Source organism: Dromaius novaehollandiae, chromosome 1, assembly GCF_036370855.1.
Source record: "Dromaius novaehollandiae isolate bDroNov1 chromosome 1, bDroNov1.hap1, whole genome shotgun sequence".
Classification (NCBI taxonomy): Eukaryota; Metazoa; Chordata; class Aves; order Casuariiformes; family Dromaiidae; genus Dromaius; species Dromaius novaehollandiae.
Genome location: NC_088098.1, coordinates 172,932,823 through 173,004,911, shown reverse-complemented (window position 1 = coordinate 173,004,911; position 72,089 = coordinate 172,932,823). Strand labels below are relative to the sequence as shown.

Below are 72,089 nucleotides of genomic sequence, written 5' to 3'. Positions count from 1 at the left end.
TATTAGCCAGTGATTATTATTCCTCTTTATTCAGCTCTTGTGAGAGACACATCTGGAGGGCTGTATGCAGTCTTGAGTACTCGGTGTAAATGGCAGGGTTTCGGTGGCAGGGGACTGCAGGAGGGATTTGTGCAGGAGGAGGCAGTGAACTGCTCTGGGCTGATCACAGGTGGTCCCAGCTGGCTCTGAAATGGCTGAAACCAGACCACTCACCAAAACTGCAACCGGTCAGAGGAGCACATGCCGCTGCTGCTCAAATATATTTAAGAAAGGGTGGTAGTCGCTAGAGAAGGAGATACAGAAGGGGGCATGTGAGGACACATGTGAGAGCAGATGCAGGAGAAGACACATAAGGGACACCTGAGAAGAAATGTGGTGAAATGTGTTTGGAGAAATGAAACAGAGGAGGCGAGTAGAGGGGCACATTGTTGGGGACATGGCTGAGGTGTGCTCCTGGAGAGAAGTGCTCCATGTCAGAGGAGGTATCTCTGAGGGACTGCAGCCACGGGTGACTCACACCAGGGCTGGGACACCCAAAGGGACCGTGGGTGACCTACACTGGGGCAGGGACATCCCCGAGGGACCATGGATGACCCATGCTGGGACAGGGACACGCCTGAGGGACTGAAGTCATGGGTGACCCATGCCAGGGTGAAGGAAAATGAGTAAGAAGCAAAGAGCGGTGGAAAAAAAGACTAAGAAGCAACAAGTGGCAGAAAGAAACCATTACGCACTGACCCCAGCTGCCTGTGCAACCTGTCCCCTCACTGAATGACCTGGAAAGGACTGAGTGTAACGTGCAGCAAAAACAAGGGAAGCCGAGACTAGGAGCAGGGGAGGAGTTGTGTTGAACTGAAGCTGAGCGTTGGGAAAGGGGAGGTAAGGTGTTTCCGTAAGTATTTAATTGTTTATGTCTTTTTTGTTTCTTGATACCTAAATTAGTAAAGTAAAAGTTGATGTTAACTGGCAATAAATTAAACTAAGTGAAATTCCCCGAGTCGAGACTGTTTGGCTTGTGACACCTCCCCAGTACCAGAAAGACACTGACATTCTGGAATGAGTCCAGCAGAGGCCACCAAGCTGGTGGGGGGGCTGGACCTCGGGGTGTATGAGGAGAGGCTGAGAGAGCTGGGCCTGTTCAGGCTGCGGAACAGAAAGCTCTTGGGGGACATTACTGTCATCTACAACTACCTAATGGGATGGCGTTGTTCTGCTTCAAAATCCTGTAATGGGCAGAAAGGAAACACTGCTTATATGTAAGGCCAAAAATTTGTTATTAGTATAGCTGAAATCTTAACAATCAAAAACTAATCAAAAATTTATTATTACAGGAAAAGAAAATAAAGAATACTACTTTACAGAAAACAGTATCAGTAATAATAATAGTATGGCAAAAATGTTTATACATGCATTTCCTAGGACCTATCCCTTTTCCTGGTTCTTTGCTCACCCTGCCATTGCCCCTTGGGCTCCTCACATTAATGACTTCCATGTGGAGCGGGGGAAGCTGTGGCGAGTCATCAGCATCCAAAGTCCTTTGCCAGGAGGAGTATGATGTTGATGCTGATGCTTTCCTCTTACTCTCTCTAGGATCTGCTTGGAGTCATTTTTGTGTGTTTGCTAACATGCTTTTACACCTTGCTCTTTTTTTCATTGGTTTGCTGCTCTGTGTTACATCTGAAGTTACTATATATGGTGCTTTTTGCATTTCTTAGATACCATATCTTTGTTCTCTTTTTCACTCGTAAAACCAGCACCAGATCTGAATTTCTTAAACTGACAAGAGTTGAGTTGTTTTTAGCCATGGAGTCTCCAGCGTCAAGCCTGTGCTCTGTCTTTTCATGTCCTTTGCCTGTACTCCTCTGTGTCACACCCTGTGTTCCCATCTCTCAAGGCCTCTGCTATCATATGAGATCTCTATTTCTTTACGCTACATCATTAGGTTAGAGTCAGAAATAATTCATTTTACAAAGAACAACTGCTTCCTATTACTATCTATACAGAAACTATGCTTGTACCATACAAAGATAAGAAAAAGTAAGACAAATTAGGGATAGCCACCTGGTCAGAAGAAAAACTACTATTAGAGCTAAATCAAATAAAGTCAAAGCTCCAGACAGGCCAAGACAAGTTCAGACAAGGCAAGCCTGACAAACCTTAGTCCTGAGGCCTTTCAAACTCAGTACAGTGCTAGTGGCCTGCTACTAGCAATGACAATACTTTATTTACTGTGCTACAGGGCTACAGCATAGAGAAGATGGATTTAGATGCTTCTCAAAAGTGCGTGCTGCTAGCACAAGAGGCAATGGACACAACTTGGAACACAGGAAACTGTAATTAGATATTAGGAAAATATTTGTCACCATTAGGGTAGTCAAACCCTGTAACATGTTTTCAAGAAAGGCTGTGGAGCAGGGGGTCGGAGAAGAGGCCTCTAGACGTTCCTTCCAACCTAACTTATTCTCTAAGACTATGATTCAAGGCTGACTTTTTTTTCATTGAAATATACCCAAAACTGTAGAATATTCAAGAGCATTTGAATAATTCTCTGGGACCAGAATCTCCTGATCGAGTTCATGTTCCTGCCTTGTGTGATTCAGAGCAGAAACTTCAATTTGCCATGTAAGGACCTTAGCCATCAGACTGGTAAATCAGGCCCAGGTTCATTTCACAAACCTACAGAAACTTAAATGAAGCCCTTAATTTATGAGAAAGTCACCCAGGTCTCCCCATGTATATGACAAAGAAAGACTCCCAGAGAACAATTCAGACCTTAGGCAGTCTGAATCAGTCGCTGGAGGTGCAGATTTCCCCGTATTAGAGATAAAGGAAGCCAAAAAGTCTGTACTTTTACCTTCAGCCTGAATTAGTCCCACCTTGATTTAGGCATAGAACTTTTATACTTTTGTACTTGTATAGCTAATGGAGAGAGATGGCACCATCAGTGGCTGTTTCAGATCTAACCTAGGATGGGTTACCCTCTGGCAGTGTCTGTCTGTTTTGATTTTTTGATTTACAGAGACTGTGCTCCTAAGCTAGGTGCTCAGTGCGAAGCTGCATGGGATAAGTCTACACTCTAGACTCTGCCAAAAGATGTTTCTATTTAACTGGGAGAAATCTGGGCCTCACTCTTTTTCTCTCTCTCTCTCTCTCTTGTAGTTAGTGGTTAAATATTTATTCAGAATAGAAATCCCCCCAACAGGAGAGATTCATTCTCCGATCTCTGACTTCTGGCAGTCAAGTGACAGGAACAGTTACCACGGTTCAAACATCTACCCTGTACTGTGAGAAACCTTTCACGCCTGTCTCCCCAGCCCTGGGAAGTGGCCAGACAATGGGCCGTTCCTCTTTCCAAGGAAGCGAAAGGGCTTCTCCCTCTTGCAGCAACACTTCTGGCTCTTCCTCAGAAACATTATTCCTCTTTTGATTTGGGACGCCTCCAGGCCACTGCTGTGTGTTCCCTTCTCCTTTACTGCTCATGATTCGCAGTATGATTTGGATAAGATTGGATTATTCTCAAAACTGCAGGAGGAAACATCCTTTTACTATGCCAGCATAAGTTCAGATAAAATAATAACAGTATCAGTGCAGGGTTTTTTTGTCTAAAAATCTGTAGTGCAGGCACAGCCTGTGGTTGTTGATTACACCTTATACTACTCAATTGCTTGTCAGCTCCAAAGACAACTCACAGGGAATCAAGAAACCTCCTTCTTCTTCCACAAGACCTGTGGGCTGCATGCAGGCCTTTTTTCATGGCTTAATTACCTTTAGGCTCTGAACTATTAAGCACTGGAAGATTTCTGGAGCTGTTTGGCATGGTCAGCACTTTTAGCATCAGCTTCATGTCTGAAAGACTTTAGAACAATTTCAGCATCATGTAAACAGAGCACTGGATTTCAATATTGGCTCTATTTCAGTATTAACACTTCAGTGAGGCTGGCAAAAAGCATGTGACTGCAGTTCAGAAAGCTTTTTTGCTTGTAATTGTGTTCTGTGTGACTAAATACTGTGTTTGTGTTTGCAGATACAGTACCCCTGCTTACCGACAAAACATCTTGGTACCTGAATTTATAAACTCTCAGTGTATCTAGAACTTTTGCTAGAAAATGTAGTTTCAAATGACAGAATAACTAAAGAAAGACAGCTTAGCAAAACAAAACAACATATCCTGCTTCATAATCCTTACTAGGTCAATATGTTCCAACTTGTCTTAATAGAATTTAGCCAGGTATTCTGAATGTGGATATTTATGCCTGACTTCAAGCACTGACATATATCAGTGTTGGGTACTGGCTTAACTGTCTAAGCAACTTAGTAGCAGCCCAGCATTTCTGAATATAAAAGTCAGAGCACTTTAGTTTTGGAAAGTGAAGCTATTAGATGTTTCTTTAAACTGAATATAGAATCTGAAGACAGTTACTGCAATGTCTCAGCTGGAAAAAAAGTTTGTAATAAACTTATGATTTATGATAAAAACCATACTGATCTAACTAGTGAGACTGAAGTGAAGGGCTTTTCTCTCTAATGTGTTGATCAGAGATAATTAGGATTAAATTCTCTTTTCAAGGAGGTAAGGCAGTTTTGTCCATAAAGAGGAAGTCTAGGCTGATAGGCAATAGTGAAATTCTGCAAAAAGACTCCATAACAACTTGAATAAAACTTAATAAATGTGAAGTTTACTGTGTGAGATGAAGTCCTGACTCCTTGAGGAGAACTACAGAATGAAAATACAAATCAGAGAGTGCCGTCTCACTGCAGTGTGGTCTTCTGGGAGATCACAGGTTATCTTTACGTACTGCTTCTTCATCAATAACAGATGAGCTACTATTTCTTCTTACATGTCATTGCCCTTTCCTCAAAAACAAAAGGATGAAGTGGAGTACTAGGGGGAGGAAACGGTGAGGGAGACATCCATGAGAAGGAATAATTGGATTACGTTTTTAAGCTATACTTGTATCAACAAGGTTGGTGAAGTCTAGTCTTGTCTGATATTAGATGAATAAGCTGAATAAATGTTGGTTCATTGGCTAGAAAATTTTCAATTCAAAAGATTTAATTCACAGAACCATTAAAATAAAGAAAATCTGCTAATAATTGGGGTAAAAAATGATATAGGCTAACCCTTTGAGGGATAAACTGATGATGTTCTCTTTTCTCAGTGTGTTACCATGAAACAAGACTCTCTGTACTCATACTATTGATTATAACTGAATTTGGAATGTACTGAACAGTGGCATGTCATTTTTTTGTACCCACCATCCATGTAAGAGTTGAGAGGACAGAGAAAGCAATTTCTAACCAGATGTTTGGATCGTTCACTTTTCACTGGTGATTGCTTTCCAAAGTTGGGTTTTTTAGAGAAACAAACAATCTACATTTGACGTGACAGTAGACTGAAGTGCATGAGGTGCTTGACCTGATGACTAAAAAAAGATAAATATATGGACTAATGTTTCCAGTAGCCAAATCCACAGCTTTTTAATGCAACAGCCTTGAAAATACACACTGGTCTAACTGAAATGTCTGAAGAACGATAGATAACAGTGTAAGGCTTTCTAATCCACTTATAGCATTCAGAAGACAGGTTTATATTTGACAAAGTTGATGGCCTATTGGAATAGGGGTCAAAATAGTGACTGCCTCCTAATTTATATGTAGCTGTGGAAAGGGAAGGAGATATTATCATACTGTTTTCTGTGGATCATGCTTGTAGCTGCAAAGTCTTCTGTTCAGCATAAAGGCCACTGTGAGACTGATGCCATTTTATGTATTAGCTGAAATGTGTGGTACTTCGAAAGGAATCAGTATAACCAAGACCTTTCAAAGGTTCTTCACCACATTGAAGTATGTAGGAAGTTAGATGAGGTGATTGCCCTGAGGCTGATAAGGATTAACACCCAAATCTCTTTGGGAATCTTGGTTGTCTTTCTCTATATTCCATGAAAACTAAAAATAATTCAGTGATTTGAGATCATATGCTTATTCTTTTCAGCTGGTTTTATTTTGATTTGGTAGAAGCTACAGGGACTGAAAACATGGACTAGTTTTTCAAAAATTTGAGGTCATTTTTGTGTAGACACAATTGTGATCATCTTCCCAAACTTCCCAGTGTAGTTTCTTTGGTACAAACACTTTCTATGTGGATCTATCTGAAGTGAGCAGATGTTTTAAAGCAGATCACAGCCTGGTGACACAGTGGTCCCCTTGTTTTTTCTAGTGCTTCTGCTCATAAAGCTTCTGGGTTTTGAGCATTCTTCAAGTAAAAACATTAATCTGAATAAATAAGGCACAGATATAAAGGCGAAGATCATCCAGAGTAACTGAGCTTCCTCTGCAGAAGAGAGGAGGGAAAATGAAGGATACATGGACCTTTGCTTTCTCTGTAGGACCGGTATTAATGGTACATGGAACACAACTGGGAAGAGGTTTGGAAAGAGAGTCGGAAGTGCTTATTCAAGGAGGAAGGAATTTCCGTGATATTAGCCCATGATTTGTATGTACATCAACATGTGTCTATAGGTTACATGAATAGGCGTATGCATGAATGTTAGTATCTGTTAACAATGTTAACAGATATACATGTTAAATGTATATTTAATATACAGAAAATTCTTAATTTCATCCGAACAAACTAGGACAGACTATATGTGATTTTTTTTTTGTCACTGGAAGTTTTCTTTAGTATTTTAAATGCTGCTGCACTGCAGAAGGTTGCTCCTCTCTTGGTAGTTAAGGAAGTTAAGGTCTTAGTAACTTTTCAAAGAATTCACTGGCAAGACTCCATCTTTGACTCTAGTGGCCTTTCAGCACAGAGATGACCTGAGCCAGAGCACAGAAAAGCATCACAAGCCTTTTGGATAGGACTCTTCTCTCATATAACACTGTAGTTGTGACATTTGAGCTCTCCAGGCTGTACTGCCTTTGTAATCAATGGAGACAAATACACCTTTTAGAAATCATTAACAACAGTTTATTTTAACCATGAGATTAAAATTATGCCTGCTCTAGAAGTACTTCTACCTTTCTGTTGTCTATAAAGGAAGCCTAGATGACTAGTTCAGCTGTGGACGTGAAGAGCTCGAGTCACTTGCCAAAACACGGGCCTCTAGGGCCATTTGAGATGTTCTAAGGTATCTTTATGGGGTTTAATGATATGACACAGGACCCATGATAGATGTGGTGCCTTTTTGGACAAACAGCTGGAAGCTAACCAGGTTGTCGAAACTGTTACAATCATGCAGTGTCTCAAGTGATATTAGGTTATATCTCGTTCTTGCCCTTATTGCCTATTCTCATCGTTACATGGATTTGACCCTAAGGGTCTGGCCTAGGCTAACAATGTAGTGTAAATGTGTAATGTGCTGCCTGCACTTGTATCTAAAGTACAGGACTAGAGTGAACTAGTCTTCTGAAAGTTTTTTATTATCAATAGGAAGAAGATGCCTTTGAAGGTTCGTAGAGGAAGATTACTTCCACCTGTGTTTTCCCTGATAAAAAGTGCCCTGTTCATCCATGAAGAAACATTCTTTATGATAATTCCATGGATATAATTTAACATACTATTCAAATTTAGCCTATATATCTCCTATATAGGAGATAAACCTGTGTGGGAAACAGCTAAGGCCCCTTTTAAAGGCCAAAAAAGTGAAATATAAATCTGGAAGTATGAAATGCTGGATGTTGCACCAAATAATCTGACATAATTTTTCTTAGCCTCAGCAGAACAGTAAAAGAGCTTTTACATAAAAAGTATGAGAAGAATTTAAACTTTTTTCCAATGCTTTCATTTAAGAAACATATTCGGTGCGCTTTCTTTCCTAGCAGTCTCCATTGAAATGTGGCGGCATATCTGTTTTTGTGATCTATAGCAAAGTCTGCATCAGCAGAAATACTGAAGTAAAATCCTTGTGTGATAGTTCTGTGTGTTGAAATACTTGGCTTTCTGTTACTATGCTGGCACTGGGGTTGTCATTGTCTCTGGGTAGTAGTCAGTTCAACTGGTAGGCAAATAAATAATCAAAATACTCCATACCAGCCCATCTTAACCAGAGCTACAGACCTGAATTTGTTTTTGGATACCTACATCTCTTCTAAGCATTAAAGTGATGATACCACTGCTTTCATTATTTCAGAAATTGCTGGATTTCAACATCTCATGATTTGAAATAGAGGAGGTGGGAGAATGACATCACAGGACTTTGGATTACTTGTCAGATCTCTCAGCTGATGATATTTAGTGCATTCTACAGGAACAGCCCATTTTTGTGGGTTGTCAATGAATTGTCATATGGTCAGGTAGGATGTTCATTTGCAGATTAGGAGAAGATGGTTTGACATGCCCAGACAGCTGGAAGGAGGATTATTTCTTGATTATGTGTAATATCAATTCCTAGAACCTCCTCTGAAAACTGAAAATCAGACCATTGAATTCATTTATGAAACTGGTGTGTAGGCAAATAAATATGCATTCACCTGGTGTCTGATTTCAGGTATTCAGGCTCTGCCTACCCTAGAGAATTAGACAGTGCCCAGGAACATTCCTGGGCACTGGAACTTGATTATCTAAATTGCTAACTTATTAGAAGGCCCCCGGAATAGTTTTGACCTGGGCAAATTAGCATTTCCTCAAACAATTCCCACTTTGAGAGTTAATATGGATTAGGGACCATTCCTAGTAGGCAGGTTGAGCACAACGAAACTTCTTTGGATAGCAAGGGAGTTTTATGTGTATGCACTGAGGCAGCTCCATGTCAGCTGGCCAGTTCCAGGCACCTTTTGTAGTACAGACATTGCCTTGGGTTACAAAGTCACACCATCATTTTGCTCTACTTGCATATCCAACAGTGGTTAGTGTTTGGTATAGTTAGCAAATATCTTATATCCTTTCCCCAGCCGTGTTGCACGTACCAGCTCCTTTTCAAATGTCAGCTATTTAACAAAGTAAGTTTTCCTGGCTACTAGGAGAGGAAATCTGAATTTGGTTTCCTTGTTTTTTCCTTTCCTTCCTTTTCTTCAGCACAATGTCATTCTTCCATGTTTAAGACACTGTGACATTCAAGCAGGAAGAAGAGGCAGCATCTCTGATCCTGCTAGGTTGCATATAGAAGCAGTAGAAATATGCTGCTTCATGTCAGCCACAGTACAAGAAAGTCCAGACCTGAATTGCTAAGAGATGATAGGCTTAAATTTAAAAATATTGCTTAGGCGTATCTCTGTTTTGGGTGCCCTGTTTGAGGTGCCTTAATGATCTGTGATTTTTTAGAAGGTGGAAGCAGCAGGCTGATCAACATTTCTGAAAATTGGTCATATTTAAGGTATCTTTATTTAGGAAAAGAATGAGGCAAACAAATATTAAGTTAGTTTAAAAAAGTCCTAAAATCTTATTAGATGGTTGAAAGGAATCCATATACAGGTGCAACAGAGCCTTCATGATAGTGTTTTTGGTGATTTGTGATTATAATAAGGATTAAAAGAATCCGTGTGGTCTAAGGACACTGCGGAGAAGGAAAAAAATAATGAAGTCACAGGATAGCATGATGTCTGGATAGCAAAACAGCAACACTATCATAAACTGCTCTCTTAAAACACTCTTTAATCTAGTTTCTATTTAAAAGAAGATTCAAAGAGCCTTTCTTTATAAGCGGCATTTCCAAATTTCTTTCTAAATCATCTTGATGCATTTTTGGATGCTGTTCATAGGTAGGAACAAGTAGAGCGCACATCAGCTTTATCTTAATCCTTAACCTTACACCTGACAGTGAAGAGCAAGCCTCTCTGATGTTCTGCAGCATATATTTGATTTTTAATAACTTTAAATCTCCTGGAAATGACAAAAGTAAGCAACACATCTGTAAAATAGGATATCAATCAGATTCTCCCTGCTTTTGAATCACAGTAGTAAAGGGAATATTTTCAAATAGGAAACTGTCTCTTTATAGATATTCGACTAGAAATAAGGTAACAGTAAAATGTTTCCTCCATACCTTTTTCACTGTATGAAAATAGGGTTACAGATCAATTGATTTGCCATCACAATTGATTAGGTGACTCTCCTGCTATCTCTACTGTGACAGTAGACAGGCACTCATATAGATCTTTCATTAGAGGAGTCACTGAAATGCAAAGGTTCACTGCATGCCTAAACGGCTTGTAGCTGACTCATTAGGCCATTAACTAACCATTAATATTGTTTAACCTCAAACCTTACAGATAAAATAAATTATAGTCACGTTATCCAAACAAAATAACTTTAATCTCCTTAACAAGTATATAATTATGTGAATTTATTGCCATCTGATCCCATTGAACTGAGGGGTTCACTTTCAGAGCTATGAAGGAGGAGATGAGAGTACATCACCTTCAAGATAAGTGATACTTGGAGTCAGGTGCCTCAGTCACTGACACATGAATCCACAGGGTCTGCACTTTTCTAGTGAATGCCCAAACAAAATTATCTTACACAAGAAATGCTTCTGCCTCACACAGTATCAAATCTGTTCTTGTTTATTTTTAAATGCTTCTGCATTTCAGAAATTAGTTGCTTGTATAAAATGGCCTTCCCCATATCACTGTGGTACCAAGGCTTCACCCAGACAAACAGAATATAATAGCAATAAGCAATAATTGAATGAAAAGGCATTGGAAATTTTAGTCTTAACATAATCTTTTCATGCTCCCAAATTCTATGTGTAAGATGCAATGATCTGCCTAAATTGTAGTGAAGCAAGAGTATAAAAATACCATGGCATATGTTCTGAGAAATAAAATAAACTTATGTCAGTGTGCTTCCTTTGGAATGATGCCAGCTGAATCCTAGTTATTATCAATAATATAAACAAAATATGTTACAAGCTTTATAGAGAGCTTAAAATAAGAAAAAAAAAAATCTTGTGTTACCACACTGCTGATAACCCAGTAGGTCAGCTATAATGAATGCAGCAGTTCTCACACACAATTTTTTATACGATAACTTGCTTGAAAATGAGACAGTCAATAGACTCATTTGCAGGCACATTTCTCTACAGGAAAAACAGCCATAATATAGTTTCAATTGCTTCTTTTGGGTGTACAAAAAGTGAATGCTGAGAGAGGAAAAACACAAAAATAACATAAATTTAGTGGCAGATGTGCAAGAAGGAATGGAAATGGAGTAGTACTAGTAATTAGAGCTAGACTTCTGTTTTCACAGAAGAATGGTTACAACATTACAAAAGGTATAATAAGGTGCATACTTTAGTAAATGAAAATCATTGTTGCTAATCAATCAACATGGCAAGAAATATTGCCCTAGAGTATCACCCTGGCCATGACAAATATAAGAATAATTTTATATTTCTTTAGCACAGTGTTTAAGGCATTAACATTTTATGGGATATACAAGCTCAGTTGAAGGGTAAAATATTTGTCTCAAAATGGATTAAGAACTGATTATGGTTGAATGTTCCTTATACAAGTCATTCATTTTGTAAAATATGTGATAGCCTATTAAAAAAACCTCTAATTGCTGTACCTCAAAAATCCAGTTAAGAGTTGTATTTGGTGGGGTTTAATACCACTTCTGTTCACCTATCCTCCCAATAAGGATGGTCTGGGAAACCAGAAATTTTGCATTTTGCAGCAAGGTGCATGTTATAAAAAGGAAACTAATGCCCAGGGCCAGGCCTTTCAAATGCATTTTAATTATTTTCAGTGCACTGTCAGAACTTTGATACATGCTCGTGGAATCATGCAAATACTTCTTTGTGGAATATATGTCCTATACCCTAAGGCACTGAACGGAGTGAAATATACACTGGTGAAGCTGGGTGTCATAATAGAGTGGGGTAATAAGAGCATGCCACCATGTTAACAATTAGAAGTATACTTCTAAATCTGCTGTTTAGCATGGCTATGTTTTATATTTATGAGGGAGAAAGTGTTCTGTCTGATTTCTCCAAAACAATGTTATTTGCAGGATGATGAAAAATATGATGCATCTTACAACTGTTAAAATCATTTCATTTTGTGTTTACTCATTGTCCTCTAGAGCATTTCCATTCAATATTATAGGATGACTGCAAAAAATTTATTCCGGTCCATATCCATGTCTTGAGGTAAGGACACAGGAAGCCAGGTAACTAGATACAGAAAGAAATATTAATTACTTGGAGTGAATCTATGACTTCTGCTACTAAACTCAATAGTTTCTTAGCTATGGTGCTGTCATAAAATGGTTCAAAAAGATTGTTAAGCATGTACATAAATTAAGTAAAGTGAGTAGGCCCAGTAAACTCAGCAGGGATAGATTAAGCTGTCTACTTGTTTCCTTGGCTGGAAAGCATTTGGTCTAGGAGATTAGCTGGAAGGATTTGAATGGAATCTACTGGGATTGCTATAGGTAGATATAAAGTAGGAAGTTAGACATACCTTTCCAGTCCAGTCCAATCCAGTGTCTATGTGTCTACTGCGAACTAAGCACCTGAGTTTTCATTATAATGAGTGGGGATCACACACATAAACACAGGCACCTCGTGCCGCTTGAAATGCTGTAGGGTATCTGAGAGAGCCACATGGGCTGACTGATATGATGCAGGGCTTTGAGGAGACTTGCACCAATCAGAACCAGCTAGAGGCCAAGTGATTCTAAAATAATACCACTAAGATACTACCTCAGTAGTTGAATATTGAGAGGATGATAGATCATATTCAGCTATAATATAGGAATATAGTTTTGGGGAGTTCCTGACTGATTTGAAGCTAAGGTCATTGTTCAGGCCTGGATTTAGCTTTCTTAAATTTAGGAGTAGGGTTCAGGTTATGATTCAGACACCAAATTTAAGATCTGTTTGTATACGTGTCACCATGTGAGCTAAAAGTCTAGCTCCCACTATAGCCCGATAAGATCTAGTCAGCACAGTCACCTGAACCTTAGAGTCTTTCAGCTGAGCAGTCACTAGGGGCTCAGTTCAGTCACCTAGAAGCAGAGGTCAAATATTATTGAGATACCTTAAAGCATCCTAATTGGAGCTCCTGCTCTAGGGAGAGTGGATGTCCCATAGGTCCAGTGCCATGTCTGCCAGCTCAACATGGATGCCTTGGATACCCTGGAGCATCTCAGATGTCATAAGGTGCCTATGGTCAAGCATCTAAATCCCTCCACAGCACTCCACTGACTGTCACGGGAACTTAGACACTGAGCTCATACATACATTAGTGTATGGAGACATATGGAGACCATGCAGATTGGGTTCAACCTTTGTAAATCACAAACTATACTTATTTTCAGTGTGCTTCCTCCAGGTTGTTCATCCTTTTTCTCTTTTGAAAACGTGGCAAGGTATAAACAAAATGCTAGCTCTCTGCTTCATCCCAAATTCTAACAAAAGCACCAATACAGTGTAAGAGCAGGTTGGATAAATTTGATAGTATTGCTTCAAAAGTTTGAATAAATAAAGTTAATGTGGCTGCTTGGATTACCCTTAAATTGAGATTGCCTGCATAAGAGAATTTTCCTGAAAATGTGAAAATGTACTAGTATTTTTAAAGAGAAATATTTTTACATTTTTTTTCTCAACAGTCTACTTTTATAACATTACTATTTTCCTCTTCCAAACAGAAATACCTTCAGGCATTTTAACGTACACTTGACTGTGAATTTAATATGCCAAATAAGGCAAAGATTAGTCCAGAGACATTTAGTTAATGGATCTTCAAATTAAATATATATGTCAAAAACAGAATCCAAAGGAAGCTAAAAAGTAATGCCTGCTTCATCTGATCTCTCATGAAAGGTGATACACTATGAGGAATGATAATTAAATAAGACTCATCTAGATTTTGACACACAACTTTCTGAGTTTTAAAATAAATCCTTGAAGGAAACCGATGATAGGTTTGTCCAACTGGTAAGAGTTTTCAAAGAAACTGTCACACAAGCCTCCCCTTCATTTCACTTTTATTTTATGTACTCAGCTCCCAATAATTTTGACTCAATATTATTTAGACAATAATTTAAACATGGAATGTCAAGCACCATATGCATATATCCCATAATTACAGATCTCACCATGTTCTTTGAAAAACTTCCCAGGACTTTCATTTCTGAGGGAAAAAATGCGATGCTGATACTTAAATGCCAAGTTTTGCATGTAGGTTCTAGTTTAAATCAGAGCTTGAAATTAGACTTGTAACTGAATATTTAAAGATTAATATAGTGTCATTTGGACCTTTTTTTTTCCTGGCCTGGGCAAGGTGGGCATGGCTGGTAATGCAGTAACTTGACTGCAGTCTTCAAATGTAGTTGTAAAACCATGTCCTGCAAAAGACTCAGTATAGATGGTAACTAAAAACGTAGAAGAATCTATTTAGCTTTAAAGATCAATAATGGCTGCACATTTGAGAAGATCTAGTAAAGTGATTTATGTATTCTAGCATTTCATATTTTGGCAATCAACATCTGACACTAAATGGAATATCTGTCGCCATTTGTCACTGAAGTGCTCGTTTCTTTGTTACCTGCTCTACCATGCTCTCAGGAAGTGCTGCTACTTATACTGCAGGTTAGCAAAAACATTAATTGCTTTGATTAGGAGTCAGTACCATAGCCATGTTATTTTTCCAGGTATGTAAGAAGATAAGTGAAAATAGTAAAAAATTGAAAATGAAAAGCAAATATATATGAATTTTTGTAACTGCTGCTTTTTAAAAACAAATCAAATGTGATGCAGTTCAACTGAACAAGAAGTAGTGTCAATAAACATAAAGCTGTATGTAACTTATACACTGCATTTACTTTTTTCATTTATAAAATGAGAGAAAGTATTGTTTTGAGAATTCTTCCTCAGCCCAAGGAAAAGAATATCATGTTTATTATATTGATTTCATGCTGTGTCTTCTTGTCTTCAATATCTTACAGCATCCATCTCTTCTCTAGTAGCTACTCCATCACTTTCCTGCATCCATTGCTTTAATCCTCCATAAGCACTAATCTTAAGCTACGTGATCATTCACTTCATTCACCACAATGTCTGTACTTCCTGTGCGCTGAATTGTGCCACCTCTTTATTGAGTTTCTTCCTGAAGCTCTGGTTCTTCTCTTAAGCCAATAAGTAACAAAATATGTTTGTATTATAAACTATTGGGACTGCAACATAAGACACAGTGTGGGCACAAGAGATTTCTGGTATAGTACTTTCTACACAAATGCCTGCTAAGACATTTATGCTCTTACCAGTGAAAATTAAAACACACTCAGCTGTGACATTTTATCAAGCTATTGTGTTTCTTGGGGGATGTCACCCTAAACTTTCTTCGCCTTTCACTGAATTGAGTCCCTAAGGAGCTTTCGCAGTTGTGCAAATTGTTTGTCATGTTGGGATGCATGTATTTTCTTAAAATAAACTCACAGTCTCTGTGTACTCCCACTTTTGTATTGATATTTAGGCGTTTTCAAAAGTGACAGTGAAAAATACCTTGCTATGAATTTTTATTATTAAAGCCTAGGAATATAATACTACAATGAAGTTTGTTTCAAAATACAGGGGTTTTCTTTTTGTAGTGCCTTAAACACTGGGGATTTTCTTCCACTTGCCTCAAGTAAATTGCTTTCTTGATGTAACATCTGAAAGCCAAAAGCCAACAAGGGAAAGACGAAATCTTTCCCAAAGGCCCAGGAATTTGTGACATTCGTGAAAAAGTACATTTAAACATGTACATATAAGAAATCACTGTGCCAGATATCTACCTCAGCACTCTGTAATGAGTGCTTCACTTGCCAGGCAAAGCTCTAGCCAAAAGCAGAGGCTTCCTGCTGTTCCTCTGTCAAGGGCAGCGCTCTCGGAGGCCAGACAAAGGCAGCCCAGGGAGGCCGACCGCATGTGCTCAGCAATAAAGGTTGCCACGCAACCTCTGGCGAGAGTTTGTCAGCAACAGATGGACTTTTTGAATAGAATTAGGGGCCTTTTAATTCATATTTTAAATACAGCCTGAGTGGAAAGCCTGGTAAAATCAATTAGGCATGTCTGAAATTAATAATGCAGAGTGTAGCTTAATGGTAACGTTAGTGACCATACTGCTCGCTTTCTGTGCTAAAACACAGCCATTAACCCACTGGCAATACATGAAACCAGCGTCTAATTGAATGTTTCCATTCCCCTCCATCCCACACACTCTTGTTTGGTTATTAACTGCTCTTGTCTAGCTTTACTTTCTTAGTCTTGTGGCACTGAACTGAAGTCGAGGGGCCGCATGGCCTTCAGCAGGTACAGGTTTGCTCAGTTTGCTGCTTCGCCTTTTATCTGTGCTGTGTACCAGAACTTCCCTTCCAGACACGCTGCTTCAATTTCGGCTACACAGGTGCATCGTTTCCTTGTCAGAAACAACCACCCGAGTGTTTGGACATCTTCCAGGTGGTCCTGTCTTTTTTCATTGCACTGATACAAAATACATAAAAGGGAAGAAATGTTTCATGTGTCTCTGTAGGAACATTTTGTAAATATACACCTGACCGGCTTTAAAAGCTGAAGGAATACCTTCTCAAAGCTGAAAAAAATCCTCTGCAGAGGATGCCCACCTATGTTTGGGCATTTCAGATGAAGATATAAATGGTCCAGTTATTTTATGATTAAAATAAATCAGCATAAGACCATATTTAGTCATTCAGAATTACAAATTTCTAACCAAATGCAGGTAATCTTCTCAATTTAGATATGCTGGATTAAGTAAGGATATTATCTTCTTGACTAATACTATTCCAGTTTTAGAGAAAAAATGAATCATATATGTATAAATGCATTTTTATTGCTAATTTTTAAACTCTGAATCATGACTAATCATTTGTATTGATGAACTACCATGCAGGTAGGTAAAAGGAAATGCTAACTATTCATTTTTCTATTTTATTTTTGGTGTTGTATAATGATCTGTGGACATAAATTTACCATCCTTTAGCATCATATGTCATGGATATGAGATATATTGTATAATTTTCATGGATAATGACTTCTCCTGGATTCATTATGTGTGCACAATGTTTACATAGAGGTTCAGTCAGTTTGCAGGAAAACAGCTGGTAGGCGTATCTATTTTCAATTACCAAGACCTGATACAGAGCTCAGGGGTGGATGTTCATTTAGGTAATTGCAGATGTTGTAAATGAAAAGGCCTTTATCCAAGTGAGGTACCCCAGGCTCAACAGAGAGTAAAAAGGAGAGTTAAGGCTGCTTCTGACCAAATTTATTTGCCTAGGATGCGTTTCACTTGCCCACACCACACAAATAGGTGTCTAGTACCATTTCATATACTCTTGGATATCCCATCAGGGTTAAAGGTAAAAGAATCAAGTCCCTAACATTACATGAATTATATATCAGATAACAAGTTCCTTTAAGTCTCCAGTCCAGTTAGCAAACTGTGGGGTCCCACTAAGAGAGGAAGAGACAGGGTGTGCAGAGAAATATTAGCATATTTCTTAGGCACTGAATATGCCAAAAGTTATGTGCTTTTATGTATCAAAATGGTGAGGTTAGGTAACCAACTGAGAGGCAGCTCGTCTTGCCAAAATTCAGGGACTCGATTTGGTTCCTGTATGTGCACATATGTTGCCATTGGAGAAGTTTTAGAGTTTGGGGGGCATCTGCATAAGGTTGGCAGATATGACATAGGATTTAGTACTCACACTTCTGCAGTCACAGGTGAAATCAAATGAGAAGACCTAGGGCATTTCAGGTGGCACTAGCTCATGATAATTTAGGCAACTAAGTTTGTATCTAGGTGTCTTAAAATTTAAATATGAGTTGTTTTGGAACTAGTCACCACAGACTCCCTTTATAGGAGAAAAATAGGAGAGAAAGAAATACAAGCAGGGGACAATCCCTATGACCTAAGTCATCCATTTTAGGATGAATCACTTTCTAGAGATACCTCTTATTCTTCCTTGGCTGCAATGGGAGACTAGTTCAGAGTTAGGACAGATGAAACCTACCCTGTCTGTACCTCTATTGCTTTACATTTTTTCTCCAATTGCTCATTTCCTATGAACCTATCAATTATACCTGGAAGAAGCTCTCCTTCAGGATTGCTACTTCTCACAGGTTTCAGCTTTAAAAGGTAAGAGGATGAAAAGGTTCAAACTCAGCCAGTTCTGATGAGACAATCTGACTGAAAAAGGGCAGAAAAAAAAAGGTGTTACAGCTTAGTGATTTGATGGAAGAATGGAAGGGCATTTCTTCTGTCCACCCTAGAAAAGCATCTTCTCATCTCATGGAGGCTGACAACAGTACTAATGGCAAACACCACCTCAGAATTGAGATGTTATCTGAAGCTCTTCAAAACACGATGGTTCAGAAACCAATATATGGGAATTTCTCTTTCTTCCTTTCTGAAGGGCTTTCACAAATACTTTTGCCTTCTCTATTTTACTCTCTTATATTTTTGTTTAGGTTATTAAGGAAAGAGAAGGTCAAAGAAGTGGACTTTCCTCACTTTGCTCTAGGATGAGTATAATTCGTGGTCATTCTGATTCCTTTGTGGAAACATACAGCAAATTGTTGCTTCCATTTCTGAGGAGATTACATCCTGCTGCTGTTTATTCATTTTCAAGTCAAAGCTGTTCTATTTCATATGAACAACTAGCTATTCACTGTTGCAAGTGTTGAAGTACAGTTAGCTATTCACTGTTGCGAGAGAAAATTCCAGTACCATGCATGACCTTAACATCCGCTATTACATCTATACAATATACTATATGTGCAGCTACATGCATCTATACAAATATATATTCAGAAAGCAAAAGATGAAACAGGGCTTCAAGGTTTCATACTCAGGTGGGATGTGGGATCAAGACTGTAGCCTAAACCAGTCTTCCAGTTGCACAACTTGCAAAAGTGATTCGAACCAACTTTTTCCAGGTAGTCTCTCTTTGGGCACTTTAGAAGACTGTCTTGATAGAAGTAGTGTCAAATCTGGCATATTGCAGTTTTGATTTCAAAAAACCCTAGAAAGTTTTGAGAGGAAAAAAAATAGTTTAACAATGACCCTTGGAAAGGCTCTGTTCCTGAGCAGTGCACATAGGAATATGTTGCTCACACTCCTTTTAACCTTTTTTGGAATGATGCACTTCTAGTCAGAAAGATTACAGCATCATAAATAGGAGAAAGATGTACGATTAATACACAAGATCCTTCCAAGTTAGTGCATACTCAGTTTAAATTCATTCCCTCTATATTGTGATTAAAAACAAAACAAAATACTAACCTTTTGAATTTCATTTACTGTGGTTACATACAGCAACTTTTCATTTTTACTAAGCACTGCTTGGTATCATAACAGTCATTACCATGCATTGACATGATAAATCATGTCAAAGATCCACCTATGGACTCCATATTATGCACTGACATTATATATTTGAATAACTCCAAAAATGGGTTGATAGGATGTAACATGTGAAATGAAAGGCTGAGTATTATGCCTTGACATAATACATTGTAGCAGCTATGAAGGAAAGAAACCATTAAGATGGAGAATGTCAGTGCATAGTATGGAGTCATTAACACTAAGATTTTTGACACAATCTATCTTAATAGCTCCATACCAATACTGAAATAACATATTATATCATGTTAGAGATCCATACATTAACAGCTCAAGGGTCTCTAACACAGTGCATGCTGTATTGCTCTGCATACATACGAGAGGTGTACAGCACACGGGAACTTGGTTCGCTTTGCCTTGTTGAGACAGGTGGACAGAGACCTTGTGCTCCACCCTGCTGTATATTCTTACTGCTCCAAATCACGTACTCCTGCCTGAGAAAGGCTCTGGGTAGAGCACTCCAAGAGTAATTCACTCTCCTAAGAAGAATTCTAATTAGAGCTAGCACAATAGTTAAGCAGCTGGTGTTCCCTGACTGCTGCTTTGTCAACTGTTCGTAATTGCTTCATTGTTCCCTTGTGCTCCCTTCCATCTGATTACTTCTTCCACCTGTTGTCTTTCACTCTACACTTTGAACGTAAGCTCTTTTGGACAAGTTATATTTATATAAGGCGTACTACAATAGCTTACAGGCAATCTTGTAATACAAATTCCCTTTACAAATGATGATGATAATGATAATAATACTGCAAGATGAAACTTGGTGAAACAGACCATTTCAAATAGCTAGCTATAAGAAATGGTTGAGTTCATGCTGCAGCCCAAAAGCAAATGCAAAACTTCAAGGAAGCCCACTCTGCCCTTGGCTATGAACCTGGGAGACAATCATAAAGTGGGAGGCTGAGTTAAAGTGTTGGCTGAAAGATTTAGAGCTAAGCAATGAAACAGTCTCTGCTTGATTTCTTCCGTGCTCTACAAAATAGGACTTTCTATATGCTTAGAGAAATATGCTGATGAAAACTGGTTCCATCGTCTGTTTATATTCCCTTCTGGAATAACGACATTATACTGAATTTGCGCTTGTCAAAGGCAGACAACACAAAAGACGTTTTTCAAAATAAAATGTGCAGATATTATGTCCACATATACATCCACATATACTAACTCTGCAACCAGCTGGCATAAATAGCTGATCTGTAAGTGCCAGAACGTGAGCTAAAATGGACATTTTTAAGATCAGCAGAAATAATAACAGTTTATCCATTTCTGTTACAATAAAGAAAGAGTTGTTGCTTTGTCCATTATGGAACAATGCTATAAAATTTAACAAAATAGGAGCTTTCTGAAATGTTTTGTTTGTCTCTTTGTTGTAATGCTGGATGTTTAGTAGATGTTGTTTAATAGTTCATCTATAGAATTCAACAGAATGCAATGGAGAAGATATTGTGCAGATTTTCAAAGTAATTTTATATAGGATTCTGCTTAATTTCCTCTAATCTATATTTAATTCTGCAGAATATTTCTTTAAGTAATATTTAAAATTAGAATATTGACAAAAGAGAAGTAAAGATTACAGTAAGATTAATACAATAAGATTATATAGTAAGATTATACAGTAAGATTACAGTATAGTAAGATTAATGTCATTTTTCAAAAGAAAGAAGAGCAAAGCAATACCAACTGAACAAAAAGACATTCACACTTTTCTCTTTGTGCCTAGAAATTACTGTAGTCCGATATTACTGCAAAGACCTGATGGTCTAAATAGGGCTATTTATTATTAGCAGCTGTATATTCAAGAAGAAAGGAAAATTTGTGGCATTTTGTTAACATGTCTGCTTGTAGCATGGTTATTGAAGAATGAAGAATGGCATGAGGAGTCTTCAAATGCTGTTGGCATCCCTGAAAGCTATGCCATGGAGAAGTTATTTTTATAGAGTAACTGCCCAAATGTAGCTGTTCAAAAGCTGCCTTAAAAGCCATCTTAAAAAATCTAAAAAATCATATGACACACCCTTTATGCTCTATGACCAACAAGTGTCTAAAGTCAGACTAGCTCAGAATTCAACATCTAAGCGTTGCACACCAGTGATAAGTGAAATGAATCTCACCCGTAATGTTCTGTTGGCTCAAAGAAAATTAAATGCTGAGACAAAGTGATCAGAGGGGTTTTCCCTTGAAGTCACCTGGTCTTAAAAAGCCAGCAGAGATCTGTGAACTTGGGGTGTAACAAATTAACAGCTTGAATGATTCAAAACTGATTTGAACTTAATAATATAACTATTTTTTTTTTGATAAAAGGCTCTGCTTATCAGAAATTGTCAGTCATTAGAATCAGCCAGTTATGTCAGAGATATGTCAGGGTTTTCTGGGTTTTCTGTTTGAATTATTTGTCCTCCTGTAGCTAATAAGTAAGCCAGGACTGTATGTCAGTGACCAAAAGATGTGCTTCAAATTTAGAAATTCTGGCTCTGAGCAGAAGACAAAATGGAGTTCTGAAATTATTTCTATACCCTTACTGCAATTTTCACAGTTATGTAGCTGGCCACCTTGTGCAGAGCATCCTTCTCACTCAGTTTTTCCCCAGAATATTCTAAAGATCTATTTTTCATTCCCTGAGAAGGGAAAACAAATAGTAAAGCATGGCAAATTCTTGTTTGACAGCCAGTTCTATTTAACAGCCCATTTAGCCCATCTGCTGTACAGCTCCAATGCTGTCAATAGAGGCATTCCAAGAATTAAGGTTGTGGTGTGTCTCTAGGTAAAGCCCTTGATGCTTGGTAATTATCCCTTCTCAGCTCATGCTATGCTCTCCCACCTGTGGGGAAAAATCTTACCGAAAAAGAAATGTTTATTTGGCCTGTTAATAAACTCTTTGTAGCTGTTCTTTTAAACTTGCAGAAGTCAATATAACACCATGTGTTAAAAGATTAAGTGGGTGCTTCCAAAATCTGAGGTGGGCATGTCTTTATTTAAGTCACATTTAGTTTGATCATTTTAACTGCAGTTGCTGTCTGTCAAAGGGTAGATTTCAGCTGTATCCCACTGCTACCTTATTGTGTTTGAACTTTATCAGGCATTTTATTGGTGACTAAATAGGGCTGTGTTAAACTCAGAGAATAAGTAAATTAGATCCTATTAAGGTGCTAAATTCTCATTTTTTAAAACACAAATTAGCATTTGTGACTATCTCAGCAAAGGAAACTAGACAGATTGCACCAAGTCTACATTGGTGAACCCAGGAATGCCTCCGAATACCAAACCTAGATATGCATGCCAGAAATGTCCCAGCTTCTGGATCAAAACGCAGGCACGCCCTAGTTGTCTCCTCATTTCCATGAAACAGAAAGCCAGTAGCTGGTCTGGATAGGAGCCACAGTGTATTTGAGCCAAGTCCTTAGGCCTGAAGGAGCAGGAGATGGGGTATAGGGGGGGTACTACAATGTACTATATGTTAATTAAGATAGAGGACCAGGGTAGTCTATACTATGAATCACAGTTCCAAGGAGCAGGTCTGAGTGCCCCATCCCTGATTGTTCACAAACCTTTCTTGTTTGCTCCCTCCCTCTTCTGCTTTAGACCTATCTCAAAGCCAAATCTGCTTGAAAGGGATCCCTAAGCAGAGGATGTGGAAATCAGTTCTTGCCACTTGGCCTTGGAGCCCAGGATGTGCCCTTGACTGCTACACACTGCTTTTCTTTGACAGCTTACATACAGCTGAAGAGATTTAATAGCAGCATCTAAATTGGTTTCCATTGTGTCACCTCCTCACAAATTTTCACTATGGTCAAATTTTCCTGTGGACTTGTATTATTTTGTGTAAGTTTGCCACATTTTTTAATGTTTTCATGAGGAAAAAATAGCACCAAAGAAACTTCATTTCTTATCTGCCAAAAACCCTAAGTCTGAGCCTACATTTTTAGGTTACTATAACTGTACTAATAGTACACTGCAGCTATGGAACTTCAGCAATAAAAGTTCAAATCACATAGGTGCAAGTGAAAAACTGAGCTTTTAAAATGGATTAAGATAACAAAATATTGACATCTCAGTGACATGACATAGATCAGTGTGCATTGACTCCATTTGTGGCAGCTACAACACAAAACTCTGAAAGAAGTGCAAAGTCACAAATGAAAATTCTGATTTATGAATCGATAAGGACTTAACGAAATATCTTTCAGGGAACAGGGGTCAGAAGTTGGTCTTGTACACAAATAATAATTCAGGGAGCTCAGTGGAGTTATATTCACAGTGAAATTACAAGACTAGAATGTGGTCTTTAGCAACAAGGAGGTTTGACTCTCCTCTGATTTTTCAGTAATTCCTTCCTTCTTTCATGTTGTCTTGAAGGCGCTGATCACAATAAGGTAACAAACGTGGAAGAAATAGGTATATGTTCAGAACTTCTGTTTTTGTGTCTTTGTTTTTAGATATTCAACTTGAGAGAGTTTACAGTTCTCAGAGATGCTAAGCACTGGTGGTTCCTAGAGCTTCATTTGGATCCATGATTGCTGAGGGCTGATGAAAATGTGGGTGTGGAGTTGTACAGCCAAAAAGTAAAGAACATGATACTTGTGGAGAATTATGGTCAAGTTTTTCAGAAGTTTTAACTAAAAGGCTTCTGCTCTTTCCTTCTTGATCCCTTTGCTCTGCCTAAGGACTTTTAGGACATAAAAACCTAAATGAAGTGCCAAATTTGTAGCTAGTATTATTTGAATGGAAACAAGCTTCTTTCAAAACAATTCCTCTAACTGCTTTATTAATTGCTCTTCAAAGAGCTTACGCTTCTGATTATTAAGAAGTTTCTAAAACAATGACCCATCTGCAAGTTTATTTTCCATCTTCTTTTTGTTGTAACTTATACAAATAAAAGATTTATTAGCTTAAAATGTTGAAAAAGATTATGGATTGACAGCCCGGTAGGTTGAAAACAACTTTCTAATGCCAAAACTAGCAGAGCATGGGCAGAAAATGGTGCATCTTCACATCTTAAGAGGTTGAGGAGACATTTGGGCCACTGCTACAGAGAACCTCTGGGGAAAACCGCCCTATCTGACTTGAGGAAGCCTAATGAGGAGTCAGAGTTGGGAGCTGCCATCTGAAGACTGGACCTGACCTAAGATGTGAACTGTCATTTGGAGGAGCCTATTTCTCTGCAGTGACTGACAGGGAGCCTTGGATGATCAAACCCTTTACCTATCTAAGCTCCTAAAGTTCATCTGAAGAAATGTAGGCCCATGGGTCCATCCTGGCAAGTGATATTGGAGCGTGAACTGAGTGTGATTCACAGATCCTGACTTTACCTTCCTGAGATCTTGAGGCTTTGGTGTCAAGCCTGGGCAAGGGGCCCTCCTTGGTGGCGGGTGGAGAAGCTGCCCTCTGGCATTGCAAAGGCAACAGAGGGGAGGCAAGGAGGAAGACAGATCTTCATTCCCTCCTACCACTGTGGATAAGAGAGAATACACTGTTGATTAGAGTCATAAAGAGGTATAAAATAACCATGGTATGACTTTTGACTAGAGCTGAGTGAACTATTCCCGGCAAATATTTTATGTGATGAACTAAGTCCCCTTTAATAATCAACAAGCCCACACGTGGAGTTTGCTTGCTATGTAATATTGTTTGACTATGCAAACATATTTCCATTTGTCCAATCATATGGATTGGACAAATAACCCTGCTTTAACTATGCCTCTAACTCTGTTTGCTTTTCATGGTGTGTGTTTTGGGCATCAAATCCTCATGGTATTGTTTTTACTTTTTTATGAGATGCTACAAACTTTTTTCAAGAGGTGAAAGAGAATTGTTGATAGTCCTGTGTACACTCCCACTAAAGCCCTTGTGAACATGCTCACAGGAGAAATTCATCTGACTTTCATTTTCTTTCAAGTTCTGAATAAAGCATAAAATTGTTTACATGTACCTTCATGGGAAGCACAATGAAAAGGTTATGAATGCCATTAGAGCAAAATTGTGGGTTTAATCTGAACATAAGGTTTTCCCCACATTTGTCTGGGTTGTCTTTATGCTACTGTGCAGTCATACTTGCTTATGTAATTGTAGTAGTTCTTCCTACAATGATATCTGAATGCATATATTGTGACCCAATGCCAGAATGTTGCACTTAGATTATTTTGTGTTTCTCTGCAAATGCTTTCCTTTGTCTTGAAATAAAAAAAAAAGCTAGATCTGCAAGAACAGCTGCCTCCTTTGCTCCCAGGTTCCTCTAAGTACAATCCTTCTATACAAAATCATTTATATTTGGTTTTATGGATGTTTACATATGAAAAGCTAGAAGAATTATTGCTTTTGTTAGTAGCAGTTTCTTTCTGTGCTCTCAATCTTTTCTTTTCTTAATTAATAGCCTTGAAATATGCTCTACTGTGTCACAACATGCAGTCAGCATGCAGATTATACATTTTTATACCCAAGGAGTGAGTTCCCTGTTTTGTTTTTAAGAGCACTGTTATTTGAACCGAGGTGAATCACCAGCTTTTATCTGCATCTCTTCACTACAGCTTAAGAGGATTAGTGGCACTGGCTAGCTTCGCAAGAATAGCTAAGAGTAGCAGGATCAATTGCAACTCATAGCCAGAAATCAATGAAATGTGTTTCAGTAAATCTGACTGATCCACATGTCACCACAGAGTCCATTATCCTGGCCTTATTCTTTTACAAGATTAGACCTAGAAATACTCATAAATGAGAATCTTTCAGCTCTTTTGAAACAGTCTTTATGCTCCTGTTGCCGTTCTGTGGTAAAGAAACTTCAGAAACAGACAGAGCACAGACAAGGCCACCATGCCAATAAATGAGGCTTTAGCCATAGTTTTAAGTTTTCTGCTGAGGGAGGGAGGCAAAGTTTCATTTTAGCCCTGTCTGCAAAGAAGAGGTCAGAGATAATTTGCAAACTTAGGGGTGGTGTCACCTTAACTAGAAATAGAAAAGCACATGCAAGATAGAAGGATAAACCCCTGGATGGTGTACATCAGTGGATCTTTGATAAATTTAATGGCATTGCTTCAATCTACTCCCACCTGGGATGTTCCCATAATGTTGCTGAGGGTCTGCTTGTAGCAGCCTCTGTATCTGATGAGGCTTTACTTTTGTTGTCAATAACCATAGGCCCTAAATGCCCTTCAGAAAGGAAGTGGAGGGAAAAAAAATTACTGTCATTTGCATAAAACCATGTAAATTTTATGTTGGGTTGCATGTAATTGAGCACTTCCCTCAGGTACAAGGGTGCAGAGCAAAAATCACCCCTTGCGGACAGTTGAGGCTAACCTGCTCCAAGAGGACTATGCTTCAAGGGAAACAGGGAGCAGCTGTGGGAGTTATATGTCCTGTGAGTCATCCAGATTTTGCACACTGCAAAAGCACAAACAGCTGCCTTCTCTGGCCACACATGATGTGCAGCAGCAGCAGTGCAGCCCAAGTGGACGGGCTGGTAATCCCTAAAAATGTGGTGGACAAAGGTGAGGAAAACCAATGAGAACACAAAACAGAAATAATGGATCATAAAATGGTATGGGATATCACCTTGATGAAAGCTGCGCTGGAAAGCATGCAAAATTACTGAGTCATACTACTAGCCACAAATGGCAAAAAGGTTTTGTGAGAGAGGTAGTTCAAATCTCTGTGCTCTTTTAAGAGGAAAAGCTGCTTCTGCAGGATTTTCATACCTGTTTCCAGGGAGAATTATATCTTAATTTTCTGAGGGGTGAGGAAAGGCGAGTGAGAACAGAGCTGTGCACTATCCCAATGCAGATTTGGGCTGAGCATCCGCAGATTCCATTGTAGTCAATGAGATCAGACAAGACAGCAGAAGTGTGGCTGTGTTACAGACTGTTCTGCTTAGTACTTCAATATATATACACAGCAAAATTTTTGTAAATAAGTGTAAAAACCATTTTTTTTCCTGAGGATTTGTTGAAGCCCTCCCCAAATATTGCCAGCACTGCTTAACAAGTACATTTTTCTAATGAATATAAATTACTGATGGAATGACACGTTCTTTGCTTAAACAAAAAAGTTTTTAAAAATCTTATTAAATATGGTGTTAGCTAATACACAGAGATCCATAAAAATAGCTATTAGCTTTGGAATGAGAATAGAATGTGGAGTTTATTAAATAAAGAAATACAACAACATTACTTTTATGTACCGTGCATTCATTTCCATGGTTAAGGAATAGCGCGCATATTGTAATAAGAAGCTCTCAATATGGAATTAGAGACTGCCAGCATGGGTGCAATAAACTTTGCAGAATGGTTCATAAGATTATACTAATTAGGGATAATCTAATTTGAACAATTTTTATCTTCTCGAAAAGTAATATGATGTCACTCTATGGGAAGAGTCACTAGCCAGGCTCCGGGGACATACTAAAAAAACCACACACATTATCTGTAATATTAAAAATTATGGTTGATCCACGAGACAGTCTTAGATCTACCCTTCTCCTCTCAAAAGATCCACCATATAGATTGTTAAGCCCCCATAATTATCTCCCCTACTTGTGACAAGCATGGACTAATCAGTCTCTGAGGGAGTTTTCCTGCAGATCATTGAGAAGTGTGTGTATGCTTCACATTGCTTATCAAGCTATTTTGTACGCAGTATCACATAAGAGCTGACAAAAGTTCATTATACTCATCTGGACTAGAATGCCTCCAAATTAAGGAAAAAGAGATTCGCTTTTTTACTTTTTCTTTTCTTTTTCCTTTTTTTTAAATAGAGAAACAAAAAGTATATCTGGCTTGCATTGCAACAAAGATCTCAGCTAAGAAAAAAGGCAAGCTAGGTTCTAGCTGACTTTAATCCCATATTAAAAGATTAGAAAAAACATCTGAAGAAATCAGAGATAGTCTAATTGAGGTTCTCGCCTTTAATCCTGTGAGTAGACTCCCCCTTGGATACCAAGATCTGTCAGTGCATAGTCTTGGGAATTCTCCAAGAAAAAATAAACCACAAGAAATGGACATACAACATGTTCTCTTACATTTAGAAAGAGATAGAAAGAAAGGAAGAAAAAAAATGTCTTAGAGATGGCAATATCAAAACATATTCTTGCCTAAGAAAAAGAAAAAATGAGGTACAATATAATATGAAAACAAAGAAACAGATTAAAAGAACCATATTTATTTTGGAAGTTCTTGGATAATGCCTACAAATGTAATCTGAGAGCAAATCAACTGGTCTGATTCTGTTTTCCTCACTCAGACCAAACTGTCATTTATATGAATATATTTGCTTTTTTCTAGTAAATGTATTTCCATCAGGCTCACTGCAATGTAGGTGTATTAAAAAAGAACCTTGGAATGAGTCCTTTACAATGATATTTAAAATAAACTATAGAATGACCAATAGACAGAGGAAAACTAGGTAGTAGATATACATTTTTCATTTATCTGACAAGTAAATGTAAAAGAATATGTAACAAGAATCATTCACAGAAACTCACTGCAACTCAGACTCCCACTTTTCTGAATTACTAATTGGTAAAGTACTAAAAAGAAAAGACAATTCATAATGATGAAAAATAAAACCAAGAAAATTAGGCTGAAATCCTATCTGTCCATAAAGCAGCACCAGTTTAAAAGGGAATGACTGACATGGAAATCTATCCACTTGATTATAACAATACTATTTATTGATTCGAATTAGAATTCAAACACTTGCATGTCATGTTCCTATTTAACTGTCCATCATTTTAAAAACTATCCTTCCTTGCAAAATACTATTTTTTCTTATCTGACAATCCTTTTTCTTAGTAGCAGGCTTAAACACACCTTTCTACATGGCTGCTGAAAATGTGTAGTGGACACATGCAAATTAACTGTGTTGATAAATAGTTATTCAGTATTTCGATAAAGGGAAAACTAAGAAATTCTGGGTAACAGGTCAGATGTAATGGCAGTATATAAACGTGCCCAAAGAAGAAAGAGTGAGATATTTGAACTGTGATTTCATGCTGTAGGTTTGTATAAAAGCAAAGAGAAGTACAGTAAAAGATGTAAGCATCAAAAAAAAAAAAAAAAAAAAAAAAGACTCATCAAAAGGTATTTCTGTATAAAAAATCAAGATAACATTACAATAAGATAAAATAAACATAAAAGAGGTTCAGAACTGTTATTTTTATTGCCTGGAAAATTACCATGATTCATGTTTCTGAATTATGTAGAGATATATAGATAATGGAAATATGAACTGTATAAACATAAGTGTGTTTGTTTCCCATTCAACATATTCTGTATTAATATACAGCAGGGTTAAATCACTGCATGTTCAGAAAGTTTTCTTTTTACTATAAATAAACTCAAGACATGAGAAAATCGTTCTGAAAATTTTAAGACAATTTAATATTTTATTAACAACGTTTAAGAAAAAGATTCACTTGTTTCAGTAATCTTACGAGGTGCTGCAAAATGTGTTAGGAATGACTGTGTAAAGCAGCAGATTCCTACAGCTTGGCATAAACACTGTGAACAAATTAAAACAGGCTAATGCTCTTAGTATTTCAAAACTCATGACGATAGTGGGGGGGGGGGGGGGGATGGGGACTTCAAGAGGGCCTGATCCACCATGGCTGGTGTTGGAGACTTTGCTGTTTTAAAGGGGAGCTTTGTCTGCGTGAGATGGATGGGAAGTGACACTGCAGAGTGCGAGAAGAGCAGAGCCCAAACCCCAGGTCTCCGAGAACCTCGTGGAGTGGCTGCGCACCTTACGTTGACATTGAATCAAACAAGAACAGAAGGTACTGAACATGCATTGAATTCAACAGTAGCTGAGCTTCTCGGCACTTTGACAGATCAAGACCCCAATTTTTATTTTGTCTTTCATAACAAACAATGCCCCAAGGCAAGAACATACAGTAGGAGCTTTGCATAAAGTTAATTGTTCACTATACATAAAAATGACTGCTTAATTTTAATGAGCCCCAGACACATATAGTCCCAGTCATATTATTCTCTGCTGTGGACATCCTGGTGTTTATCAACAGTATACCCCGGAACTGCAAGTAAGATTTTTTTTTAATCTCTGGATGGTGAAAAGTTTGATGGGGACTTAAGTCCACATGGGGCTGTATGAATTCTGCAAGGAGAGTGGGAAATGTTGCCTTGCTGGCTGAAGGATATAATGTGCAATTTAATACCTCTCTTCTTGCAAGTTTTGTGAAAGGTAGCCAGGCCTTCCATGTTTTTTTTTCTTTTTCTTTTTTCACAAATCAACAAAAATAAACATTAAACATTAGATTTGAAACAGTAAGGAATTTAAATTGTTAGCACTGGATCAAGGAATTGTGTAACAGTTCTGCATGTAATACAATACTAAAGTCATGGGCTTTTTTAACCATGTTAGAGCATGCATAGTCAGAAATATTCTGGCATCAGCATCAGCAAATTGTCTGAAAAGTTTCTTACTGATGGGTATCCAAAGACAACAAATTCATAATGAGCCCGTATTTGCTTTGAAAAACTCGATAGCCTGTTAGAACTGCTTGCTTCAATGTGGTCTATTATCTGAAATCCTCCCTCCAATGATGCTTAAGACCAGTAACTTCAAATTAATACAAGGTAGCTGGGAGGAAAACCCTCTGTGCACAATATAATGCTAGTAAATGACAAAATAATTAAATAACACATGCAACAGACTCCAAAGGCAGATGTTTATGATAATGTAACAAATGATAATACTGAGCGTTATGTAAAGAGGAGAAAAGAGCAGCTTCTGCTCTAAGACGCCTGCCTTTATTGCTTCTATTGAAATGTCATCTATCAAGGCACATAATTTAATCTACATGTGGTAGAAGCAAGACTCTCAGGAAAGTAGCTAGCACTGTCACCATTCATTGCTGATGTTAGGAAAATAGATCTTCTATTCTGTTAAAATGAATAGCCTAGTTTTGCCTTCGCATAGGCACAATTTCATTGGTAGGAGGCATTACAGCCTTTTTACTGGGGGACCATGACTGCAGGAATGCCTTTGGCTTTTCACTTCATCATGCATTTGTTTAATCTGAGCATTGCTTTTGAGAGTGGGACATTCTAGATTTAAGCATCACATCAGTGATGTATCTAGACAAGAGATTTCAAAAGCATACTCATTTCTACAGCATGTGCATTTTGCTTGGCAACTGCCATCAAGACTAATGCAGGCAAAAAGAAGAGATGTTGATTTGAGTGCATATGTACATTTTCCGGAGCCACTGTTTTTTCCATTTTTTTGGCATTGATTGTATTTTGTTATGTGGCTGTGAGTCACAAGCATTTAATGTACGGTGAAGAACTTTACGGAGAAATTGGATAGTTGATAGTGCATCAATCCATATTTACATTAATAAATTCTAAATTTGCATATATGTAGATGTACACTGATATGTGTACTTGTAGGTATACATTTTATATTCGCTTTTGAAATCTTGGCTTGATGCATCAGGGTGATTCTTGAATATATCTCATTCTCCAAAATATGTGCACACAAGTGATAAGTTCAGATTACTGATGTCTAAAACTGTTCTCTTGAAGTGATGTGCTCTTTCCTTTCAAATGAGCATCTGTTGCTAGAGAAGATTAGCTGATTAATCTGGTTCACACCCTTTGCCATCTTCCTTTGCCCCTTTAATTAATCCTGAATATTACTGAGACTTGCAGGTCTTTACTCATTCCAGGTATGCATCTAGCCATGTTTTAAATCATTCATGCATGTTAGAGGAGGAAATTCAGCTCTGCCCACTCACCTTCTCTCCATTGAGACTAACCTAAATTATCTCTAGTTGTTCTAATTTAGTTTCTGCAAGTGGAATCCAGCCCTTTCTTAGTGCTAATGAGCCCTGTTTGATTTCAAAGATAAGATTTAAGTCTATCAAAAAAAAAAAAAAAAAAAAAAAGGACAAAAGAATGCTTAAAAGTGTCCTGTTTATCTGGTGAGAAGTTAACAATATTCTTTTCTTATCTCACAAGTCTGAAAGTCAGAAAACGATTGTGTTCTCTAGTGATGTGATTTCTGGAGAACCAATATGCTTTTTCCATTTGGCTCAGATCCTGTTTTTTTTTCTGTGTCAAGTAGTAGATGGAAGCTTAGGGTGTGAAAAAAAAAATAAAGAAAACCTCAACAGATACCTTTGTTAAATATTTTATAAAGATGTCAGTGTAATGCATCTAGATGTTTTCTTTTGTCTCCAAATTAATAAAATTAAGTGTGGTTCTCTTAAAGAGATACTTTCAGATGAGGGAAAAAGGCTAAATACAGTCTTTAGTTAAAAGATTTTTGCATATTTAAAGAAATATTTTAGTGCCGCAGTTTCTGAAGCTCTTAGTATTTAGAACAAAGTTACTTCCTTCTGAACAACATACTCTTGCTCACTGATGATGTAATGAACCTCTGACTCTGAATTTGGTTTTATCAAAACATTCCTATAGTGACCAATATCACAAATACAGCATTATGCTTCCTTGTCTGTTTAAACCTAACAAAATTGATAGGGGCCAGAGATAGATAGTTTCAAATCTAGTTTTAATAGTTCTAAATGTTATATGTTTTTAATTTTTGCTATAGAAGGAAGTCCTTCCTCCAGCCTCTGGCCTCACTGACCTTCTACTAAAGCCATACACATGATCTGCCTCCTCTTTCTGTAACTCCCAAAGAGCATTTTCCAGCGATGTGTCTGTCTCCATTGAAATTATGGCTAATTCTCAATGGGCTGGTACATTTACAGCAAAGCACCAGTGTGAGAGGATAAGTTGAGCCACAAAGACAGGACACTCATATCAGTGCAGCCCCATCACCAAACCTCCTCTCTCTCAACCAGGCAGCAGTGCACTAATTCACTTTTCTTGGACTCAGCTCTGGGGCCAGCTCACTTGCAGTTGGATAGCGATCTTTATACTGATCTTTCTTGCAGGGCATAGACACAACTAAAGAAAAATTAGCACATATGGATGGAGAGAGATCAACTAAGATCATCTTCAATACCGTGTTTTTTTAAGGCTAGGTATTGAGGAATTAATTCATAACAAGGGAAATCCTGTGTGAGAGGATGGATTTTTAGCAAGGATACACGAGACAGGTCTCTGAACATTGTGTGAACCAACTATTCCTAAGAGCTTGAGCTGATATAGTTAATAGTCAAGATTCTGCAAGCACAAGTGTAGCCCCAGAATGGGAGAGCACAGCAGATGGGCATCAGTAGAAATCTGGCTACTCTTTTTTCTCTGAAGAAAAATCAATATTACGTTTTTTCTCCTTCCTTGGCTTTTGTGCCTTGGTTCAGACTTAGGAGCATTAATTCATACACTTCAAAATGTTCTGAAGTTTTTTCACATACTTGGCCAAAAGATGAACTTCTACCTAATGCTGTTTGAAACTATCCCTTATTCAACTGAAATGTGAAAGCACACTGAGAAAAGGTTTAGAAAAAAAGGAAATGAAAAGGTAAGGGTTGCTTAAAGAGGAGGAGGGGTTTGAGTTTTGTCAGAGCCTGACTTCATTTTTGTGCAACTAATCTGCTTATATCTCCAAACTAAACTTTAGTTAGCATCCTCATCAGACTGCTGAGCTGACATTTCATTTAATTATGAGATCTGAGATGTATTCCATAATGCCATTTTGTCCATCAGATATTTACTGAGGGGTTTTATGCCTTTCTTTTCTCATTTAAATTAATCATTTAAATTTTATTGTTTTTATTTTAACAGAAGTTTGTTCTGTCAGAAGAAGACAAATATGCACTTTAGTAAGTTTATCAATTTAATTGTTTATATGATGGGTGTTCTTTTTAGGAAATTATAAACATTAATAAAATTTAATGAAATAAAATGTGCCAGACTTGTTTGTTTCATTCCATTCTTTATACTACCAACATTTAGCAGCCTGTGAATATTCCTTTTGTGTGCATATTTGTAAACTATATTCCATGTTTGCACATGACTTAATAATGTAACCAAACAGCTTGAAAAAATTCCATCATTGACATACTAATACATTTAAGAGAAAAGTAGTATTCCTTTGGAATACTCTCTAATGATTTCTGGTATGACTGGTTATAAGCAGATGTCCTCAAAAATGCAATAGGAATGGTGAATTGAAAATGGTTCTATTTGCAATGCTGAGACAGTCTTGCCTAGCTGGTTTTAGGATCCTGTACCAGAATCGTGTAAAACTGGAGTTTACACTCATTGTTCACAGACATTGGAGGGGATGAAAAAGAGGATATATGTGAATAAAAGACCCACAGAAATATCATGGCCTGAGGAATTGTCAGTGCTCATAAGAGTGTTTCTGCAAGTAATGATGCAAGTAAAGATGTGCTAAGTTTTCTAAAAATTATGCTGCAGGTTTTCAGAAATGTTGGGAAATGAGAAGGGTGTATAAAAGAGTATGGGGAATGGAGTGTATAAAAAGAAGCCTCTTTTAAAGTATCGTTCACCTTCCTCAGACCTCTTTATACATGAGGAATTTCTCTTTCTATGTCAAACAAGGGATATCCTTTTCTGTACCAGGCTAAATTTCTTTTTATTAGTGCTTTCCCCAATTTTTCATCCTGAAAGGAGAAGTTACTGTCACAAAGCCTAGTTTGTTTATTCAGAATTCCCTACTGTGCTTGCTTAGACAAGGATATTTCAGTGATCAGTAGTTTGGTTAAGCTGTCCAATTACTTAGAAACAGAAGACTACCATGCATGCCAAATGGCCTGAAAATTTATAAAGAAAAAAGTGAACAGTAAGGTCAAACGAGAAACTCAGCAAAAAATAGTTGCACATCTTTTTCTTATGCTTCTAGTGAAGCTGTCTCCCTTTCATCTCTGAAAGCTGATTGTTTAATGAATACCTTGTAGCTAAGGGAGGGTTTGAATCTTAAGCCACAGCACCTTCTCAGGGAATGCACACATTTGATATGCAGTGAGACTCCCCGGCTTGCCTCATTGCCTCCTCCTGTGCTTGCGGGTTCCTGCACCATAGCAATTCTGCGTTCAGGGCGTTCACATGCAGCTGCTGCAATCCTTGTTTGCTCAGGCTCCAGTGGCCTTTTGCTCCCCTAATCCTTTCACTGAATGATCCTTAGTTTTCCCATTGCATTGAAGGTTTCTGGTTTCATCTTGATGGCTCTGAACTCCATAGATCTTATTGCCTGCTTCACGTCACATCTTCCTAATATGCTTCCTGCTGCCCAGTTTGATCCAGTAACTTTCCAGCTTCCCTCCAGCTTTCCAGGTGCTTGGAATCCTTTTCTTGTTCCTGCCCTTTCTTTCCTACTTTTACTCTTTATACTTACAGCTCTTCCTGTCTTTGTTTTCCCCCTTCCTTCTTCTAGAGTCATTTTCAAATTTTTTCACTTCAGTATGACAACTGAAAGTGTATGTACAATATCACATATCTAGAACTACAGGAGGTACTTTCTGCTTTCAGGCACACTAATGGTATCTGAGCTAAATTATCACCTTCCAGACACTGTGGAAGTGTCACCACGAGGTGACATCTAAACTACTTCGGAAGAACTGCTAGAAATGCCTGTTTCTCTGCATTGAGTACAAAGGATGACTAACTCAAGCATATGTGTCTATACTGCAGACAACAAATTCAAGGAAGAAAAATTTTACCATTTTAATAACATTTTAAGTAAGTACTGTACTAATCTGTTTACAAATAACTGTCAATATTAGTAGATCACAATACTTGCTAAGTTTCAAATACCATATGCAAGAGAACAATAAAGTTTCTTTTTTTTTTTGAAGCACTCAAATGTAAGACAGTGAAAATTAGAATACAAAGGAGGGGCAAGTTTCGCTTTTTTCTGTTATCTATCTATCCTACAATAGCGAGACCTGCTATTTCTTTTTCTCTCTCAGTTGAGAACCAGAGTCCAAGAAAGTTAGATGTAAGTCTGATGTAAGAAAGATATAAACTGTGTCCACTTCCTTAATTTGATGCCTAAACTAATATTCTGAATAGTGCAATGTAATATATAATCAAATCTTTTCAATAATCTTTATTGTCATTACTATTACTATCATTATTATTTTCACTGTTTTAATGTTGGGAACCACATCGTGGACCAGCGTTCCTTTGTGTATTTTGCATTTTACTGAATAGCCAGGAAAAAAAGTTGGACTCTGTAGAAAAAGTATACAATCGTAGTATAACACAAAAGACAACTAGAAAGAACATCTAGTTAGTTGTAGAGCACAAGGAAAATAAAGCACTGTTTAGAGCAGGCATAATTTTACAAATCAGTAATGCCTGTTGAAAGTATTTTGCAGAACTTAAGCAGACTACTGACCATAATTTTTCTTCTTAGCAAAATTCCATTTTGTATGTACTTCTGAAATAGCCAGTTAATGAATTAATGATATTGTTCAGAAATCAAGTAAGTTTCATAGTGATTTCAAGTAAAACCTTCTCTTAGGAGTAGTATTAAACTGGTCACTAGACCTATTATCTTGCTGAGTTCTTTAAACTAAAAGGTTAGTGGTGTGTACCATTAAATTTACAGACCTAGCATACAGTAAAATTAAGGACTAAGATCCATTTCTAATTTAGAATTTAGAGGTGAAAGAAATCTAAATTAAAGACTGTCTCAAAATGAACGTTTAATTAATTGGGTGTACTAAAATTAACTATATATTAAATTTAAAAAATCTTAAAAATAGTTCTGCAATAAAATGTTTAACTGATGGATTGCAACCTTATGTTAGAACATTTATTTCAGTGGCTAACATTCGATCAGTCTTACTGTGTTTAAATCCCAGCTCAATCTCAGTCCCAGACTTGGATGTTTGTCCATGCTGTATTCAGCAGAGATACAAGCCTTTACCTCTTAAAGCTATACCTAAATATAGGATGAGACACTTCAGACCTGAGTGCCGCAGTGCGTACCCTTCAGTTCTCAAGCCTTTAGGTACAGTTCAAATGCCAAATTTAAGCACAGTTGTTCTAAACAATACCTAGGAACATTACTTAATAATGGGCTTTAAGACCATAAGTACACTGAGACATTGTGTTGAATCTAGCGCTGCGTATGTACAGAAGGAGAACTGTAGTCTTAAAGGTTGAAAACAGACACACCTGTCTTTTATACAACAACGTTATAAGTCAGATCTCATTACAACTGTGTCCTCGGCTGTCCTTAATCTGAGGAGATTTGAAGGATCATTTTCCATATACACCTTTGCACATATTAAGACACAGGGTGCCCTAATCGCCAAATATAGATTGGTCCAGCCAGGGCCAGAGTTTCACCTTTCTCTCCTGAGTCAGAGCCATGGTACATTCAGGAATGCATTTGCAGGGAACAAAAAGAGAGAAAGGAAGGAGCATAACTGTATCTCCCAGCATTTAGGAAATCCAGTTTAGACTGATGCTAGTCACTCCTGCCCTGACTGCTACTCTTAGTTTTGGATATAAAGCCTGCACCATATATGTATATAATCTTTAAGTAAGTTTAAGTATGTAGGTAGACACACATACATATCTATAAAGACCTACTGAATTACAGTCTGCCTTCAATATTCCATGTAAACTTTACTCTTAAGTGATCATTGTAACCTGGCCCCAAATTTTCAAATAAATTACATTGCTCTGTGAAAAACATAACGCTTCTTTCAAACAAAACTCAGGGCAGGCTGTATGCTCCAGTTTATTCTGGAGGTGGAAACTGTGCTTAAAAGGAGTCTGTTACAAAGCTAGTTTGGTGTGTGGTACTGTTGCAAACCCACACCTGAAGCTCTGCTCCAGTCGACACTCAGTCATGTACTGACTGTCTGCACATGGCTGAGAATTTCTCCTAAGGGAGATAAACAGGGCAAGATTGTGGTTATGATCACATTGTGGTTGAAGGCTTGTTTTAGGGCCAGGTGCTAATGCAAATGCTTATGCAGAGTTTTAAAGATCATGACTGTAGTTTAGCAGTTTTCTAGTCATTGTGTTTTAGCTGCTCTTCCCATTTTATTCATCATTTTAAAAATACAGAGGATTATTGTAGAAATCTCTTACATTTTACTTTGTTTATCCCTTAAGTGTGATTCTCATCTCCATTCAATTATTTTTGAATAAATGAACTTAATTATGCTAGTTGGAATTACTCAAATGTGAGAAAGTAAGCAGTACCTTTTTGCATATAATCATAAAAAATAGATTTCATTGACCTACAAGATTAGAAATCGTGGATATATGGCCTGTGAGTGGAATCTGAATCCCATAATTAAAAGCCTAACCTCTCCATACTCTAGATAAGGACAGGTTGGCAACTAAGAAAAGTAGTGCCAAAATCCCCTTTATTGATTGAGGTGCCACTATCCCATAAGAATTGCTAAGGAATGGGGCTTCTGTGGCAGCCTGCCTCTTTCTTGAGCTTAATAACCTGTATTATATACAGGTTATTATATAACCAGCAACAGAAGTGCTTCTTGTCTGTCTGCCACATCTTCTCTTGAGCATGGTTACCTGCTCATATTTGATGGCCTCATTTCAAAGTGCAGAGGTGGTGCACTTCATCTCTGTGGCTAACTCGTCAGGCTGCAAAAGATGGGGGCTAAGTTCTCTTCCCATCCACATCTCTCACCTTACAAGAGCACTTTTCTGTCTGGTCTGAAGCTGGACCACAGTAAAATAAGACACAAAAAGTTCACACAGCCAGGAGGAGAAGGAGCAAGGAGCTGATCTCTATGAGTGTGGTTATTATGGGAGGAGGAACACGGTTTCGCTGAAACATGCTACCCCTGAGGAGCTATCAAAGGCAGACTCTTCCTTCTCCTCCTTCTCATGTTTTAAAAGAAAAGTAACTGTAACTAACTTTTTGGTGGGAATCCAATCCTATCATTTTGTGTTCTGTGTGATGGATCCCATTTTAAGCACCTCCTTGAATCTAATCTTAAATTAATTGGAGTAAAGTGGACACTTTTCCCAAGAAGACATGAGAAAGTAACTATACTAAATATGCAGAAATTCCCAGAACACTTTTTGAAATTATTTTCCTATATACTAGACTAAAAGTGTTGAGCAGTGGAGGCAGCAACATCATATTGTTTCTTCATTGCTGTGTACATCAGTATTTTCCTCTGATCTTATTGTAAGGCTGGTTTATTAACATTGATACTTGTACCAATGTTAATAAAGTATTTCCACAATGTCAGTCATAAGATTCCAAGTAAAATCTCATCTTAGGTGTGCTTCCTGTGGGGGTTACCTTATTTTCACGTCAATGTAACTACAGAGCTGGTCATTTACATACATAGTAAGTTAATGCTCCTATATCAAGAGTCTGCCATTTAAATTGATATAAGCACAGCCCTTTACTGCATGAGTAAATCCACTGAAAGTTAATGGAGTAACACATTATAAATGCCAACACAATTATGTCCTTGTCCAAACAAGTTACCTTTGTCAAGGGACCAAATATCAGAAAACACCAAAGCAAAAGTCATGAGAATATGAATAAGTAGGTGCAATTTCATTATTAGGCCTACAATAATGACTTCTTAAGTCAAGAGATCCCAATTAATCAGTGATAACTATTGCCCACATTTTTCATAGTTTTGCATTCACCCAGTTATTGTCCTTGAAAATAAAAGAAACTGATGATGAGCAGCTGTTATATGTGATCTCTGAAGACAAGCATCTTGAGGATTTGGGAAGCTGCTGTTACAGTAACAAGAACAGTTTATTTGATGCTATGCCTTCTTAGCACTTTTTGTCATTCTCTCCTGAGTGACTTTTAATTGTGCTATTTCCTCTGTATTCCAGGAATGAAGAAATGAGGACAATAGTAATTCACTTACCTTTTGGCCTTTGCCATACTCTGTAATTGCCTTAAGTAGCAGGGCTTTCAAGTTCTGACCTCAGAAGGATCCAGGCAGTCTATGTGAATGGTGTGGAAAGGCTCATAATCTTGTGATCCCACTATCCCAGACATCTATTGAGGTCTCTGAAAGAAAAGAGATAGTTTGTTATTTGAGCCACTATTATTTATTGTAATGGAAACTTTTCTGTGAATGAAATAATAATAAAAGTGAAGTGACATCTTTCCTGTAAGACGTTTCTAGGAGACATGCTTCCAGGGCTGGTACCCAGCTATATTACCTGGATGCATGCAAATTTGGAGGCTCTTTTGCAGATATTAATTGCAAATATCAGCTGTCGTGACATAAGATACATTTAGAGTCTGAAAATAAACTAACTGTGATCCAAAGTGGCCTATGTGACAGTTACTGTAATGGAAATGGAAGTGGATAAACAGCAAACTCATAGATGAGCTGTTGTAAAATTGTGACCTTCTGGTCTTCCTTTATTTCCTTATAATCCCTCACTCACTGCCTTTATGCTGTGATACTGGGCTCTCTTATTTATATTAATGTTAATTAACACAGCCTTCTTAATAATCAGCCTATCTTTGTTAAAACGAGAAGGTTGTACACAGAAAGAGATGTTGTATACAGGTGAGGACTGAGCAGAAAATGTTGTAGCAATTTGCTGAACACGGAGGCTTATTGAGGATGCAGTCCTGAATAATACACACTAGCTTTGCTCTTCCTCCTTTAGTGTGTGTAGAGAAGCCATGAATGATTCATGGTCTCCCAGCTGAGCAGGGCTTCAAAGGGGCTGGTTGTGATTGGGTGTCCTGGGTGAATTGCCGCGCTGCAGAAACGCCGGCACCCCCACCACTGGAGGGGTGAGGAAGCACTTTCATCTGGGCCTCCAAAGTGTTTCGGGTCACAGTTCACCAGGAGATAACGATGTAGATGTACATTCAGAATTAGCTGCAGAGATACCTGTGTAGTGCGGTGTGGAAAAGTGAGCCAGTTAGATCCCTAGTGGATGCTGTGAATCAATTACTATATTCTGAATACAAGGTTGGCTGCAGGGGATAAACAGATGTCAGAGAATTTTTCCCTAATAAGACCATAGTAATAGAAGAGCACTGTCAGCTTCGTTTTACATTAAAAATCTCATTTCCTCTTTATATGACCAATTTTATTAGGCCTCTAAACAAAGATATTTTATGTAACTGATAGCTGTATAATGAGAATAGTATCATTAAATTTATTTTTTTCTTTTTTAACAAAGACTGAAAGAAAAAAGTTGAAATGAATCTCACTAAAGTTGGAAAGAAGGTGTGTAATTTAGATGGCTGGCTGATCTTTTTTTCTTTCCTTTCCAGTAAAAGGGAATACTGAATGGCTAACAGCAGCCTTTTATGCTGAATCATAATCACCTGTCTTCCAGAGCAAAATATTCTTAGAACCAAAGTTGATGATTAACTTGCCCTGTCCTCTGCACTTTCTGCATATTCTGTCGGAGCGTGGAATACAGCGCTATGGTCAGAAACAAGAAACAGTTCACTTTTCAGTTAATAAAACTCAAAGCAGATCACACACTTGCAGACAGTGCCATACGCTCACTATTTTTCATAACCTTACAAAAATCCAAATATCAGGATAAAAGAGCATAGTATGTCTTTTCTGTAGATTTTGAGAGTAAAAGTGATCAACAATTAGCAATAAGCCAGTATCTATTATCTGACCTTCTCAAATAGACCATTATTACAAACATTTGCAAATACTGAAACACTAGAATACAGGGATAACTGTGGATATACTGTGTTCACAAATTGTCCACATGCTCTGTATGGCAAATGTTTTTCTTTTTTGATGGTAAGTAAGAGCTGACGCTGAGATTTTTTTAATTATGCTACTACCATGAAGGCAATGTAGCTCCATGCGGCAGAAATCAGAGTGGAATTTGGCCTTGCACTTTAAATCTTGGTTTTCAACAAATGCTTTTTAGTATAATGGTTAAACTCACAGGCATATCTCAAATGAAATCTTAATTCTGAACACTTGACAATAAAGAAAATAAAAGGAAATTGCAGAGACCAATCCGAATATTTTTGAAAAACTTGTCTAAATTCTGAGAAGCTTTATCAAGTTAAGTTTGTATGCAACAAATACTCAGTGAATTCAATTCAGTGGAATTTGGGTAAATAAGGCATGAACAAAACCTGAAATTTTGTTCTCTGAAATTAATTAAAGCAATACAGACAAAGACATGATCTAAAACTGTACTGCTGAATTATCAAAAATTAGCTTTTGCTCTCTCCCCAAGTTTGACATATATTTGGCAGCTAAAATTCACAAGTGTCTCTGGAGACAACCACATATTGGTAGTTTGTCCCCGTTCAAGGGGTAACATAATGTCTGAATCCATAACCTCTCTACATTGAGACCTAAACTGTTCTCCAATTTGAACTTTCCTGGGATTTGACTTCATTGGAAACTTGGAAAAAACAGTGGTAACAAGAATAGTAAAACTTTTTCTCAAAACTTGGCTGTCCCTAGGGTTTCTTTTCAGGAGCAGATCTGCCCTGAATCCTATTCAGTGTGCCAGTACTTCCCCGAAGGTGAGGATTACAACCTTCCAGAGCTGTCGCTGGGCTCTTTCATTCACCAACTTTCCTCTGAAATACAACACTGCTCACTGCAATACAGTATTCACAGGGAACAGAGGGAAGGTGAGAGACAGAAACTTCTTGCAGAATGATATTCTTTCCCTTCCCATTCCTTTAAAGTGAGGAGAGTGCAATTTTAGTAACCTCAACGTATTATCGATACTGATCCACTATCTAGCATTGTTCTTATTCTGTAAGTTCCTATCTCTGTGTTACAGCTCAGTGCTAGGAAGGAAACTAACCCCTGACTTAGCTTTCGAAACCATTCTGTTAACATGTCTTTAATGGAAAGATCTGTTGTTCCTCTTAATCTGGGACAAACAGGGGAGGTCTATGTTCACATTCACATTTTGCCTTCAAGACAAGCCATGGTGTTTATTGCTGATGTGGCATAAGCTTAGGCATCCAGGATATTCAAGATGATCATAAAATAAAGTATTGAATTGTCATGGATGAGATATTTTCAAAAGAATTGTGTGACACAGACACTTCAAAACTGTGGACAAGGAAATATGCTAAGCAGCTGCATAAATTTTCTAGATAAAAAGGCTGATGTCTGTATAGTCACTAGTCGCTCTTGATTTTGAACTCCTGGTTCTTTATGTATCCCAACCTCTGTCAGATCTGCAGGATTTTTATTGTCAAAATTCCACTAGGGCTGTAGAAAACCAACCTTAATACTCGAGGAATTTGCTGCCCATAGAATGATTAAAAAGCACTAAGGCCTTAGTTGCTGTGTGCTGACTTTGAGTTTAATTGTCCTTTAATCTTGTGTGATTTCAGTCCTTTTTCATTAACCCCTCCCCCCCACACACACATACTTTGCACGTCTGTATAAACCAGTGTAGCATCTTTCACTTCAATGATATTGTGCTGAGGTGTAACAGCTGAGGGCTGAACACAAAGAAACTCCAGAATTTCCAGTATTCAGTAGCAGGGCCATGACTCTGTGGGAGTGTTGTCTCTCACTAGCGACAACTTGCCCAATAATATCACCAGCCCAGGGGAGTCCAGTGTACAATAGTATTTTGAACGGTTAAATAAAAAATAAAATCACAAAGAGAAGCAAATAACCACAACAATAATGTGGATGCTTCAGGGGCACTCATATTCAAGGGAGCTTACTAGGAAAAAAGGCCTACATGTTTCTGAATAGTGCTTTCTGCAGTATTAGGCTCGCTCCCCTTCAGTTCTCCCACAATACTTTTCTCAAATTTTCTCATGGACTTTATTCAGATTCTGTTGAATAAGCAGATTAAGGAACAGGCAGAAGAGAGTAACCAAAAGGATCTGGCAGACTCCATTTATAGGATCCAAAAAAGGCGAAGGAAGGGCTCAGAGTCAATAGGTGTGATATACATATTTGCATAGCATACCAGAAAGCAGCGCCACGTGATAGAGAGGTGAGAGGAGAACAAATGAACAAAAATCTTTCCTTTTAATGATGAGATTGACTGAAGTCATTTAACTTTCTGTATTATAAACCTTGTCAGTATTGTCTGTTGGCCCATATGCTCTTATACACACTCTTTGTAGTTTAGCTGTGAAGATCTAATGATATAAGAAAAGAAAGTCTTCTAAGACTTTATAAGAAAGAAGTTACATCTAGAATCAGAAAAATGCATATGAATTTGGGTATATGTGCATTTTCTGAAGTCTGCAAAGCTGACACATTCAGTGGTGTACTTATTTCAGATAAGTTGTATGCTTATCTAGAAGGATTCTTCCCTGGGCACCCCATGTAGAAATATGTTCAGGTCCCAAGACTGTAGTTTGAAAAGAAAGTCTTTTCTTTTATGATGAATTAACATGGCATTACCTGGAGAAGACTGAAATGATAACTGGTTTTCAACATAAAAGCACAATAACATCAACTCCTACATGTTTTAGAAGCATTGCTTATTTGAACCATCCCTATCCTTCCGATGTGCCAATTTAAGTGAGTAAATGAGGTTTACAGTCTCCTATTGATTTGTTTATATACAGACATCAAGAAGAACTCTGAGAATGGAGTTCTAAAAACTCTGGACATTGTATGAAATTCTCTCTGGTATAACATATTTGAGTACACACCTAAATTTGCTACTCATTTTCCCTCTTCCCCACCTCCTTTTTTTTGACAGACATAAACTCCTGGCTGCTCCAGTAAGACACGTTCCAGGTATGTGACTACTAAGTCTAGGATTAAAAAAAAAAAGAAAGAAAGAAAGGGGAATTGCAGCTCCAAACACAACTGGCATTTGATTAGTTTCTATCTTTGCTAACAGGTTTGAACCATAGGTCAGATACTCACTTGATATCAATCAGAAAACCTTCTTTAGACTTAAAAAGAGGAATGAAGGAATGCATATTTAGCCCAACTGAAAATCTAAATACAGGCCCTATACAAAATGAATCAGAAGGGAGACCAAACTATGATTTTACTGAGATCAAGGGGAAGCTTCTGACTCCTTTTTAGAGACAGAATTTGCAGTGCATGCTGTAGGGAATAAAATACGTGGGTTTAATTATCAACAACAGGCCTAAGGACACAATCAGATTAAATTTAAACATGTAAGAAACAAAATAAATATAGATATAAGAAGATGGGAATGGATACAAATCAATCTCGAGGGAGGTGAGGAGGAAAGGGATTAATGATTAAAATGTATATACTACTTGTTCATTCTTAGAGTCCTACCTGTGAGCATGGCAAGTATGTGTTCCTTAGACTTTACCACACTGTGTCAGAGTTTCATGAGGGATTAAAAAATAATTTAATAAATGAGTAGTTCCTCCTCAGAAATAGTGGCCTATCAACTCTTTGGGTTTGTTATGAAACTTAAATACACTATTCCTATAGTCTCCATTTTGCATTGTCTGCAGAAATACATAGTATGTGCCTTAAAAAAAAAAGTATTTCTTCTCCATTTTAAATAGATCTATTTTGGATAAAATTAGTGCCATCTGATCTGGTTTATTATAGAGCTTCTAGATATGTCCACATAGTCAAATGTAAGAGAGAGAAGGGGTCAAGCAGGAGTCAAGTTTTGAAATCCTACTTAGATCTATCATGGTTTGGGATTTTTGTGGATCCATGACTGCACCAAGTTAATTTCAGTGTGAGATACAACACAGGATTATGCCCTAGAGCATTTTCTTTTTCTTGTGCCTCTCTACTTTTTGGATGCTGTGGATTTCCCTCCTCATCTCTCCACTCTCTCTTATCTTAATTTTACTGCTTGCCTCAGCTCTTGCTCACCTATTAACAAACTATAAATGCTGTAATATGGCTTTGTGTATCTGCCCTAAGAAATCCTAAATACCTGATTTTGTTTTACTTTTTTCCCCTCTTATTATTATTATTTTGCTCTGGATGTTTTCTATCATAATGTCAACCTCTTCCTCCATAGCCTGCTTTACTCTGGTGGGCTATCACAAAAGGCAGTGCCAGATTTAGGGGCATCCTATGACCTTAATGATCCTAATCTAAGAACTGCCAGGTCTTTCAATATCTCCTTTTCCTGGGTATTATGAAGTTGTCAGCTGCAAGGATGAAGCTTTCCCACAACTGCAACAAAAGGAGAAACAGAACTTGCAAGGAGTGGGGGGAAAGGATGATCTTAAGGGATGTCCCCTGGGAAGGAGAGAGGAATACAGCTTATAGTAGGGACTTCATGATACGTAAATGTTGATCTGAGAGGCTCTGAGTGAGATACTGTGCTAATAAGTCCAATGAAAAATTTAGAATATGACGGATCAACTGTAATTAACTACATTGGAATTGGGTCAGAACACAAAATATCTCTTGTACAAAAGATAGTGCAGGATCCTCATTTTGTAGGGTTTTGATTTTAGCCAATAGGTAACAGAGAGCACCCTATGCAGATTAAAGTGCATAGGGCGTAAAATCTATGCCAGCAAGGCCAGAATCAGTCTCAGAGAACCTCTGCAAATAGGTTTGTGATTTCTCACTGGGTATAGAATCCAAAGGAACTGACAGTTTTATCATTCAAAGAAAAAATGACATGAGAAAGTGAAAACAGAACCCTCTTCATTTTTATTTTGATAAATCCAGGTGTGTCTTTATTAGATAAGAAGGCCTTGATTTAGGTACCTTTCAACTTTAAACATGTGAAATTGCTCCACTGATTTCTTTTAGCATTCAGCAGATTTCTTTGCTGAAACATGGCCTAAATCTATACAAAGTTCTATTGAAACGGTTGGAGGTGATTCTTTTTTCATTTAAGATTCAGATTCTGACCTCAGATGCATAAACCAGTGCTTCTTTACTCTCAATTTTAGTATGTGTACATATATGAGCCTGGCTTTTGCTTTGTATAATTTTAAGATTACGTATAAGTAAGAAATACGTGTCTGATATCTGATGAATCAGTACCTCTGAACAACGCAAATAGCCCACATAACTGAAAAAGCATCTTTTTGCAACTATAAGGTTGCAGTAAAACCTTCGGTTTTATTTTATTTTTACAAATCCTAACATTTGAGATATTCCCCCTGAGGTTTTGTTTTTTTCTCCTTCTGAATATATACATTTTTATATTTGTTTGGTTACTAAGACTGAGGCTTCAGACCAAGGAATAGGAAGTTGCAGCCTTTCGACAGCCATTGCTTTATTCTTCTATCATAAAAAGGATCCTAAGTAAAGAACAGCAGCAGTGACTTGCATCGCTTCTGGGCATTTTTTTGTTCTTGTGATCTAAAGTCCACTTATTGTGTTTTCTGTTATTTGGAGGTCACCAAACTTTGATCACTAGGGGGTAGTGTGGGGCTTTTCCTTGATCTAAGCTATCACACTCTTCAGCCTGATGTTTTTTGAATGTATATATGAAAAGCTAACTCTAAATATCATATATCTATGCATATATCTATGCATAATGTTCAGAAATTCCTGGATTCTAAAATCATATCACATTACCAATAGAGATTAAATGCATATCATTCTGTTCACTGATTGCTAACGTCACTTTACTCACCAGCAAGAGCCAGGTATCGCAAAAGTCTGTTAGTCCTATTCATTTTCTCTCTTCTCCCACAACACATAAATATACACACGCACAAAAACAGTCATGCATACGCTTATATTTTGGAACCACTGACAATATATTAACAGATTTAGAATACTGCAAAATTGTGACCCTGTATCCCATATTAATATTTAATCAAGTGCTCACCATACATTGCAAGTTAGTCTCAGAAAATTAATTAGCCCAAAAGATGCTTGTCCTTTAAAGGGACTGTAATCCCTTTTGAAAATGTAAATGAGATAATCCTTTGGCGGCTACAAGCAACTGTTCATTTTATTCCAACTGTGAGGTTTTCAGGATGTCGGTAGAAACCTGTCCCATGTCATTTGAGTTTATTGGTTATAAACTCACCATCTAAAGGATCTCATGAAAAAAGCAAGAGAATTTGCTCCTCTTTCTTTCAGAACACTTTTTCCTTTGCTTAAATCTGAACATGACCTAAGAAGGGAATGAAAAAACCCCTTGGGGACCCTTCCTTTTCCATTCTTCTTAATTGATTCCCTTGTTATGAGGAGACTGAAAGGCATTCTTGAGATCAAGGAAGGTCTAAGACTATTTGAACACATTGTGAAGAAGACAATTTGGGAAAGGACAGATTTCAAATATATGGATTTGTTATCCTCCTACCTACCACTCCCTTTCTAAATCAAGATGGCTGCATTTCAGACAGTTATAGATTAGATATTCCTGTTTGTTTCTGATGGAAATGTAGGGCTAGAAATATTTACTTTCCTGGTTACTGTGAAGGATTTTTAGGCCACTACCTCAGCGAATTTCTTACTTAAAAATTGACTTATCTCTGCTTTCAAAATTTGGAGGTTTTCTGATTGATATAACTTCTCCTATCTAAGTATTTTCCTTTGGTGTAAGTGTCTGCTGTGTGGTTTGGTGCCTGAGCAATATGGAACAGATTGTCTGTTTTTTTCTTTCTTTTTTTTTTTTTTTTTTGACTACTGACAGTTGGTGTAAGAGATTATATTATCTCTTTCAACCTAATAAATGCTATTTCATCTTCCTAAAGCCCTTTCCTCTGTATATCCTACTACATAGGCCATGAAGGACATAGACAATAACTAATCCTGTATGTAACCAGCCTCCCCTTGGAGGACTCCACTAACACTTTTCCAGAGTCCAGTCTCAGTATGGACTGATCCTAGTTCCAAAGCTCTCTAAGGACCCATTCCCACAAACCTCTCCAAAATCTGAATATTTTCACTCACAGAAGTAGCTCCATTAAAGTTAGAGCTGTTAATGAGACGATAGACTTGAAGTATAAGAACTCTCATTGGAAAAGTCGATGCATGAAAATTCAGAATAAAAGCATTTGATTTCGAGCTGTGTTGGAAAACTATTTCAATGCATTTTAAATCCATTGCCATGTCTGCCACTTATTATTTTTGTTCTGCTTGTTAACATGGACAGATGATCAGTAATAGCTCAAGGTATACATGTAAGAGAGAAGCCTGGGAGCTTAGATTTTTTATTCCATGGTGTTGAATGAGTTCTAATTTTCAGAAGCACAATGATAGCATATTTAGGTGAGTCTGCATCTGTAATACAGATGTATCTGTAGCAGCCCTAACTCCAGCTCTATGTCTTTTCACTTTGTGAAAGTGAAAAGTGGGAATAAATATGATTTTTTTTTAATAACAAATAATTTATTTTGTCCTGTGCTGCTTTGTTTTACTTCAGTGTGTAAAGACAAAATTGAGTGAGATTCTGCAGCATAATTCTTCTAATTTAAAAGACATATGAAGCATATCTCATTAATAAATCTGTGATAATCTCTAAACACAGATCCCTTTTTTCAGTCTCCCACTGTAAGAATTAGCTTTTCCTATAAATGGTGAAGAAGTAGCTGTGTCTCTCTTATATTTTTCTATTTTGAAAGTATAAGTAAGGACATTAAAAAAGAGTTGATTTAAGGCAAAAGTAATAGCTGGTGACCAGATAAGAATTTTCTACTTTCTGTTCCTCTTCCTCTTCTGGCCCATCACATACTCAAACCCTTCCTCTTGTTCTGGGTAATTTATTTTGTGTCGGCATCAGTTTTACACCCCTCTAATTCACTGACTGCCAGGTTTACAAGATTATGTACAATGGTTTTGTGTGGTGGACAGGGACTCAGTGATCTGAAAATGTCAATTTGGACTTAAACCAATGGCCTAAAGCTACGAGGTTAGTGCAATTTTGTCTGAGCCACAAAGCACTTACAAGTGTTGTCTTCATTAAATGGAATTGTGTTTTCAAAAGACGGGAATATTAGCTGCCTTTTACAGCACTCAACTTTGTGTTTGGCAACAGGGAACCCCCTACCCCCAATACGCTGAGATACAGTGAGAAATTCAGGTTGTGCTACCTTTAGTGGTTTATCTTGTCTAAGCTCTCCAACCCACTTTCCAAAATTGCAGAGGATCTTGATAAAAGGCAGTGAATTTGACACTGTCGTATCAGTGTTCTCCCCAAGGTGTTAAAACATGGGTATAAAATCACTGAAAAGCAATCACCAAGCAGTCAGGTTACAGCTTTGGACAATCAGTGTCTAAATCCATAGAGCAATTTGAGTTACTTACACCCTTTTCCCTCCACCTTTTTGACCTGCTTCCCCTTGTGCTGTGAACAGAAGTGTATTTTTTGCTTTTAGACTTTTGTGAACTGTGTTGCATGGGAAGTTATGTGAGGTCACAGGATGAGAGGTTCACCTCCAAATAACTCCATGCAATCTGATGTGACACACACATTTAAAAAGCACTTCCTGAGCTTTTTTTCAGCAAGAAGAAATACACTCTGGGTAGCACAAACCCCAGACAGTTAATGTCAAATATCGAAACCATCTTCCAGCATATCAGAACATACTTATTCCTGACTTAGAACTCAGTGAAAACTCATCTCTTTTTTTTTCTCAGTTCACCAGCTTTTAGCCTGCCTTAAAACTCTTGTTTCTCTCCTTCTATATTGTCATATTGAACTCTTTTCTCTATTGCCTTTTGTTTAAATTTCAGTGGTATCACTGAGGCTGTATGATACACCAGCCCATAATACACCAGCATATCTGAAAAGATGCTCTTTCATACAGAAAAAAGAAGTCAAAATGGTGAAGCAATCACAGAATCACCAAAGAGATGACATTGGAAGGGACCTCTGCAGATTATCTGGTCCAACCCCTCTGCTCAGGCAGGATCAGCTAGAGCAGGTTGCTCAGGACCTATTCAAGTCAGGTTTTGAATATCTCCAAGGACAGAGACTCCACAACCTCTCTGGGCAGCCTGTTCCAGTGCTGGACAAAGAGTTGTTTTCGTACATACAGGTGGAACTTCCTGTGTTTCAGTTTGTGCCCATTGCATCTTGTCCTGTCACTTGGCACCACTGAAAGAGTCTGGCTCTGTCTTCTTTGCACCCCCACATCAGATATTTACACGCATAAGAACCCCCTGAGCTTTCTATTCTCTAGGCTGAAGAGTCCCATCTCACTCAGCCTGTCCTTATATGTCAGATAATCCAGTGCCCTAATCATCTTCATAACCCTTCTCTGGACTTGCTCCAGCAAAGCTATGTCTCTCTTGAATTGGGGAGCCCAGAACTGGACCCAACACTGCAGGTGTCATCTCACCATTGCTGATTAGAGGAGAAGGATCTTGACCTGCTGGCAATACTCTGCCTAATGCAGCCAGCATGCTGTTGTCCTTATTTGCCACAAGAGCATGTTGCTGGCCCATATTCAACTTGCTGTTCACCTGGACAACAAAGCTGCTTTCCAGCTGACTGGTCCCCAGCTTGTACTGGCACAAGGGGCTGCTTCTCCCTAGGTGAAGGACTTTACACTTCCCTTTGCTGAGCTTCATGAGGTCTCTGTCTATCTCTCCAGCCTGTTGAGCTCCCTCTGAATAGCAGTGCGTTTATCTGGTTTATTAGCCACTCCTCCTAGTTTTGTGTCATCTGCAAACTTGCCTAGAGAATCAAGCTAGAACAAGATCAGATGATTATGAATCCCTGGGATAAGTTTTCAGGCAAGTTACCACAATTTTAATGATTCTAGCAGATACTTTCTCAGAGCTTTGTTAAGAATGAACTTGCCATAATTGACATCATGTGCAGATCCACTTTCTGCAAGGTTGCCATTATATCTCTGAGTGAATTGTCTGACTTGGACCACAGTTTCACATTACTCACAGCTTTGTGAATAATGATCGAAGTGACCCTGCTCCTTGACCCAGGCAGCTTTTTCCAGACCCCATGCCAGCAAGTATCAGTGTATTTCTGTTGTGCCAGCACAGCTGTTCATGAGGATGCTCAAGTAGCCACATTACTAAAGAGTGCAATTTAATTTAGCCTTCCAGAAATGAACTGGAAGTGATGGTGGCTATGCACTGTTCTGTGTCATCAACTCTTTCCAAATTTTCAGTCTTCTGAGCCCATATTGGTATTTATTTGTTATTTGGTACTCTGTGTTTCATGCTTCAAGGTCTCATAAGCATTATACTTTACAGCATGCCATACAAAAAATAGTGCCATGTAACCTGTTTACTTTGATTCCAAATTCTCTAGCTTTCAAAAAAAAAAAAAAAAATAGCTTCTAGCAAATCAGCTCCTCTCAGGATCTGAAGATTTTAAACAATGGACATGTTCCAGCTGCATTTTCTCTCATACAAGGATAGGTATTTTTTGGAACTAACACAAGCAAATGTTACCAGCTCTCAACTGAGATATCAATTATAGTTTAGATATTGAAACTAGTAGCTGCAGAACGAACAAATATATATTGTGTGTGTTAACAGGTACTTTATGTTCCACAGCCTTACAATACGTTTCTTTGAAAATGATCTTCCCATGGGCAACCCAACCTCCATTAGTTTCAATCCATTGTACAGTCAAAATCTCCATCTCCATTTTCAAGTGCCTGAATCCAGGTTCTGTGAAACTTTAAGTATTCGTAAAGAAATATCCTGTCATTTTTACAGTTGTTGAACTAACATCTGTTAAAAGCTGATCACTTTGTTTCTGTTACTGCAATAGCAACAAGCTGTGTTTGTGGTACAAGCCTAGATTCTAACGGAGGTCTTAATTTTCTTGTTGGCTCTTGAACAGCAATTATGCAGGACAGATAGGGAGAAATATTACTGTTCTTTTTAGCTCGTATGAAGAAAAGCAGCAATTTGAATAGAATAAAATATCCAGCAACTAAACTGTTGGAATTTGCTTATGGTCTTTGGTGGAAGTCTGTACAGCTGTTTGAGTATCTGCAGTGATAGGGAAGCTTTTGCAATATATCAGTGGCATAGTCAAAACACCATATTTATAAGATGAGGTTTTGTTTAGCTCATTTACCCCTGCTTCTGAGTTGTCAGCTTTATACATACTCAGCTTGAGAGTGTGTGTGTTTTTCTTTTGCGCTCTAGCCTGCATTTCAAATCACATACATGCAAGAGCCTATTTGGTGTGCATTTTACAATCTTTTAATATATAATTTAGACCTGTTATATACTTCATATACTGCATGATGAATGTATGAAGAAACCAGTATAACTTATGCTTCATCTATTTATGCACTTTCTGCTGTAGATAACATGCAATATGATACAAGAAAACAAGGCCACTCTCTTTCTTATATAGATAAATATTCCCTAAAAATCTCTGAGCTTAGCTTCAGCTCTTCCATTGCAATCTTTATTTAAAACATATATTAACTGTCAGAAAGATCACCAGTTTGCTGACAGCACAGCTATAACTGAGCTTAGAATATAAATTCTTTAACTAACCAAGCAATTGACAATAGGGTTGCAGCAGGGGTGACAGCCTTACAATATCCATGGAGTATTGTGATTCCTTTTACTGGTGTGAAAACAGGTTTTTATTCTTCTAGGTGTATCTGTGCTGCTGGTTTTCTTCTGAGATTTGCTTGAAAACATTGTGGTAAGTGACAGAAGACTGCTGTACGACATATTTTCCTAAAGTGGAACCCATTCTGGTGGCAGAATTGTTCCCTATGGTGTGGGCACTGGATGCAGTCCTTGAAAATACACTGTTGATGAGATCCAGTTTCTCTGGATCTACAGATATTTCAGGTCATACTAATATGGGGCTGACTAAGAGGACAGGGGACTTGAAGGAGACAGGTGCCTCTCTGAGTGGCAGATGGAAGCCACTCACCATATCATGAGGTTTCTCAGATGGCACTAAATGCCTTTGGTTGAACAGCTGAATCCCACCCTATACGATCTGGAACATCTGGTGCTGTGATCCAGATTGAGGCATCTTTGCTGCATGATTGGTGCATAAAGGTATGCTTAAAGAAGGCTCAATGAGAATGCAGTGAAACTCTGTGACTTGTCCTGTCAGAGGAAATCAGACTCAAGATCAAAATAAGAGCATTAGAGACAAGTGATTGTCTCAAAACCTAGTATCCTACATCTTTCAAGGAAAGTGAAAAGGACTTGATGCCCAAAAGAAATTGCCTGGATAAATAAGAATAATTTTCAATAAAAATTCACAGAGAAGAAAAATATCCTGTTAACAGTAACAGAAAATAACAGGTCAGGAATTAGTTTAGAATCATATTAGAATCCTCACTTATACTGTTGTTCAAATACCCTCAACTTATAAGGAATGGCATAAGCCTTGTTGTTGAATTTATGGGACATTGACCAGTTATTCATTTCTTTGGACAAGTGTCCAATTTGTATTTTGAGCTTGGATTTACTTCTTGTTGTTTGTGAGCTGCCTGGTGCCATATGTCACTCATAAATTTCTTCACACAGAGGATGCCTATAGTTAGAAACTTATTGTCTACAATGAAACCTATCATGAACAGATACTCAGAGGGCCAACAAAAATCAATTGCTTAAGGGAAATATGTTATTAATAACATTGGACAACCATGCCATCAATATGTTTCCAAATACTTTGGGACAGTTCTAGAAAATAGAGGCTGCTTAAAAAGGTGGCCTATTTGTATGGAGTTTACTATACACATTTTAACACCTTCCTCGGGAGACCTGTGGGAGGGGGCCTGGTACGGTCCAAAGTGTTTTAGTAATAGTCAGAATGGTTTTGGAATGACTTAGTTCTCATGTATGTATACATGTCTGACAAGAATATCAAGATCAGATACAGAAGGCCTGTGGTGACAGTGGCAGTAACGAAGAAGAAAATACGTCCTCCCCCCTCCCCCCAAAAAAGTGATGACATACAAGTGCATACCTTAGTGAAATTATCTTGTTTGCGAGTATCTGGATGCATAATTCATTTTCCACCTTCTCACAGTTCTGCTCTCTCACAGTATGGGCTAAAACAAAAGGTATAACCAAAATGGGAATATATTAGCAAAGTAAGCTAAGGAATTGAAGATAATGCCCCCAAATCATATTTAGTGTTACCTACTTTAGAATTAATAGTAGCAGGTCTTGCATTAGATATCTAAAGAAATTTGAAAGCACACACTATGTCTACATTAACATTTTGCTTTGGATTGGGAGGCTGATTTTGAAGTGAGTTTCCAGGTCAGCTCAATTTACCATGTTTTGGTTCTCGTCACAAAATGGTCTCAATGACCAAACTGTCCCGATCCAATATCGGGGGGGTTTCGTTACGATCCCAAGGACGAGATTAAGATGCTAAAACCAGTCAAATATCGTACAACCTTTTAACTTTATTTTCCACAAAGTGGGGAGAAAAGGTGGGGAAAGGCGAAGGGGAGGAGAGAGAGAAAAAGAGAGAGAGAGAGAGAGAAAGGGATATCACCACCCGTGGATCCAGCAGCGTCCTGTTGGTCCTCTTCACCCTGGGTGTAAATTTTGGTGAAGCGCGTGCAGTAATTACAACTCGAGCAGGGTCCGACCCCAGGTTTCTGCTGAAAAGTTTGGAGTCAAATCAAGGCAAATTAAATAAATAAATTGTAATGAAACGCGTGCAGTAGTTACAGCTCGAGTTGGGTGCCTCTGAAGAGGGACCCCGAACAAAGAAATCCCTGGGCAGTTATACTTTCCAATCTAAGCTCTCCACCCTTCATGCAGTAGTTTGGACCAATAGTAATATTTAGGTCTGGGGTCTCCTGCTCCTTATTGGGTCCCTAGGTAGGTTGTTTACCGTTGTGGTTTCTGCTGACAGATGCGTTTTCATTCTTTGGGTCTTGCCCTTATCTCTCAAAGCCCTGACAATTTATTACTTCCCCAGCAGTGACGGTAGGTGTTATTTCCCAAGGTCCAGACAAAGGGAATATGATCTGGACCCCACGATAGCCCAGACCCCCCAATCAGCATTGTTTCCGCAGCAAGAGGAGGCCCTGCTCCCCAGGGTCCCAGTGCCCAAGCAGGCCTCACTTCAATGCCTTGACATCCTTCCTCCCAGAGCGTGAAGCATGGGAATGCAAACTGCTGGTAACCCCCTTGTCTTTCCTGCCTGCACCAGCTCTGGGGCCCTTTCTCACTGAACTAGGGAGTGCGGCCTAAGGCTTCAGCAAATTTAGCTACTCATGCTAAGCAAGCTTTATAGAAGTTGTGCTAAGCAGCAGTAATTTACAGTCCAGGTCCCAAAGTCTCTGCCCGATCATGGTCTGGTTCAGCACAGGCTTGGTGTGTCCTGAATGGTCGCAGGGAGACCATTTCGGGGGTCGCAGCAGCTCAGTCCTGTTCCCGCCGGGAACAGATGGCTTGTTCAGGGTTATGGTTTGCTTGCACCTTATGTACCAAGAAATGTTTAAGGCAAAAGTTCACTCATCTGTCCGCCACACAAACTGGATTCAGCTTTGATGAAATTAAACTAGAAGATGTGGTTCAATTAATGCACAACAATCACTTTTGGGCAATCACTGCAGAGAGAGCAGCTCCCTGGGGGCTGGGGTGCTGCCAGGACCCGTCCCACTGCCCTGTGAGGGAACAGGGCAGCAGGGGCAGCTGGGGCAGCCCCAGCCCCGGACATTGGGCACCGCAGTGGGGCTGAGACTAGTTTGAGGCCAGGCCAGGCAGTTGCCCACAGGCTGGGGTCCGGATCAGTGGGGCCCATGGCCAGGTGCGGTCCCAGCTGTGGTGCAGTGGGAGCTGGAGCTTAGGTCAGGCCCAGTGGGAGAGCCCCAAGTGGCCCAAAGGAAGGGAGTCCAGTCCCCACTGAGGCCTCTCACTCTCATCACAGCAGGTCTCCTCAAGGTCACCACCTGGGCTCCCTCTGAGCTAGCCCTGAGCCCAGGCAGGCAACCCCCAGAGCAGTGGGAATGTGCCCGAGGCCCTTGCATAGCTCAGGGGACTGGACTAGGGCTCGTATGAAGTAAAACCCACAAAATTCATGTAGTGTGACAGTGGTTTCACTCTACAGATCTTCTTCACAGATTGCACTGCATGACTTGCTAATGTGTGATTGCACCACACTTACTTGCCTTAGTGTTTGTAGTGTCTTTGCAGAACAAAAGCAGACAGATTCATCCGACCAAATGTAAATATCCATGATAGCTGCATCTAAGCTAGTCACTGTGCTTCCACTGTGGTCAGTGAAGAGAAACAGGGCCTTCCTGAAATAGTTTAGATGAATTGCCCCAAATTCTGTAGAAGTGACTGTTTCTCTGACTGAAAGGGGAAACTAGGATGATTAGCTCAGATGTGGATGTATACATCTAAAGTTACATAAGACTACTCTCATACAGGGCAAAAAACCAGGCATGAACTTGCAGAAAAGCACAGCTACAAAGAAAGATTTTAATAGAAAATACCCGTGGTTGTTACCAAAGCCTCCTTTAGTTGAAACGCAAATACACAAGACAGAAAATGATAACATCATCTGTTCCAGGCAACATAGAACAAGGCCATGAAGAATCCTGAAATTAAGAGGGGATGTTATTGACATTTCCCAAAGAAAAGCTGAGCGTTGCACGTATGCTTATCAAAATGGAATAACTCTTAGTACACTGAAATCAGTAATTCATAGTCACTTTGTGCATACACAGCACAAAATAGTGTGACTGAGAAAAGGGACCCTTCACAGATTACTGGGGATGTGAATGCCCCCAAACTAGCCTCAAGGTGGCTCCAACCATTTATTTCCTCAAACAAAACAACTGATTTAATGACTAGGAAGGCTCACTTTGAATGCCGTTGGCATAGAAAACATGTAGTCCAGTAACTCCTTAAGATTTATCACAAGTAAGCAGAGCCAAGTTCTATCATTCTCAGCCTATTAGTTGTCCTTAGGGGAATCATAAAGCTCACTACCTTTATACCTGTAGTTGAGAACTGAAATAGAAGCTGAAGTACAGTTTGAAAATACAGCTGAACCCGTTTAATGACTCTTTCATGCTTATTCCTTCACTATTCATACCAGGTATTTTTCCTTATAGCAGTTCTAGCATTTTTGGACCCCTTATTGAACCAATTAATCTCTTTAAAACAGAAGATAGCCTATTTTTCTAATCTTTCCCTCCCTCAAAAAAAAAAAAAAAAAAAAAAAAAAGAGTTTTCTGCTGGATAACTTCAGGGAGCACCAGAGCTAGCACAGGGGCCAGACTTCCGACCTGGAAGCAAGGGCGAGGAGGAAAGAAGAACTAGGAAAAAGAAGGGTTAGATTACCTGTTCAATAGGCTCAGCTACACTGTTGAGCTGTATCCCGAGAGTGTAACAGCATTTGTTGGCTTTGGCAATCTTCTAAGTCAGCAATGCCACCAAAGAAAATATCTTGTGGAACTACATCATTAGGGTTTGCAACTAAATGGGCAGCTGGTGATGATCCTCTAAGACTTCTTTCAGAGAATGACTCAGGTAGGTTCTTAATCACATCATCTGGAGAGTTAATACTTATCAGAGGTGTGACTTTATATTCAATCATTAAATCACAGAACAAAGCCATGTATCTGAATCACAGAACTTTCTCAGTGCCTTGGTCTGGACTAGAAGAGTGCTTTCTTGTTAGTCCATATCCACACTAGCTTGAACAGCATTTCTCTTGCCCTTTTCAGACTTAAAAATAAATTAACAGTTGCTCCGGCTAGAGGAGGAATTAGACTGAACTCTCAGAATGGCTTTGACTTTTTAATCTGGTATACTGCATGGCTGCACAAAAACTTACAAGAGGTATGGGAAAGAACTGGCCCAAACAGTAATCCCAGGCTTACCATGGCTCTGGGCACCTTCTGAATTTAAAAGCAAGAGATGCCTGCCCATGTTCTCTGTCTAAAACCAGCAGAGTTAGAAGCCAGAAAACCACAGAAAACAGTAAAGTGAGTAATGAAGTATCTCATGTCAGGCCTGCGGGAGAATCCACTACCTGTTTAATATTCACACTCATAAACTCCTCTGTAGATCTGGATGCCTAAAGTTCAATCCTTATAATGAAAAACTGAGAATATGGGTGGAAAGAGAAAGAGCACACAATTAGATACAAAAGGAGAATGACCTCACAGCTCTGAAGTTGGGATATGAACCACGAGACCTCAACGTGATTATTCTCAGGTCTTTCCTATATGAAGCGTAATATACTGGTTGCACTCAGGGAAGAGTGTGTGGTCCTACAGGCAGGGTTATGGAAAGAAGGATGGTTCTGAAACTGATAGATCGTAGGTAGGTGCCATGCAGCTCAGTGCTGTCAAGACTTAGGCATGTTTCTCATGCGTTACCGAATGCTCCTTCAGGTGCTCCCATAGTTAAGAACAACAAAGCTGAAGACTGTTGCACCTGAAGAGTCATTTATATGGGCTTATTTGCAGTGAGTATATACCTCTAGAGTGTGTATGTCTACATGCAAAGTCCCTAAAATTCCCCATTTCTCTTGAGTTACTATAAGGCCTACCCTATCTCAGATGTAGATATCTATGGTATAGACATCTGAAGTTAAGGAGTCCTCCCTCCAAATTTTCTGCGGGTTTAACTCATTTTAGTATAAAAACATGCATCAGAATTCCTTCTCTGTTACATAAATTCCTCATTTGCCTCCTTTCTTAGAAAGTGCATAATCACAGCTTGCATAGTCAACGGGCCAGCATCAGAAATATCAGATACTGGCGTCATATGAAATAGCAAACACTAACGATGTTTATAGAAGACATTAATGTGTGCTAAATTTATTCAGAGGTTGTTGTCTCTGTTGAGTAGCAGCACAGTACAAGTAAATATGAGCAGAATGGATTTGCACAGCTAAATAAAGTTAGAGAGCAAGCTCTGATCTCCAGACGGAATGGCATGGGATGGTTTGTTTCCATGATACTCAAGGTGATACTCCCTAGAACAGCCTGGCCACATCCACATTACCACATCATTTGGACCTGAATGTCCTCCAGGTCTTATTTATTAAACCTATGGTCCTAAAACCGTAACTATTTTCTTTTTTCTTTTTCAATTCAAAGTGTCTGAAATACTGTGATGGACAGATGGCAGATCCGAAGAGTAGGTTTTTTTATAGTATTAAACTGGGAGCATGTATTGCATGAGGTGTGAGGCATGAGGGCATGCAGGTAGGGTGTCTGAGTATGAAAAACATACTGGAATAGTGTTGGAAGATTTGCAGTGTGAGGCAGGGAGAGCCAAAATTGATGCATTCTGGTCCATACTGACTTTTGGGAATAGTACCTGTAGTTTGGGAATAGTATTCCCAGAACCACGCTCGTGCATTGTTTGGAAGACACATACCTGGAGAGATCCCAAACAGGTCAGATAGTGAGCTTAGCAGTTAAGCAATGCAGAGAATTGGGTATGAAGTCCACACATATGTGTGTGTTTGCATAACAATTAAGCATCACATACTTTTCAGCTATAAAGATATTCATAGTATCAGGAAGGAAATAAAGGTTATGCTGACTATTAAAATATGTTATAAAAATAATATTTTCCATTGATGGAAGCCTATTAGATGCACTTGACCATATTATGATGGGGTCGTATCTCACCTAATATTGGTATTCTACAGTGTAGATTTCTACATATAAATTTATCACCTAAGGCTCACATATTAGTCAAGGGAATAACACACACTTTTAAAGTGTATGTTCATATCCCCTATTTTTTATTTCTAATTTAAGATGAGATGATGGTGCCCTTTAAATGCTTTCTGTCTTTCTATTAGAAAAGATCATCTAGACAGATAGCTCAAATGTTGATGACCACACCGTAAATATTTACATTTGATCAGATGAACCATGCTCTAGGTTTGTTTTCCTAAGAACATCATAATTGTTTCTCTCCCTTTTCCTCCAAATAGTAATTGAAATGATCTTTCACCCTGTGCTCCTCCTTCTCATCAGGCTTTCGACTGGTGGGTTTTCAGCTGACACAGACAAGCTGTGTATTGACTCAATTACTGATTTATATACTTTCATTGATTAGGCAGGAGATGTCACAAGGGGATTTCATAACACTTCAGAGTAGCTTTGGGTGCATGTGTTCTAGTCATCTACTGAATGATCAAATTCCCATTAGCTCTAATTCATCCATAACTTTTTGTTCTTTGTGTAGTGGATTTACATCTGCCTGCTTGACTGTCTGGATGTAGTGCACACTGGCACAGAAAAGTGCTGCGTGGCAGAACTTTTTGGAGCTAATTTCATCCTTTTCAGCAAAAAAACTGTAATGGCAGTCACTGGTACCTGTTATTGTACATGTGGGTACATACAGATTGCATATGAATATTTCTGAAAGAGATCAGAGAAAATCACGTATTAGTTTTAAGGGAAGATTTACGTAATTTTTAGGGCATGCAGCTTTCCTGCCAACAGAACCACAAACAGTATCATGCTTGCAAAGAGAAATGAACTGCAATCTGTTTTCTGGTACAGATATTAGTGAATCATTTCTGGATCTTATTATAACTTTCAATTATATTGGACAAGGTATGTCATTGCTAAATCAAAGGCAGAACACATTTATGTCTTTATCTGTACCTAATATTTAGCGTAGGAAGTTTATAAAAAAATTGCACATGGGTCTCCATCCTCTCAGGAGACAATTTGAAAGAGTTCCATTTCCTCACAGAGGTCCTTGGTTAGCTTTAAACAGAAGCAGTATGATTTGAGGCTGATAACTTTCTCGTACATCTTATCTCTCTGTTTAGTTTTCCATTTTTTCACCAAGAATTTGATGAGGCTTCACTTACTGGCAGGGCAACCCCTTTTTCTCCTCTGTTAAATACGATGTCACTGTTCTTGGAAAAAGTGTTTATATGAAAGATCGTTGCATTTCTCAGGATTTTTTTTTTCTTATGTGTGGGTTCATTCATTAAATTCTGATGGAAGGCCTTCATCAATTTTTATACCTGGCTGATCGATTTAAGTTTTTTCCACTCCTGTTGATACTGCAAAAAGAGATAATGTGACTGAAACAGATATATTTATTACATCCTAATGCAGGTCTAAGAGTTAAAAAAAAACATATCTTTTTCACATCTAATACTTGGAAGACTCTGGTTTGGTTTTGGCTGCTTTCAGCTCTACTTTTAGAACTAGATTATCTGTAGCAAAGTTACTCATCAAGAATTTGTATGGTCACACAGTAAATTTCCTTTTTATTATCACTGACATTTGTACTGTATCCCAACTTTGACTTTCATCTTATAACAAATGTGCTTCTTTGTTGAATCTTTTATCTCTTAGTTTCCATGTAGCTTTTTTCATGCAAATAGTCTTGCTGTGAGGTCAGTGGCTGCTATCACCCTTACATAACCAAAGATACCATTTATTCTGCTTCAGAATATTCCTGATTTGGATCATGAATGTCAACATCTGATACGTTGTTGTTTGTATCCTCTTGGTAACGACTTGGTGATAATGAGCTACTGCCTTTCTGCTCCACGGGTGTGGATGCTGCCATCCATCTTTTTCATTGAGGCATTTCACACTTCTAAATTTGCACATTATGTATTGGACTTAGCCAGAAGCTTTAGTTCAGGTCAGCTAATATAAATTCTCTCATTCTGCAGGAGAGCGGTACTCCAGACTTCATATAGGAAAGAAAATAGATTTTGGAGCCAGCTAACTTCTTTGTAGAAAACAGGTTTGTTTGCTACCCAAGTACCTAGCTGTAAAGTATTTCATACCTTTGTAAAAGGCCATTCAGCATTGCAACCGAATAGTTTTATATTATGAAATTGTTAAATATACCTAAAATATTAAGCAAAAAAACTTTGGGGAGTAGTAGATTTATGAAAAGAACTGACATGATTCTGGAATTATGCTTTGAAGTACATTTTTTAATGAAATGAACATGATACTTTCATCCATATTCAGTGGACTTTGAGGTTGAGATTTATGTCTGTGAACTTTAGCCATTTCAAAGTTAGGCTTCTAGTCATAAAGTGTGCACTCTACTAATGTACACTCTACTACACTCTACACACTAATATACTCTAACCAGTGTAAAGCAGAGAGACAGGCAATTCCGGAAGTTATTTACTACAGAGAAAGGTATTTAGCAGATTACTCACTGTTTGGAGTTGTCCATGTTTCTTCTGTGATTGTAGAGAAAGCTTAGACAACTGGCATATTCTAACTTACTGATGTACAGATAACTAAAATCAAGTCAAAAGAATCACCTACCTAGTATCAAGATAGGACTATGGCGACAATTTTGAAATATTTGAAAGTATCCCAGTAAAGCCATAGCTGGAACACAGTCATCAAAATTGAGATCACTGAGGTGCATAGCTCAGAAGTAAACAAGTTACTGTAATATTGGTATGGAAGAAACTAAGACAGAATGGGCAGAGTTCTCTTGGGATTTCTTTTATTTGCTTTCCCATACCTGTTATCTTACAGCCATCTGGCTACAATGGTAGGTATCCTACAGTTAGCTCACCCATTGGGACAATATCAAAGACTAGAATATATACTACAACACTATTAGATTATTTATCCAAAGCTGAATTTCTCTATTTCTGAATTCTAAATTTAAATATATTGTGGGTTTTTTTCTAACATTAAAACATTGGGCTTTATTCTCAATGGGCTTGGCAAGGAGAACAACGTTTTATAGTTTCAGACAAAATGTAGCAATTATAGCAAGGTGCAGTCCTTTGAGATAAGCATTTGTAGCTGGTAGATTACCATGAAAGTAAGGGTATTTCAGCAGAGCCCCTTCCCCTCCACACTCCGTCACTTTCCATTACTGACAATCCATTGGCATGGTGAGCGTGGACAAAATTCCCTGCACACCGAGAGCTTGGGGATCTCATATCTGTTTGTTAAAGTAACAGTAGCATTTAATCAAAAGAAAAATCCATCCTCCATTAATAAATAATGTATACATCTAACATTATAGTCAAGCAAGAAAATACAAACGGTTCCAGTAATTTGAGTGTGATGTTTGCCCTTTGTAAAAATTTAGAAATACTGCTGACTTATAAGGACATCACGTTCATGATGTTACATTTAAGGTTATATCGAGTCTAGGGCTTCCATTATGGATCCATACACAATTCAGAGATAAAAAATGTCTCTGGAGCTTTAACTTGGCATATAGGGCTTCAGTCAGACAGGAGTCTGTTAAACAATTGCACATTGTTAAGCACTAAATGTTGCTTCATAAGACTGTGTGGATGGAAAGTGGGTGAAGGATTTTCTGAAGGATCTCTATTTCTTAAGTATTCACATGATCTATTAATCCATCTAATCTGTTCTGGAGAATTTTTTCCCTGTCTCCTGGAACAAAAGAAGGTGGAAAACTGTAGCACTTAAAACATTTTGGATCGAGTTCTATACAAAGCTATGCACATTTTTTAAGACAATATGCTTTCATAGCTTTTTAGCTGAGAGGGAGTTTGAGCTATTGACTTTTTTTCTATATCTGGACTTTTTGTACACGATTTTATGAATTTTTTTAGATGTCTGAGGATGCAAATAAGGACAACTGGAATTTTCAAAGTCAGCAGTTACTTCTCTGGATGTCAGTGGAAGCTGGGTATTCAGGGACAGCTGAAAATCCTTTCTACATTTTTCAGAACTTAGAATACACTTTTAAAAGATAGTGCTTCTTTCATTTTAGATCTGGACACCTTTAAAATTAATGGAAATAGTGTAAGTAGCATCAGTGGCATCAAACTTACTTCTTCAAATGGAAAAATAGAATCCTCAGAGATTTCTTCACTTGCCCACCCATAGACAGCTGTTACCATATGAGACTCCCAAGGATACTCAAAGTATCCTCATACGGCTAACAAATATGACTATAGAAATCCACTGACAACTTGGAGGTTAGTCATGTGCATTGCCAAAGGCACTGGTTACCTATGTATGGACAACCAAATCAACCCCTCAGGGTGGGATTGCCTAATTTTAGGACAACTCACATACATTTAGGTGACTACTGTGTAGGTGCTGATATGTGAGCTAGGTGTCCAAGTTTCCTTGTAGTCAGAGGGGATCTACATAGGTTTCAGCTGTAGAAGCATAGGCATCTAGTGTTGTTTCAGATGCCATATAATATCCTAGCTGGACTACAGCTGCTGCTCCAGAGTTGTGTGGGTCTTTTTTACATCCTTTCTTAAAAGTGACATACATGCTAGACCCACGTAGATGTCTTGGATACTGTAGACCACTTCACATGGCAATAGACATCTAATATTTAGGTAAAAGAATCCTGAATCTGTTCATCCTAGTCAAGGGAGTCTAGACAGCTGCTCATCCTATCCTAAACTAGACACCCAAATTTGGTCATCTGAATACCTAGAGTAGCTCACATAAATGACAAGCAGACATGCTGGATACCAGTCTACACTGTAGTCATCAAATATAAGGGTTAGCTAGATCCCATTCATCAGAAGAGATTCCTTTTGCTAAACATACATGTGCAGTGTCATTTTAAGTGCTGCAGCCTGGAATAGCTGCTCCTGAAGGTGCAGGTCTCCAGTGCTGGCCAGCCCTCTGCAGGCATTTGTGATGGGCTAGGGCAGTTCACTGTGCTAGATGCCTATGCTTAAACAAATAAATCCTGTCCTTTGTCTTTATAAGTTAGGCCTGCCACAGTGGTTTTAGTAACAGTGTCAACTCTTTCTGTTTCCAGTTTCTTCAGGTCTTATTCTGCCACTCTTGCTCTCAGTGAATAGTCTCTGTCCCCTGAACAGTACCATTGCCTTTATTAAAGCTGATGCTGGAATCCAGCCTTGCTGAGGATGAAGCTACAGAATTTGTCTTTTTTATTTTGTTTCCGGCAACAGTCAAAAGGTTACTTCAATCCACCACTTGACAATTAGTGATAATAGTGTTAAGATGAGAAATGGTGAACATCATTTAATTAAATCTATGATCTGATTAAATTTTCTGTGACTGAACACATGAGTAAACTCCTCCAATACTCTTCGAACATTTGATGTTCACCAGTAGAAATATTGTTACTAATATAATTTGAATTGGTCTAATTCTAGTTTCAGGTACATCACTCTTAAATTGCACGTGTGAGCAGTAGGCACAGGCATTTTGAAATTAATATATACAATCTCACCCCCCAAATATTCACATTACTTTTGTAACCTTTACTAAGAGAACAGTTAAATGAAGAAATCTTCTGGTACTTTTTCTCTAGGTGAAAACAGTAGAAAGATCTCACCAGTGACCAAATAGGTCATTGAAAAAGTTTATTGTTTCTGGTTTCTATAGTTCAAACATTGAATAGGTACATCAGAATACAAAAGCTTTTTCATCGGTAGTACATTCTTCCCAGTCGGTTCTTTCTATGTATGGATATGTAATATATAATCTGTTATACACTTTTACTTTCACCAATATATATGCTGTGATACTCCATATCTAACCCTTCACTGGAAGTGCATGAAGGCAGTGATATTGCTGATTAGATGTTTTAATGCGTTTCATTAAGAATATCTCATTGTATATCTTGAGTAAAATTGCTCCTTAGGCATTATTATTATTACTATTTTATTGCTATTGCCATCTGTGTCTCATCCAGCACTCTCCAGCCATAAAACTAAAAATTTCTGGGTGAATGCAAAATCTGCTTTTTTTCACTTCAGTGCATTTTAATTTTTACTAGAGTAAAAAAAAATTAATAAAGCTACAGTACGGTTACTGAAACAGTCCTCTTTTCCCAGGGCAGAATCAGATAACACTTACAAACACTTAGCTAGCAGTCCAGGGTTAAATGGAATTTACCTCCGCATAAAAATCTCAATCTCTTTTGATACACAAATATGTATATAATACTTTGCTACTATCATTATAATTTAGAACCTGTTTAGAAGTTAAAAAAGTAGTTATGGAATCACATATTCTTATGCTTAGTCTTGTTACTTATTGTTATGCTATTCTGTCCTAGGATAGGCAAGCAGATTTTAAAGATATAAAATTGAGAACACCCTCCTCACCTCCTCAGAACTGCAATATTCCATGGAAAGATGTCAATATATGTATACTTTGCCATTTTAATTACGAAAATGACAAAGGTGTATGTATAACTCTCCCATTCTCCCTTTGGCAGAATAATGCACCTGGTAATTCACTAGGGTTTTTTTTCTGTTTTGTGGCCCTGATAATTAAATGGTTAGTGTTCATGTTAAACTGTCACCAAAAGGATTCCCATTTCCAGAGGTAGGGGATCTGTTAATACTGCCTTGATAGAGAGAATATACACAATGACTTCAGTAACAAAGGATGGATCAAGTCTGTTTGCTTTATGCACCTAAATTTTAGATGCCAAATGATTAGTCTCTCTAGACTTTCTAGACAGGTGCTTGTGAAAGCTTCCAGAGGGAAGTGCTGTCCAGCCAAGTTTAGGAACCTAGATCAGGCAAATGCAAAGTATCTCAATTAGGCTGAGTGGATCCCATCCACTATTTGCAACATTAGAAATTTCTGCTCATGAATCTCCTCATCCATCTGGGCTTATTACAAAAATCTCTGTGAATATTCCCTACACAGAAGCAGTTTAACTTGCCATCTCCAGAGAGGGAGAAAGAACAATGCAATACACATCTTTTGTACCTAAGGCTTACAGATTTGTGATCAAAAGTCTCAGAAATTACTCTGAAAATCATAATAGGAGGATGCAATTAGCCCTATATGGGTCAATACATATGCTTCTATGATGCTGATGATTGAAATCTCTGCATGTCTCTGATTTTTTTTTGACAGCTCCATGATCATTCATTATTTTGGGTATGTGCAAAATTGATTTCTACACTTTCCCCGATAGTAACAGTAAGTGACAGCAGTCTGCATACTTCAATATCGAAGCACTCTTATGCTATTCTGTTCTAAGAAATGTAAGCAGCCTTTATGTACATAAAAAAAAAAATTCAATTAAGCATTGTGTCCCATTTTTCAGCACAAGTATTACCTTCCAGCAACAAAGAATAAATCGCTTTATAGTTAGGAAAATACCCAAGGTAATTCAAGTCATGCATACTGTTGTGATCCTTGTCCCTGTGATACAAAATGTACTGGCTCTGCAGTTATTCTGCAATGCCGATAAAAGATAAAGAATTTCCCTTTACAATATTTCTAATATTTATGAAGACATATCTCTAGTTTATTCAAGTCTTTTCTTCTAATCTAACAAAGAATCCATTGTGAATTTGGATGAGAGATGTATCAATTTAACACAGGTGAATTAATGTATGGGTCATCTTAGTGAGAATCAGAAAAATGCTTTTCTTTCTGGATATCTATGGAGCATCAGCCAGTTTTACAAATGAATTTGGTCTGAGTAGATTTTAGTAGAATGTAATCCGTATCCAAATCCTATTCCTGCAGTAGGAGGGTAAAAGTTAATGTGAATAGCCCTGGTCATTTTAGGATGAAGAGCTGACAAAACACATAATAATAGCTAAAATTTTAGACATAAACTATTTTGGTTTTTTTTTTAATTTAAATAATAATAATAATAATAATCTTTAGCTTCTATAGTAAAAATTGTTAGATGGTTCTGTAAAGTCACCTGGACCACTCTGAAGTTACATGTTTGTCCTTGAAACTAATAACCCTCCTTGTCATGTCAATCCAACCTCTATTTCCCTCTGACTTAGCTTCCCAGATTTCTGAGTTCTTTCTTTGGTATTGTGAAGTTTTGATGATATCTGAAGGGGCCACTGTCTCCTATAACTGAGAATAATACTGAAGTCACAAGTTGATGTCAGCAACATGTCCAACCCATTCTCATGGTTTCTTACTGGGCATAAAGTCAAGTTGCTCTTCAGGAAGAGGATGACCACTTAGTCAGAGTCTGAAGAGCAGTTAGGAGACAGGAGAATGAGGGGATGCCTTGAAACAAGTGTAAAAGCTGCAATGAGGGCTGAATGACATGGATGTAGGCAAGAAGCTGTGAGAAGCTGTTCGGTGTGGGGAGCGAAAAAACTGTGTGGAATACATGCAGAGTTGTAGAAAGGAGTCAGGCATGTCAGAGAGGGAAAACAGAGTGAGAAGGTAAAGGAGGTGGAAATTTTGGGGATGGAGAAAGGCCAGCTCTTTACAGAGGACCAGCGATAGATGATACTGGAAAAGACGTTTGATGACTCACCCAAGGAGAAAATGGAGAAGTATTGCATATAGTTCACATGGAAAGAAATGTTTTCCTCCATCCAACTAGCAGAGTGGTTGCACTGCCTATATATGCATGTATATGTGTATATATATATATAGGTATTCAATTATACTATAGATGAAGCTATGTAATGAAAGTCTCTTCATTTCAAGAACCTCCAAATTGACAATGCATAGCTTTGCAATAGTAAGGGAAAGCAAAGAAGTCAGGAAAAAAGTATTTTTAGTGTCATCATTTAATGTAAATGGCTTGACAGATTTCTGAAGGCCTGACTCTTGACACCTGAATGTTTCAGAGAGCATTAGTGTAAACATGAAGACCAGATGATGAGTATCTCTGTCATAAATATGGTATTGCACGGCTGCATGAGAGTGTTTCACAATTTCAAGCTTAGCTAACTGATCCCTCCTGCATTTTTTCTCTCAGTTAGAAATGCAGTTTTGAAAAAATTGTGGATGGAAAAGAACCAGAAGTGTGGCTCCATACTTTCATCACATTGGCTTATGAATTAGGGTTAGTGATGATTGCTTTGCAAGCCCAGTCCAAGAGCTGCCTGTTACTGAATGGAGGTTATTTCTGATAGCTGCATATCCAGTCGAGACGCAGGAACAGATTGTAGGACCTCTATCCAGTCCAAGCTGAAAGCAGCCTCAGCTGGCTTCATGGAATTTTGGCCCATCTATTTTACTCTATCTTGTGCAGCTACATCAGAGCATGAAGGATAATCTTACTCAAAATATCCCAGGATGACAAAAATCATTAGCGAACTAGCTGATAAGGGAGTTTCCACTGTAGTTACATGTCATATGAGGATTGCCCAAAATAAGACAAATGATATTTGATGGTTGTGGTTAGTGCAAAAAGTAATAAGAGGATTCTCTCAACAGTATGAAAAGAGCTATGATTGAAATGGAGATATTTAAGAAGAATTGTTATACACCCTAAAGAAATTTAAACAATTTTTGTAATGGTTATAGCACATCAGTGATATTTTCCTGATTTGGAAAAATGATTGTAACTCACTGAAAAGGTTTATTATGGAGCTGAATAATTTATACCTTACCATTATGTTTGATGGAAAGTAGAATCAGAAGACTGTTAACTATCTTGATGTAAGTCAGGCACTGATTTGATCCCAGTGACAGTGGAACATATTTTGGTTTTATGCAGATGAGACAGAAATAGTTCCTGAAAAATAATTAAACTATTTTTAACAAAGTCCTCCAGATTAAAAGAAAGATGTATATGATTGATAGTTACATTAACACAAGATATGTCCATAATCCTCACACAAGTGAGGATTCCCTTCTTTGTTTGTAATGCCCTAGTCAAATCAACCTCTACTCTAACATTATAGCAATATATGCATACAACAATATCACCAACAGAAGGCTTTTTGGCACAACAAGGACTTCATAACCTCCTTTCGCAGAGTTTTTAGGAGTTTCCAAGAAGCCAGTGCAACCTAAAACTGAAGAGGGATTCTCTGGAAGGGGATATATCTAGCACAACTGGGAGGTTTGCTGTACTTCCCTTTAGGTGAACATTGGCAGACGGAGACTTTGCTAGAAAGTTTCTATCCTTAGCACCACTGTGGCTTTGCAGCCCTTGCTCACACTGGGGCTCCCAAGCTGAGCCTCCTTGGGCCGTTGTGGGGGCTAATCTGCATCATTGTTTAATGTGTCCGAGAAACCAAGACTGTGTAACGTATAAAGAGATCTGCTGACAGAAGTCAACAAATGTTTTCTGTTAGACATTTTTACTTTTATTACCATCTGTTAATAGGGCTAAGAATATGTATTGGCATATCTGAAGCCTAAACACTGAACCAAAAATGATTTTTGCTGAAAGGCCAGTAGTTGCTTTTAAAAGGAATTTAAAAAATTAAAGATCTCTAGGTGCATGATAATGATGCTAAATATATCAATAAAAGTCATTTCCTAAGTAGTTTTGCACTAAAGTGCTTTATTCTCCTAACCACAGACAGTTATAGTATGACATTTAGACAAAATTCACTTATCTACTCCTTGGCTGGAGTCTTCAGATAAAACAGAGATAGCCCACCTTAGTGATCGTTACATATATATTGAAATGCCTCTGTGCTGTGGTTTATGCTGGAAAGAAAGCCATGTCTGCAAAAATCTGGGTTTCTGAGCATTAAAGTTCACCTGGGACAAATGATGCATCCCTACCTGTAACAAAAGCTCTGCCTGAGAGGCAAGTCTGACTTAAAATCTGACTTAACATAGATAGCACAGAATGCTTACAATGGCCTGGTAGCAGATATATAAAGAAGCCTCCAATAAGGTCCTCAGGCAAAAAAGATCCCCCACCCCCCATATTGACTGTCTGCAGAAGGATCTTCAGGGTTGGCTATGGTCAACTCAGCTGCTAGTCGAAGAAGGAGGACATGAGTATGTCCACTGCTTAAAGGTGTAGCAGAATATGAACTTATCTGGACAGGACTTGGACCTGTCAATCCACCTGCTCTCACATGGTATGGTTCACACACAGGTATTTGGGCCATATAAGATGATGTGGACTACCTGAGTGCCAGCAAAAGCAGCAGATGGGCTCAGGTCTCCTATATACCCCGCGTCATAACTGGTGAACCCACATAGACATCTAGGTGCCTTAGGGTATCTGAAATGGCACCAGATATTCCCACTTAGGCAACTGAATGAAGCCCATGGTGATGACACCCAGCAGAAAGGATGACCTTGGGTCCCTCTTTTCAGGGGTGCAGATGTTCTTTCTGTGAGGGACCCGATATCACCTGACACAAGGCCAGCTGGGATTTGTAGAAATGCTGTTCCTCAGT

The 72,089-nt window shown here is 38.2% G+C and overlaps 1 long non-coding RNA gene across 2 annotated transcripts; it reads right to left on the bottom strand.

Annotated features, from left to right (window-relative positions):
- Positions 1–13,806: 13,806 nt before the first annotated feature.
- On the bottom strand, positions 13,807–55,947 carry LOC112995735 (uncharacterized). Of its 2 annotated transcripts, XR_003262233.2 has the most exons (5): positions 55,560–55,947; positions 55,017–55,101; positions 40,127–40,272; positions 24,657–24,796; positions 13,807–18,970 (listed from the first exon to the last, which is right to left on the bottom strand). It is a non-coding gene; the product is annotated as an uncharacterized LOC112995735 (long non-coding RNA). The 2 variants fall into 2 exon arrangements; XR_003262234.2 differs by lacking the exon at positions 24,657–24,796 and having other exon boundaries at positions 55,560–55,940.
- Positions 55,948–72,089: the final 16,142 nt, after the last annotated feature.